The sequence below is a fragment of the Euprymna scolopes genome, chromosome 12 (genome assembly GCF_053919585.1).
Source record: "Euprymna scolopes isolate OS-2025 chromosome 12, ASM5391958v1, whole genome shotgun sequence".
NCBI lineage: Eukaryota > Metazoa > Mollusca > Cephalopoda > Sepiida > Sepiolidae > Euprymna > Euprymna scolopes.
The window spans coordinates 82,255,920-82,328,008 of NC_136493.1; positions in this window are offsets into that span (position 1 = coordinate 82,255,920).

A 72,089-nucleotide genomic window follows, 5' to 3' on the forward strand; every position below is an offset into this window, starting at 1 on the left:
TGATTTTCAATGAAACCTGGCCATAAATCACATTGAAAGTCAATTTCTAAAAGCTGTCCAATACATGTCGGTATATGAAACGGACGTTAAATCAAATATGATGGTAATAATAATATGAATTTCATATTGCACTTTTCAATCGAATTATATGTTTACAAAGTGGCAAATTTTACCGGTCAAAATTAACAGTTTTACTTAGAACTGAAAAAGAAAATTTCTTTTTGGTTTGAAGAATAAAACATTTAATTTTATTAGAAATAAAATAGACAAGTGGTAAGAAACATAATAGACCATGAAATTTCTTTTTATTCCTTAAGATTCACCGCTTATCAAGGCCCGAATGCCACTTAAGGATAAGGGTTAATGAATGTAAGGTAGTAAGTAATATAGTAATCATTAATGGTGTAAATTGGGTGGAATTTGATTATTTATGAGGACGGCTCAACATTGGATTGGAAGGTTACCATGTTGTATTCAACCGGTAACAGTGTTCCACAGGCGGGCAATTCTGGGAAAGAAGCTTTGTTCTTGGAAGCTGCATATAGATTCAGGCACAGATAGAGAGTGGAGGAAATATTGCTTGTTGCTAGTCGAGTGTTTTTTTGTGAAAGTTTGGCAAAGGGGGACCATAGATTAGAGTTCAGTCGAGCACTTGCCATGAAAATAATAATAGAGCAGGAACAGACTCGCAACATCGCTTCTGTGGGAAAAAGGCTGCAGGGAAGAGAAAAGGACATCACTTAGGTTTTGAAGCCGGTTTTGAACTCTATCAAGGCTGGATAAGGCATGGTGGCAACAGATTCCATTTTAGAGCTCTTATAAAAATTGCATCAGCAGTGAGATATCTACTGGAGTGGTAGAGTGATCCAACCATTTTTCCAACGATCTTGGCAACAGATTTGATGTATGTGTTGCATTTCAGATCAGGAGTTAAGGTTAGTCCCAGAAGCTTGTCAATACATGGAGTTTCCTCAAGACGAGAACCATTCAATTCAATTAGGGCATGATGGGGTCAGAGCAATTATGATTAAAGGATAGAAGCTTAGTTTTCGATGCATTAAAATTAATCAGCCACCTTTTCCCATTGCACCATGTTCCCAAGATCAGAAGAGAGAGAATCAGAAAGATCTTGATCATTGCTGGCCTTTGAAGTGTTACCATAGATTGTGGTGTCGTCTGCATAAATGTTTAAGAATGTGATTTCGGAGATCATTGATGAAGATCAGGAAGAGAGTTGGATGGACCCTTGAGGGACGCCAGTGTTGATACTATGAATTTCTGCTTTCTGTCCATCAACGACTACTCTTATAAGTCTAATGGAGAGAAAGGATTGAATAATTGATAGGATATTTCCAACTAATCCATAGTTGGCGATCTTGTGAAGTAGACCTTCATGCCATACTCTATCAAAAGCCTTTTTTAATATATCAAGAACTATTGCTCTAGAAATGAAGCCCGGTCAAAAGATTCACTAATCCTGTGATATAACAGTTAGTACATCAGCTGTAGATCTCGCAGGACAGAAACCACATTGCATGTCACCAAGTAGGTGATTTTTGCTGAGATGGTTGACAACTTTTCTTTTAAAGACTGTGCAGACTGATGAAGTGTTTCAGGGTTGGGAAGCATTTCTCCTTAAGACATCGTTTAAACAGTTTTCTAAATATTGGAAGTAGTTCTAGTGGAAACTTTTTGAACACTATGACTGGAATGCCATCGGGGCCAGTTGTTTTACTGGAATCAAGGTTTTTGATAAGTTTGGCAACATCACGTACAGATATTTGTATGTCGCATAGTGTGTTTTCAGTCACAGGAGGAAATACGGGGGGGGGTATGCGACTTTGATCGCAAAGAGTAGAATTTGCTGCAAAATTTTTGCCCAAGAGTTTAGCTTTGTCAGATGCTGACATGATTACCTCAAGTTCATTGATGATGGACATACTTCTGTTCATGACCCTGTTTGTTATTCGCCAAAAGTTGGTAGGAACCAAGCCATTGTTCAGATACTTTAAAATTGATGTACTGAGCATACTAATCCCTTGTGTTCTTTATTACTCTTTTACAATGATTGATTTGGTTTCACAACATCGATGCAACGGCAATGGAAATAGTGATTTTTGTGCTCAATTACGGCGGCACATTCTGGAGTGAATCACAGCTGGCTGTTGAGCTTTTGCTGGAATGTCTTGGATGCTATGAAGCAGTCTATACTGACAATTAACCATTCAGTCAGGTCAGATATTATATTTTTAACATGGAATGCAGAGGTATATCTGATATAAATATTCAGAAGTTATCCCAATCAACCATAGAGTATCGATATACTGTACAATTGAGAGGTACATCTGAAAACTTACAACATTTTGTTTTTATCTTAATCGAGAAAACTGTGATCAGAAGATCCCAATGGAGACAGAATGGAGAATGAGCACATTTCTGTGCAAGTTGTAAGAAAAAGGTCAAGGAGACTTGCATATTGTCTGTTGGAGTTGGGCAGATGGGTGGGTTCAAGAACAATTTGTATTTGGTCATAGACAATCGATAAATCATGACAGTACCTCCTCACGTTATCCATCTTGTTTGATAATAGACCATTTCATTTGTTTAGAACTATAACAGACCATTTCATTTGCTTGGAACAATAGACCGTTTTCTTTGGTAACTCTAACCCTAACCCTAACATTTCATTTGTTTAGAGCTATAATAGAACATTTAATTTTAATGAAGACAAAAAAAAAAAAAATCAGGGACTAAAATGTCTTTATGAGAGAATTTAACTAAAACATTAGTTTAGAAATCGTAAAAAATAGCTACAGACAAAAATTTGTCTTTGGAGAGTGTTAGCCTTAATTTGAGAGGCCAAGACAAAATATTTGTAATAGTGTCCCCAAATTCAAAGCCAAGAGCTGTAGAAATAAACAGTTGTTGGATTTTCAAAAAGTGCACGTGTTCATAGCAAACAGGTGTGTTATATCAAAAAAAAAAAAAAAGAAAGAAGGAAAGAAAAAGCAAAAAAAATTTATGAATTATGAAAAATATAACTTTTGTTACTAAAATTTATTTTTCATTATTGCAAAATATTTTACAAGTTTCTACTCATTTTAGAATTCATGAACATAATTGTCAAAAACGGTAAAATGAAAAGTGGAATAGAATTATTCAGGACAGTAAACTCAATTATGGGCAATTAATATAAGGCTTAGTCTACAACATGTTTTTTTAGTAAAATCGTCATTCTCTACATGCATCTAACCAGAGTCTAATATATGAACAAGAGAATTCAATAATAAAAGCTTAATCCGTTTCATGCATTTCTTCTTACTTCTGATTTGAGTCTTGAAAAAAATCTTAATAAGATTCACTGCCTTACTTATAAAGACAAAACATTTCAGCTTATGAATCGTAATACGAGTTCAAACAACTAAAACAATTACCTCAACAACATTAGATTTAAATGTGTCTATATGTACAGAACTTTTTAAGCGTGTGCACTTCAAACCTTTAGGATTATTTGTTGTAAAATGCATAGGAGAACAAGAGACGCGTGACCACGATGACTAGGATTTGCGGTTCTGAACAAAGGAAGCAAAAGAATTGAACTGAAAGAATAAAAGGCAAAGTGTACCAACATGGCTCCAATTTCCAAGATAGTTCTAAAGTTCCATACAAAATAGATGAAAAAGGTCAGAGGTCAAATAGCAGATATTTAGTGATGACAACAATTCAGATGAAGAAACCAAATCTGTAAATTGTAAATATCAACCACATGACTTACATGTGTTGAACGGCTGTAAAATGTTTTTCACTCCTGATGGAAGGTATGACACCAATGATTTCGATGATCGTTTTTATAACCACCAGCTGTGCTAACCAACCAATGAAAATCTTCCAAAGTTACTATAAAAATTGTTGAATTTTAGATTCAATCAGTTTGCTGTTAACTATGTCACGGACCGCATTTGATTCTTGGCTGCCATCTTTGTTACTGGCAATTACTTTACACTCAGTATCAGGACTGCACTGCTTCTCCACCGCCATCTTTGTTCAACAGGATGTCTCAACACTTAACAAGTTATGCATCCAGCCATCGTCTTTTCTTTGACAGTTCGGAATTTAAATTCGAATTGTGGCAGGTAAAATTTGTGGGGTATCTAAGGATTCGAAAACTACACAAAGTGATACAATCTCCAACAGAGAATCCTAACGACCCCGAATTTCTCGAAAAGAACGCGTTTTTGCAGAACTAATTCCATGCTTAGACGATAGAAGTCTGTCTCTGATTATAAGAAACACATTGGATGACGGACGGAAAGCATTGAACATATTAAGAGAACATTATTTATCAAAAGGGAAACCGAAAATAATATCACTATATACAGGACTAATGTCTCTGAAACGTGACGAGGATGAAACGATTACCGACTACGTTATAAGGGCAGAAACAACCGCCAATGCCTTAAAACTCTCAGGTGAAATAATAAGCGATAGCTTGTTGATATCAATGATCCTCAAGGGACTTCCAGCTGATTTTAAACCATTTACAACTGTTATAACGCAAAAAGGCAAACCCATAAATTTCAGCGAATTTAAAGTGGCATTGCACAATTACGAAGAGACGAATCGGATGCTCATGCACAATAATAACTCCAGCAATATTATGAAGTTCAAAAATGCTTCTCAAAATCAGACACCACCAAATTTCGCACCTCACCGCAACTTGTTCCCCAAAAGTAATTTTCCCAATAAAAAGAATAAAATTATCTGCTATAATTCTGGACGACCCAACTATAAAAGTTTCCAATGTTGATATAAACGCTCTAAAATGGACTCTGTAAAATATGTTGAGAACTTTGAGGGAGAACATACATTTCTATTCACATGTAACTTTGACAATATTACAAACGGTAAAAATCTCCTTGTAGACTGTGGTGCTACAGCACACGTTATCACCAAGGTATTTGATTTTATCAATTTTGATTCAAACTTTAATCCACAAAGTCATTTTGTCAAACTTGCCGAATGATATAGTCTTGAAAAAAGGTGATGCTAAAATATCCCGAAAAAATAATAAAGGCGAAATCTGTAACTGTATTCTAAAAAAAATGCTCTGTTCATACCTACATTTTTAAGCAAGACATATTTTCCGTGCAGGCTGCCATTAAACAAATATAAAGTTTGGCCAAAACAAGTCCAAATTGATATACTCCAATGGAACTGTATTTGACATTAAAGAAAATCGCCGACTATATTATTTAAAAAGTATGGTTCCCTCAAAAACTGCCTGTCACGACTTAGAAACCTGGCATAAAATTCTAGGACACTGCAATACTGCTGATATTTAAAAAAATTACCAAATGTAGTCGAAGGCATGAAAATAATACCTTCAGACGATCTCCCAAATTGTGATGTGTGTGTGCACAGGGGAAAATGACAAATATATAAGCAGAACACCAGACAAAAAGGCCACGAAAATTCTCTCACTTGTGCACTGTGACTTGGCAGGTCCGATCAGCCCGATGGTGAGAAATAATCTAAGGTACGTTTTGAACTTTATTGATGATTTTTCCGGTTTAATTATAGTTTATTTTCTAAAAAAACAAATCCGACACTATCCTCACCACTAAGAAATATTTAGCTGATATTACCCCGTATAGCTTGGTAAAATGTATTCGCTCAGACAATGGGACTGAATTTACTAGTAAAGATTTTTGAACTTCTATTAATTAACCGCCGTATTAAACACGAGAAATCTGCGCCATATTCCGCCTTCTAAAATGGCACTACTGAAAGGGCATGGTGAACCCTTTTTGAGATAACAAGATGTTTACTTATCGAATCAAAATTAGCGCATAGTTTATGGATGTACGCTTTAATGGCAGCAGCATATATCAGAAATAGATTGTTCAATAGAAGATTAAGCAAAACACCATATGAAGCGTTTTGCGGTGTAAACCCCAAAATGAACTGAATGCATATATTTGGTTAAAATTGTTTTGCATTTATAGAAAATACCAGTAAACTAAATAATAAAAGGGAAAAAGGTATTTTTGTAGGTTACGATAAAAACAGTCCAGCATATTTAATCTACTTTCCAGCCCAAAATGCCATAAAAAGGGTTAGATGTGTAAAATTTAACGATACATTAAATTTAAAAAATGGCAGTCTAGTGGATGAAAAACGTGAAGAAATATTACCTAGCATCTTAATCGATCACAATGAAAATATTAATAACGACGACAATTGCAGTAGAACTACATATGAAAATATTAACCAGACACGTCGATACCCGATAAGGGAGCGAAAAGGGCCAGACTTCTTAAAAATTAAAAAGATATAAGACTACGCAGTGGATTACTGTTACTCATTGAAAAACGCATCGGAAAGTTATAATGAGGCGATTAATTCAGAAAATCACCAAGAATGGAAACAAGCTATGATATCCGAATTGAAAGCTTTATCTGAAAATAACACATGCGAAATATTGGCAAAACCAACAGATAAAAATATAATTTCTTCACGCTGTTTTTTTTTTTTCCAAAAAAATGACAGCTTCTGGCAGTGAAAATTTTAAAGCAAGATTTGTATCAAAAGGTTTTTCACAAATTTCTGGAGTGGAATATTTTACAACATTTTCACCAACAACAAATTTAATAACAATTAGAATTTTATTACAACTTGCCGTTCAATACAATTTAAAAATACATCGAATGGATGTAAAAAATGCTTATTTAAATGCTCCGAATGACTGTGAAATCTATATTTTCCCTTCAGAGAGATTTAAAATGAAAAATAAAAATGGTGTGTGGAAACTGAATAAATCGTCATATGAACTAAGACAAAGTGCTCACAATTGGAATTTAACACTCCATAATAGAACAGGAATTAAAGCAATGTCCCGTAGACGCGTGAATGTATACCAAAAATGTAGGTAATAAATTGTTGATTTAGGTTTTTTGGGTTGACGATATATTACTTGCCTCAAACTGTGACAATACTTTAAAAAATGTTAAAAATAAATTAAATAAAAAATTTAAAATGGCCGATCTTGGACGACTGTCATTGTTCCTTGGTATAAAATTTACCTGTGAAAATGAAACTATAACAATGAACCAATACATTGAAAAAATTCTGCTCAAGTTCAGAATGCAAAATTGCAAATCACAGACAACTCCCGTCGAAATTGACATAAATAAAAATATAAAGACCGAAACAAAATCCATAGATGATCGATTATACAGAGAAATGATTGGAAGACTCATTTATTTGATGAACGCAACTAGGCCATACATATGTTACATGGTAACAAAGCTATCTCAAAACTTACGAAGACCGACAATTAAGGACCTTAACCGTGCAAAACAAATCCTTCGTTATCTAAAAGGAACCAAGGAACAATCTTTAATATTTAAAAAGTCTACATATCCTCTAAATTTAGAAGAATTTTCATATTCAGATTGGGGTAACTCTGAGGATAGAAAAAGTATAATGGGATATTGTTTTAGACTGTCAAAGACTGAGCCTATGATCTCTTGGAAAACTAAAAAGCAACAAATTGTTGCACTTTCTACTTGTGAAGCAGAATTTGTGGCCCTTACCCATTCCGCACAGGAGGCACTTTTTCTGAACACCTTTCTAAAATCTATTTTAAAACCAGATTAAAAGTAAAAATCTCTAGTAATTCATTGTGACAATCAGAGCAGTAACTTATTAGCTAATAATTCTATGATTCATCAAAGGTCGAAGTATCAAATATAATTTCATAAGGAATGAAATAAGTAAAAAATCTATTACTCTTAGTTATGTGGCGTCTGAGAATAATACAGCCGACATTTTCACTAAACCTATAAAAAGAATAAAATTAAAACATTTTATAACCGAACTTTTGGGGATCTAATTATGAATAAATCTCTTTTCAGAAACCCAAAAAGAGAAGCTTGAACAGTCGAAATCACACCAAAAAAAAAAAAAAATGTAAATTGTCCCGGGCATGACGTTAAACTACAACCATTTTTATCTTACTAACCAAATTAACCAACTAATACCTAACAGAATGTTTCCAGTTTTTGTTAAAAAATGTATACTTGTATGTGTTTGTGTGTTTATATATATTTATGTGTATTTGAAAAGGATTATATTTGTATGTATGTATATATAAAATAAAATACGCATCAAGTGCGCTTGAAAGCCAAATACAATGTAATACTAGGAAAATACTGGGGAGAATACAATGTAATACTAGGAAAATAAACAAATATTTTACTTGTTTGGAATTTATAACAAATATATTTCAGAGGTATCCTCCATCTTCAGTGTGTTGTTTCTTTTTTTCTTTTCTTCTTCCTTGCCATGTTGTAAAGAAAGCCATTCTTAACATGGGGAGGGAGGATGTTTTCTAACTATTCTGTATTTTCGGTGCTAATGCAGAGAGTGGTCCACGCTATTTTTTAAATCGTATTTCCAAGTTTAATTAAAGTTTTATGATATGTGTTTTATTCAATTGTAAGGTTAAAGTACAGAATAGGTACAAAACCCCCTCCCCTCCCCATGTTAAGAATGGCTTTTTAAATAATAACGTTATTATTTCAGCACGGATCACTCTCTGCATGAATACCGATTAATATTTTGTTGTTTGCTTTTTACTGTATTTTTGAGGGTTTTTATTTAAGAAAACCTTTTTTAACAAAAATTGAAAGTACACGTTTTTTCTTTTTTTGCAGAAGTTGTTTTTATATAAGAAAATATGAACGCTTTTTCTTTATTAAAGAAATTGGGCACTTATTGATCCGTGCTGAAATAATAACGTTATTATTTAAAAAGCCATTCTTAACTTGGGGAGAAGAGGGTGTTTTGTACCTATTCTGTACTTTAACCTTACAATTGAATAAAAAAAAACGGTAAATTTTTAGATTAGGTCAACCTCCACAATTTTCTTTTAAATGGCGACTTTTAAAGGTTTTCGACTATGCTGAATACGGAAATCGCATTGAAATTTTGCAGAAATAAGTAGTTATTGAGATATAAAAAGGTGGATAATGCATTGTAATCTCTGGCGGCCATCTTTTTTACACGCTTGCGCGCGTCATAAACAAATCAATGCGCGTAACAAAGATGGCCGCCAAAGAATACAAAACAACTATTTATATCTCGATAACTACTTATTTCTGCAAAATTTCAATGCGATTTCCGTATTCAGCATAGTCGTAAACCTTTAAAAGTCGTCATTGTGGAGGTGGACCTAATCTAAAAAAATACCAAAAAACATAAAACTTTAATTAAACTTGGAAATACGATTTTAAAAAATAGCAAGGATCAGTAAGTGCATTAGCACCCATTAATCGACTAACGTGACCTTATTGCCAAATAAGGTGCGGCTACAATATTGAACGTGCCGTTCACATTGTTTTTTGGTTTCTTTTTTTCAAAGTAAATTCAACTTTCACAATATCTTTTTATTTTTTTATAATTTCACAATATCTTTTGTTAATAATAAATTGTTAGTTAAAAGCACAGAATAGTTACAAAACACCATACACTCTCTATGGTAAGAATGGCTGAAAAAATATTAGGTACTCATGTAGAGAGTGATCCGTGCTGAAATAATAACGTTATTATTTAAAAAGTCATTCTTAACATGGGGAGGGGGGTGTTTTGTACCTATTCTGTACTTTAACCTTACAATTGAATAAAAAAACATATCATAAAACTTTAATTAAACTTGGAAATACGATTTAAAAAATAGCACTGATCAGGAAGTTCATTAGCACCAGAAATTGTTAGGTGAAATACAGAAAAGTTTCTACCAAGAAAACCATTACTTTTTTTTGCTATTCTTACCAAGGGGAGGGGATGGTGTTTTGTCACTATTCTGTGCTTACAACTAACAATTTATTAAAAAAACAAAAGGTAAATTTTCACATTAGGCCCACCTCCACAATTTTTAACATGGGTAAGATGGGGGGGTGTTTATTCTGAAAGCAGTTCTTAACATGGGGAGAATGGTGGTATTTATTCCAAAAGCCGTTTTTAAAAGATGAAAGACAGGTAAAAGGTAAAAACACATGGTTAGACATGGGTGTTGTTTATTCCGAAAGCCGTTCTTAATATGGGGAAGTTGGGAGTGTTTATTCATGGCCGTCAGTGAATTATATTGCATAGTACAGGTCTTTATATCTCGAAACTAATTGTCTCTGCAAATTTTAAATGAGATTTTCTTATTCAGCATAGTCGAAAATCGTGGAAGTGGACCTAATGTAAAAAAAAAATACCCTCCCCCAAAAAAAGATATTGTGAAATTTAAATTTAAGCGCGGTACTAAAAATAAAATTAGACAGAAAAATACACCTTTGGGTTTGTACTTGCACAAAGACTTGAAAAAGTTGTCAACAAAAACAAATATATAACAAGTAAATATTTTCAAAGGCAAGATAAGTTACTTTTCTACCTAATTGGATAATTTTTAGTCTTTTTATTGGGTTTGTACTACTGTACATATAGATTCGAAAAAGTTGTCAAAAAATAAATGTATAACAAATATTATCAAAGAAAAGATATGTTACTTTATTACCAAAATGGATAGTTTTTTTTGTTTTTTTAATGCAAAATGTTTATTCGGCTTGAAAAACACAGCATTTACTGCCATATTTGAAAATTACAAATGGCAGCAGACTGTGTTAAACACATTAGGTTTGGGAAAATGAGTTAAAACTAAAAAACTATACAAAATACTGTTAAAAACCACTGAATACATGTCTGCCTATGTCACGGTAACATATATTGAGTGAGTTCCTGACAGTATTTTGTATAGTTTTTTAGTTTTAACTCATTTTCCCAAACTTAACGTGTTCAACACAGTCTACCGCCATTTGTATTTTTCAAATATACAGATAAACACTACATGTTTTCGAACCGATTAAACATTTTACACTAAATAAAAACACTAAAATCTTATCCAGTTAGGTAGAAAAGTAACTTATCTTGTGTTTGATAACATTTATTTGTTATATTTATTTTTCAACAACTTTTTTGTTTCTGTGTTTAGTAATACAAACCCGTTTTATTTACTATAACGTTTAGTCGGCTCGAAAAATAGTGTTTATCAGTGTATTTGAAAAATACAAATGGTGACGGACACTGTTGATGATGTTAAGTTTGAGAAAATGATTTAAAACTAAAATGCTATACAAAATACTATCACAAACCCACCGAATATGTCAGCCTATGTCACAATAACATATAATCAGTAGGTGTCTGACACTGTTTTGTATAGTTTTTAACTGACTTTCCCAAACTTAACGTATTCAACAGAGTCGTGGACCATTCATCTTTTTCAAATACATAGATAAACACTGAATTTTTTGAGCCGATTAAACATTTCACATTAAATAAAAATACTAAAAACTTATCCAGTTAGATAGAAACGTAATTTACCTTACTTTTGCTCTCATTTATTCGTTTTTGGACAACTTTTTCGAATCTATGTATAGTAACCCCCCCCCTTACCCAAATATTAATTAAAAACTCACATTTTTGAATACAATAAAAAGAAAACTATTTAGCGTTTCAACGTTTTAGCAACTTTCGGCTTAATCCACTGAATGTTGGTCGAGCCCAAGCCATGATTGACAGTAACTCCCGAGGATCCGGATCCAATTCTGCGGGAGTACCATTTTTTTTTCATTTTAGCCTTTTTTTTTTTTTACTTTTTGGAGTGGATTGCTGTACTAAGAATATAAGAAATATGCATTTTCTCTTTTTATTAGAATTTTCTATTACACCAAATTAAGCCACAGCAATGCGTGGCAGGGTACAGCTAGTATATACATATATATATATATATATATATATATATATATATTCGAAAAGTGTTTACTTTTATATGTATAAAAAAAATGGCTTCTTTTTGCACACATTATACCAATATATTAATTTTTTTTTGACCAATGAGAATAAAGACAAATTCTCAGAACAAAACAAAAAAAATATTATTTTATTTTTGGTCTTATTTCTTTCTTTCTTTCTTTATTTATTTATTTTTCTTTTCTCAAGTCAAACCAAATTGAATCCGAAAGGATTTGTCCATTATATCAAAAAAGGAGGCGTGTTAAATGTTTTTCACTCCTGATGAGGGTAGAGATTTATTTTCTGCCCACCTCAGCAAAATGTGGCATAAGGCCAGAAAGTGGGAAACCAGCAGGCTCCCCTAAAGGAGGGCCACTCCTGCAATTGTAAAAATTGCCTGAGTGACCCCGTAGGCATTCCCCAGTCAGGGCGCCTCAGGCAGTAAGCGATAAACTTACTCCACCGGAGAGCTCAGTGGCAAGGCCTGGGAGGGTGGACCTCCTAGGTATTACCCAGGCGGTGTACCTCAGTCCGACAGGTGCTGGATCGGTTCCCGGCCCCTCACCTGTTGGACTGAGTGTCAAGAACGGATCCTTGACGAGTACTTCTACCCTGTCTCCCTGCAGCCGAAGCCGCTAGGAGACCTTCCCCATCAGACAAGTGTGGGGGTATGACACCAATGATTTTGACGATCAATATTTATAACCACCAGCTGTGCTAACCAACCAATGAAAATTTTCCAAAGTTACTATAAAAATTGTCGAATTTTGGATTCAATCAGTTCGCCGTTAACTACGTCACGGACTGCATTTGATTCTTGGCCGCTATCTTTATTACTGGCAATTACTTTACACTCAGTATCAGGACTGTACTGCTTCTCCACCACCATCTTTGTTCAACAGGATGTCTCAACACTTAACAACGGCTTTAAATAAATTGACTCCCAAAGTAAGTTACATCTAGACAGCACTTCATCTAATTCCCAATATTTCTTTGGTCTTCTGTAAAATTCAGTTGAAGGGATAAGATAGCTGTCGCATGGAGCAACTGCCTTGATAGTTTGCTTATAGTCCCCACATAAGAACCATCACATATATTTCATTAGTTGCCTTAAATGTGCGTTCCCCTGAGCCGCCAGTGGCAGACGACTCAGACAGTCAGAAATACCATTTAGGAATCTTGCACAATATTCTAGCTTGTAATTATAGACAGACAAGAAGAAGGCCTATTGTTGGACTTGGGCATTAGCCATAGGTTGAATTGGTTTGTTCATCTGTAAATAGACCCAACAACAATGAAAACTGGAAAGGTGCTTCCAAACAAATATTGATGTAACCTCTTCACCACCCAACCCAGGTTTTTCCTTTTCAATGTGTGCATAGAGTGTTTGAGAAATACAACATGCTGGCTTTTAACTACCATCTTCCATTATGAGCCAACCCAACTCCCAGATTAGATGTTTTAATTATAGGCAGACAAGAACAGGGCCCAACGCTGGGCCTGGGCATCTGTCATAGCTGGAATTGGTTTGTTTTCTATAAATATTTTAAAATCAAAGCGCTTTAAGTCTTTAAAATACCATTATTTTGTTCAGAGATGAATATTTTTCACATGCTTTAATAAATAATAATGTAAATGATATTTTGAAGAGTTTTGAGCAAATAAAGTGATGAAAATCTTAACGCTATAAAACAACGATTTTCGTAACTTTTTTATGAACCTCCTACTTCTATAAATGAATGGTACCACGTTTCTACAAGGAATTGCATGATGAAATTGGGAAAAACATCATAAAAAAACATCAATCTCATTTATTGTCAGCGTACAAAATAAAGTGGTCCATTCGTTCTTTCTTTGTTGATTTCATATGATTTCAACATGACGAAAAATTATTTCTGAATATATTTTGTATTCCAACCAATAAGTAAATCAATGTTTTTATTATTTTCAAATGTTAAAATGATAATTCTATGTTGATTTTTTTCTTTTGGTACTAGCCATTTTAATTAGTCTATCTCTTCTAAATATTAACTCCTTTTTCAGCCAAAGTAAACAATTTGACTTGATCGCTCAGTTATAAGCAGCAGCGGATATTTACTTTTTTCATGTTTAATGCCCGACAGTTTTGTTAACTATGCTTATAGGTTTATTTTGTAAAACAAAACAAAAAGAAAACAACAAAAAAGAACATTTTTCTGTTCAAAATGAATGCAATTTGTTGTTCTTGTATAAAATAGTCTCTCCTTCAAGAAATATTGTTTTTCAAATGACAATTATTTGTTGACTTTCTGGTGGCCAGATAACAATAGTGAAAGTAAGATGAGGAGAAAATAGATGCTGACAGTTTTCAGTGATAGGCTGAGGAAAAACTGGACATATCTGATTTTCAGAGGATGCTGACTGTTAATGGAGAATGATCCCAATGTGTGATAAAGAAGGTTGTCATGGAGGAGGGGGCGGTGTAAAAAAACGGACAACGATCAACACATAATGTTTGAGTCCTTACATATTAAGGTATTACACACATACCTCGAGCACAACTAAATTATCCCTACATTTTTTTTTTTTACATAGGACTCACCACTTATCAATCACTTATCAAGGCCCGGGACACTCGAGGATAAGGATTAATGAGTGTACAGTAGTCAATGGGATAATGTCGTAGAAATCGTTAGTAGTGGAAATTTGTTAAATTAGGGGACGATTCAACAAGAATTTGTTTACGTTGTATTGTTTCTACTCTAGCATCATCATTAACAAAGAAAGTTTTCCAATTTCCAGTTGAAAATCAATAGATGTGTTTTGTTAATTTAAAAATAAAGATTATTAAAAGAAATAAGAGTTAAATTTTCATTTAACATGATTAATTACTATCTTAATAAAACAGAAACTGTATTTTGAATATTAAGAACATAAAAAAGATTTTTTTATTATTTAATTATTACTCACCTAGAAAGCCTGTTCCAAGGATAGATGACACCGTTACAAAATCTACAAGAAAAATTTTAGATATTAATTTGTTATTTATTTTTAAAAAGTCATATATCAATTAATCTACTTATATATAAAGGACACTTTGTGTGTCTATAGGAATGCCTCCAATCAAAAATCGATAATTAAAAAATCTGATTAAAAAAGGAACAGTCCGATTTTAACTAAAGTCGACACTCTGATACAGCCTAACATCAGAAGTACATTTTATAAGTTTTATCACCGCACAAACAGAAGCGGACCGGCATACGAAATCAGCAGGAGGTTCTTTTATATGACAGAGGCGCGTTCGAAACGAGTGTTTAAAGCACAATTAAACCATGACACTTAACTTCTGCATTTAAAACTATAATTAAGCCTTTCTATAAAAATGATTTTATAGAATCAACAGTGGGTTCTCTATTGTGAAATATAAACTACAATGAATTGTGCACTAAATCACTTCCTGGGGGCATGTGAAGTTTCCTCCTGGTCCACTGTGATAAGACCTCAAGTAAAGCAGGCAATCAATGGTCTTGATTGAAAAATGGGCAATTTCACTTATTTTGATGACAATAAAAGTATTAGAAGTGTGTAATATTCATGCATCCTAATTCAATTCCGGGGAAGGTCGAATCTCTCTGTTAGGATCCATTAAAACAACATTGGACGGGCGATGTATTGATTTAATTTAATTTTTATCTATTTCATTTTTTCTGTCTATTTTTCCATGTTAAACATTAATTACAATTATCTTGTAAATCCTTTATTAAAAAAAGAAGCTTGCTAACAAGAACAAAAGATGATTAACTTAAAACACAAAGGATGCCTATTGGTCTTAGTCTAGGAAAAAACCAGGTAGGAGGAAAACAGTTAGCAGGAAGAAGTTCCAGGGTTCCGTGATTCTTGGTGAGAAGTTACTGGAATAGGAAGCAGTATTATAATGAAGTATGAAAACAGGGAATTGACCAATAGATCAGATAATTCTGAGAATTGAGAGAAGTCTTGTCAATATTATGGTTTCTAATCGAATACCTGTGTCATTCCAAAGATGATGTTTGAGCCTTGGGATCTTTTGAAATTCGGTTGACAATCTCAAGGATCACATAACTCAGTGTTGTCTTCTGCAATTCTTATACTGAATGTTTTTTGTTTCATACCTCCAAGTTTTTGGAGGAAAAACAAGGTTAGTGGATTACCTCTGTCTTAAATTGATGATGAGGCAAAAGGCATTGCATGCAATTGAAAATTTATTAAGAAGGTGGTGAGCTTCTTCATAGGATTTTGAAACTAGAGCAGTAGCATCTGCAAATGGTTTCCTTTAGTAGGGGTTTGGCTTTAAAATGCTAGTGATGAAAAAGCCCATCCATAATTCGGAAATGAAACTGTACACCTGCGTTCTCATCATCAAAAGCACGTTTGAACATCACTGAAAAGAACAGTGTTATGACACAACCTTGTTTGTATCATTGGTTACCACAAAGAGTTCTGAGATTTCTCCATAAGAAACAATTTGACCTTTCATCCCTTCATGAAATAAGATGACATGAAACATATTACCTGAGATCCCGGATTATGAAGGACTTTACAGAGCTTCTTTATTGACAGCGTCAAAAGCTTTTGATAAATCACCCTTTTTTGTGAAGATTATAATATGGTTAAAATTTTGTGACAATTTATAAAAAAAAGAACCTATATTTTCAAACCAATAAATATGACCAAATTTGCCTACATTTGTACATATAGTGCCCTGACAAGCCAGCTTATGGTTTGCTGCTTTGTGATTGATTTCCTTAGATTTTTTTTTTGTTTTTGTTTTTTTTTTTGCTTGGTTGTCCTCCCTGCGGTATCTATCTATCTATCTATCCAAATTTTTTCCATAACGGTGAGCATTTTTTGTATTCAGTTGTAGCAGTATTGATGGTGAAATGTGATACCCTCTTCAAACCAATAAAACAACTTAACAATAAACTAGCAATTATTATTAAAAAATTAAATTAGCAATTTGGGGACTGGAAATTAATTTAATTGATTTTGACATCTGACATCTTAAGTTTGTAGAATCCATGCTTGTTTATTTATTTACTTACTTTATTCTTTTGTTCTAAATGTTTTTACCTATAAATGCAGGGGTAGACATCTTCTCATCGGAGTGAAACACATTTGCAGCTGTTGGGTAGATTTGCTGTCAGAATAATAATTAGAGGATATATACCATTTTATTTAGATACCCAAGAATACAACACACGAATTATAATTCTGGTTTTGAAGACATGAGCAACCTGTTGTTATTGGATTAATAACAGATGTGGGTTAAACCCATAGGTAAAAAAAACGGTTTGTAAGATTAAAAACATAATTTATATCTTTAATTTGTTAAATAAGCTATCGTAGCACATTCTGGGTCTGCTTGATTAAATTAATTATTAAATCATAGACGCTTTCTAGTAATCACTAGACCGAAAACAACAGAATTAACTATTAGCAATTAACAACATAATTGGATTATCTCCCTTCGTAATTGTTTCTAGTAACCATATGGAAACATATTTAATTAGAATGATAATGAATTTTAAAACATTAAATAATGATAAATAGATTAGAATCCTTTACTCGAAATTTTGTATAAGTATTTATATATATATAATGCAGTCTTTTTCTTTATTCTCATATTCAATTAAACATTAAACCTAAAATGGTCTTAAATCTAAGTATTAAAACAATCGATAATTTGTAAACATTACTTGCCACTAATACGAAACTAAAATTAACCGTAACGTTAATGCAAGGTTGTTATGGCCATATTATAAATATAGAAATAAAAATTAAAAAATTCTTTTTAAAAAAATTAATTATGTGAAATAAAGTCTTAGTGAAATCTAATTTAGGAACTCAACGAATGGGATATATAAAAAAATTTTTAAATGGCTAAGGGCTTTTTGTGAAAACTTCTTATGACTTTGTTCTTAAATAAGGATACGAAAATTAGGTGATATATTAATATTTAAATGGGTTTTCCACGGAGGTTACCTCAAGGGTAAATGTTTCTCACTTGCTTCTTTTTCCGTTAAGGGAATTTTTCTTTCTTTTTCTTTATCTTCAAACAATGTTCTATTGTCAAGAGTGTTTTTATTCATAAAGTCTAAAGAAATGCTGGTTTTGGAAAATTTTCAAACAATATAATGTTAAATTGTCGACCGGGCATGGAAACAATTGTCACGTAAAATGAAATACACTTTTTGTTGCTATCAACACCTTTTTTGAAGTCTTGATTTTGCTTACACAGTATATATATATATATATATATATATATATATATATATATATATATATATTGTCGCGGCTAGGCCGCTAACAACAACAACAACAACAACGACAGCACAACAAACGACCAGCCTTTAACAGCCTCCGCCGAAATCAGCAGTAGCAGTAATGTCGGCGGCCGTCACGTGACTCCAGCGCCCCGTTGTAGGAAAGAAATTTAAAAAAGACATCTTTTCTACAACATAACAAAAACAACTAACTTTAATTTCCTGGAGAAACTTCGTGAAATACACACAACGAACTCCTCCAGCATCGACTGTTTGTTAAGAACATATCCGAGAATTAATATTAACTGTTGTTTAGAAATAGAAACAGCTGCCTGCCCGTCCCCGGTGACTGGCAGCCTCCTGAACATTTCGCCGATATTTCCACCGTTCGCCAGCTTGGTCCCCCTCCAAAGCTCCTTTAACTGTTCACGTTTTCTATTCTTTTTTCAGATTGTTCGGTGTCTGGAACCGACTTAAGCAGCCGGCAGGACTAGAGGTTACCCACGTACCCTTTTGTGGTGAAGGCCCTCTAGCTTCCAAATCGGCGGGTCGGGGAAGGGCACTGGGCCAACAAATCAAGAGGCAGGCCTCTGCCTCTAACACCATGGGGGACGCCCCTGGTGTTGTGCCGAGAAGGGGGGGTGTCACATCCGGTGACACCCCAGTGCCGAGAAGGGGGGGTGTCACATCCGGTGACACCCCAGCGCCGAGAAGGGGGGGTGTCACACCCGGTGACACCCCAGTGCCGAGAAGGGGGGGTGTCACATCCGGTGACACCCCAGTGCCGAGAAGGGGGGGTGTCACATCCAGTGACACCCCAGTGCCGAGAAGGGGGAGCGTCACATTCGGTGACGTTCCAGTGCCGTTGACGGGTAACGTCACAATGCCGTCGAGTGACGTTACAGTGCCGCTGTCGGGGGAGACCACGCCCAGTGGAATCCCAGTGCCGTCGAGAGATACCACACCCGGTGGAATCTCAGTGCCGTCGTCGTTGTCAGGGGATGCCACACCCAGTGAAATCCCACTATCACCTGCAGCGTTCATGGTAGAAATAGAGTCTCTAGCCGCGGGGTATTCACCATCACCTCCTGTATACCTAGTAGAGGGAAAAGACTCTAGACCCGGGGGCGCTGAACCAAGGGAGGACAGCGACACAGATTTTCTCAACCCATGGGCAGTTGTCGGGGGAAAACCACGGACACGGGAAGAGAAAAGAGCAATCAAGACAGGCTGGGCCATACCTCAAAGGCCCATCAGGAAATCACACCCTTCCGCAGAAGGAACGAACAGAGCGGTCAGGTCGGCGGACAACAGCCCGAAGAAGAGGGAACCAGCATTGAGGAGATGGAACTCTCTTGAGTTGGAGAAACCTACTACATGGCAACCTATGACTCACGAGAAGAAGCAGAATCCGGGGAAAAGCCCAGAAGCAAAACCGGAGAAGAAGGGTCACGAGGGACCACTGCAGCGGAGCCCAGGAAAGAGTCCAGAAGCTGGAAGCAGCTGGGGACCAAATCAAACAAGTCCAGAGAAGACCTGGGGCCCGAGGGAGCAGAAGAGCCCGGAAGCATACCGAAGACTCTTCCAGGAAAAGTACCGGCACCTCACGGACGGAAATGAAATCAAGCCAGTCCCAGGGAAGCTCGAAAGCCTCAGAAGAAGAATTGTGTCCCTAGTGACTTTCGATGAAAAACAGAAGGGGCTCACCGGATTGAGCAAGGAGAAAATGATAAGCTTGTTGGTGGAAACAAACATCCCAGCAACTTACATAGTGCGTAGAAGTTACGCAATGTGGGATGTCCTGCTACCCACAGAAGAAGACGCCATCAGAACATCAAAAAGCGACACAATATGGAAGGGGATCCGGTGTAAGCCAGAATACCTGGAAAAAAGACGAACAACGGTGACCATTCTGGGAGTCCCATGGTGTTTCGAAGAGGAGCAGGTCGGAGCCATCTTATCACAATATGGGGACGTGGAGGCAGTGACGGCAGCGCGAGGCCCCAAAAATATAATGACCGGAGATTATAAGCTCAAGATGAGGGTCAACAGAGCTGGCTTCAACACAATCCCCGCCCAACTGACATGGGAGAAATGGACAATGTCCATAATCGTCGAAGGCAGAAGGCCACACTGTTGGAGCTGTAGGATGCCGGGCCACATGGCAAAGTTCTGCCCGAAGAGGGATCCAGTGCCCCCACCGACAGCGGTGCCCCCGGTGAAAGTGACGGAGGAAGCAGTCACACCAACAGCGGAGACACCAAGGAGCTGGAGTACTGTGGCCAAGAAGGGAAAGCAGAAGACAGTGGCCCCGGAAAAGCCAAAAGACCAGAAACAAAAGGAAGAGAAGTCGGGAGTGAAACGAAAGTTGGCCCCCGAATCAGAAGAGGAAGAAGAAGAAAAGAAGACGGAAAAAAGAAGCCTGGCAGCCACAAACAAGAAGGTTAAGGAAGACCAGGAAGACGACGACGAAGAAGACCAAGAAAACCCTGCCCAACCGTCAGACCCCATGGATGAGCAGAATACCCCTCCCCCTACCACTACTACTCCTACTACCAACGAGGAGACCTCTGAAGCCCAAACTTCCGAAGACGTAGAAGCCGGGTCCCCAGAGGACATGGAAGCAGAAGAGAACAAAGAGACGATCAGCACCACCACCACCCCGGTAGCCCCGATCCGGACTGAACGAACACGGAAGAGGCCTTTCTTACCCGGGGAGAGGATATGCGAGGTGGATGTGAGCCAGGGACCGGTGGACCTCAGCGCAGGCCAGAAGAAACACGTCCAAAAGCTGGAAAAGCTCACCGAAGTGGACGGGAAGGAAGTAGAGAGGCCAACCAACTTCAGTGAAGCACCGATGCTCATCACGTTCCTGAGAAAGGAGAAGGGGGCCAGAGTAAAAGCATTATGGAGGATGGTTGCCGAAGCGAAACTGGCTTTTCCGGGGCTGAAGATTGTGGATGAGGAGCACCCGTCCTTAATGCAAATAGCAGTCAAGTGCGAAGGGAGGGTCCCCATTTATGTTCACCCATCCCTTTATAGAGCCTTGAAAATAACCTTTCCCTTAGACGTGGGGGGACTGGTCCGAGGAGGTCAGTTCACAACAGAGTTGCTAACTGGCAGCATCGGTCAGTCTTTCGGCGTTCTAACACCCGAGGACTTTAGACCTGTTTTTGAGGGATACTTCTAGTTAGGGAAATTATGGCAAACTTGAACCTAGCTAGTTTAAATGCGAGGGGCATGAGATCTCGAAGCAAGGCTGCTCGCGTGCTGAGGGATCTCATAGCCCTGGAGGTAGATATAGCTACAATTCAGGAGACCCACTTTGTTGGGCCCGGGGATTGCAGTATGCTGGTGAACGACTTTGACGTTTATTCAGCATACGGCAATTCCTTTAGCCGTGGGGTTTCTGTGTTAGTGAGTCGCACCCTAGGTGCGGCGGTTACTGTAGTTCACGCGTGCGCTCATGGAAGGCTGGTCGTGGTCGATGTTGCCGTTAAAAGCAGTAAGTTCCGGATTTTGGCAGTTTACGCGCCCAATATCGCTGGGGAGAGGGTTTCCTTTTTTCGGCAGGTGGAGGTGTTCCTTTCGGCGGGTCCGGAGCGAGTAGTTTTAATGGGGGACTGGAATGCCATCCTGGACCCCAAGATAGATAAGGTCGGGGGGAATAGAGGGTCGGATCGGTGTGAAAGCAGCCTGTCTGACCTGATGGCCTCGTGCGATCTTGTCGACAGGTTCCGTCTGGATCACCCAGGGAGGGAGATGTGGACGTGGCAAAGTAGCGTGGCCGCCTGTCCAAGTACCTACTTGGACAGGATGTTAATTAGAAGAGGCGACATAGATTTCTTATCGTGTCCCACGTTCCACTGGTTAGGTCATTCGGACCATAAATTAGTAATGGCCCGTTTGAGATTAGGTAATAGGCCTAGGTTGGCTGGCTACTGGAAGTTGAACGCCTCCTTGTTGGAGATGAACGACTTTCGGGAACAGCTGACAATACTAATTCAGCGGGAGTTAGTGGGGGCGGTTACCGGGAGTAGCTGGTGGGTTAGACTTAAGGCTACCATTAGGCTCTTTTGTGTCCAATACAGCCAACGCCTCGCGTTAACTAGGGCACGGACCAAAAGGCAGCTAGAAGATAGATTGACCCGGGCGGTGGCTGGTGGGGATCCCCTAGAGATAAACATAGTTAAGGGGGACCTTCAGCGCTTGGCTAGCGAGCGTTACGAAGGGCAAGTAGTTAGGGCTAGGTTAAAAAGAGTCTCTAACGAAGCCGTGAACGTTGACGCTGTTGAGCGTAAGGCTGCCTTAAGACGTGGTTCGGACGGGTACATTCGGAAGGTGAAAAACCTGGAAGGACATACCCTCGTATCGACTCGAGAGATTTGCAATGGGTTTCGTCAACATTTGAAGGAACGCTTTACCCAACTACCCAGACTCCGCGGCCAGGAGTTTGGCAGCTATTTAGCCGGCTCGCCCCGTCTTACTGCGGACCGAGCAGCTAGCTGTGATGGGGTGGTTACAGAGCGTGAAGTCATTACTGCGTTGAAGCAGGTTGGCCAGAACAGATCTCCAGGGCTCGATGGTCTGCCCTACGAATTGTATTTGAGGCTGTCGCCCATGTTTGTTCCTCTTCTGACGGGTGTGTTTAACCACTGGTTTTCCCAGGGATCCATCCCTGGGCAGGTAACCAAAGGAGTGGTCACACTACTGAAGAAGAAAGAGCGGCATGGTGGGGAGGACTTAGATGATTACAGGCCCATCACTCTGCTAAACACAGAGTTGAAGATTTTGGCCCGCGTTCTTGCAAACCGACTGCAGGTTGTCATCGGTGATTTGGTCGAACCGGATCAGACTTGTTCTGTGAAGGGGAGAACGATTAAAGACAACTTGCACTTGGTGCGCACGATCATAGAGGGGTTAGAAGACGACACAGGAGCCGCGCTGATCAATTTAGATCAGTCCAAAGCTTTCGATAGGGTCGACCATGGTTTCTTGGAGTCTGTTTTGGAGACCGCCGGTTTTGGTCCGGACTTCCGCAAGTGGATTTCCGTTTTGTATCGTGACCCCACGGTAGCGGTACAAGTAAATGGTAGGTTGTCGGAGTCCTTTGGGGTCTCTCGGTCGGTGCGCCAGGGGTGTCCGCTGTCGCCTCTGCTTTATGTCCTGGCGTTGGAGCCCTTCCTTCGCAAGTTAAGGGACGAGACGACGAGACCAGTCCTACGCGGGATAGCTCTACCTGGCGGCCGATTTGCCAGGGTTTCCGCGTACGCCGATGACGTCACCGTTTATGTAGGGCGAAGGATCGATATTAAAGCGGTGATAGAGGCGGTCGATGAGTATGAACGTGTTACAGGGGCCATAGTCAACCGCAGCAAGTCCGTTGGCCTGCGGTTGGGCACTTGGACCGGGGTAAACTCGCTTCCAGGTGAGTTCGGCTGGACAGATGGCCCGGTAAAGATTCTTGGAATCTGGTTCGGGCCTGGGCTCCAGCTGGACAAAAATTGGTCGGAGGTACAGACAAAGGTCGAATCGTCAGTGGGGACTTGGATTCGCAGGGGTTTGTCCCTGAAGGGTCGTGCGGAGGCGTGCCAAACTTACGTCTTTCCGTTGATCCTTTACCACTTGTCAGTACTTCCTCTGCCTGCGGACCGCTGTAAGGCTTTGGAGCGACTCCTTTTCAGACTCCTCTGGAAAGGGGGAAAGCCGTATGTCCGTAGACAGGTCTGTACACAGAAACTCAGCGATGGAGGCTTGGGAATGCCTGACTTGTTAAGTCATAAGCACGCCGAAAGATTGGCGTTCCTAAGTCGGACACTGCTTGAGGAATTGCACTGGGTACCAGTTGTGGAGCACGCTTTCCCACAGCTCGTGCCCTCCCCTGCCGCCGAAGGTCGCAGAAGACCGGCGGGGGAACGGCGGTTCCTCTCCGAATGCCGAGCCGCCCTTAGGGCATTGCCGGGGTCCAGTGACCTTGCACGGCCTAGGAGGAGACTGTATCGGGATTTAGTAGTGGGGACCGCAAAAGATCCGCTGGTTGAGCGGCTGCACATGTCGAGGGAGGAGGTCCTCTCTCAGTGGAATTGGGCGCCAGCCAGTAGCTTTCTAAATAATTCAGAGTTTTCAATCACATGGAGGCTAGTCCGGAATGCGCTGCCACTTTTCGGCGTACTAGCCGGATTCTGCAGAGAGGATGAATACGTTCCTTTCTGCCCCCGCTGCGAGGAAGACGAAGATGAAACGAGGGAGCATGCCTTTTTTCTTTGCAGCGGAGTTCGGAGGCTCTGGGAGTACGTCGGAAGGGTAACGGCTCGCATCGACCCCGAGCGGTTGGTGCCACTTGATTTGGCGTACGTCGTCGACAACATGGATCCGCCGTTTACTGGGGAGAGACGATTGGTGTTTCTAGCGATCCTAGCAGTAGCTAGATTAGTAACGTGGATTTCACGTCTTGAGATTGTCCATGAGGAGCAATCTGTTTCGGATCGGGATCTGGTTGGTCGCTTTAAACATCAACTTAAAGTAAAGATCAGATGCGATTGGAAAAGATTGCACCGCATGGACTTTGATAGGAGATGGGTGCACAACACTAGTTTGTGCATCCGACGAGGCGCTAGGTTTAAGTTTGTTTTCCCACCCTAGTGGTATCTGTCAGGCGGTGCTAAGGTTCTACGGAACCCAGCCCCAAACAAAGTAACAGAGTAGGGATAGTTAGGTCCTAACCACCACGAGTGGAAAATTCTTTATTAGATACTAGACTAGGGCAAGTATGAAAGTTGATCCCGTCCCTGAATTTATTTTTTATCGGCAATAGGAGAGCTTCCAAAAGATGCCCAGTCCACCCTTTGTTTTGTCCCCGGTCTGTTTGCCCCTATACGTACATTTATCTTGGAAGACGCCGTCCAGTCCTGATGTTACCCATCCCTATCTAATTTATTTTCAAATATCGTCCCTAGGTCCCCCACTCCCCACTAGGGAACGACCTGCTTGCTTTCGACCTTCGGGACCGAAAGACAGTAGGCGCTCCATATTTAGAAATAGGTTGGGGGGATCCATTACTAACCCGACCCCATAGGCATTTTGTTAATTTGTTTTTTCTTTTCTTTTTGGGTGTATCTTAGTTTGCCCCCCTCCCCATCATCTCATCCCTCATTTTTAGAAAAAAATTTTTTTTTTCCAAAATCATATTTTCTTTTTTGTTTGTACATATGATTTTGTTTTGTTGAATAAAAACATTTATTTCTTTCAGTTAAAAACGCCAAAGCCATACGCTGGGGAGATTTTAAGTAGATAAACTCCATGGTAAGAATGATAATATAAAAAATAGTGTCTTAGCATAGGAATTTTAATAAAGTCTTCAAAGACCTAGCATAGTTTAGAATGACCCTCGACCGCCCTTTCCCCCTACTGGCTTCATGCCTAAGTGTCTCTGGACCCCAAATGAGGGCCTGGCAGTAGATAATGCCAGGTCCGGGGCAGAACACTAAATAAACAGCTTGGTTCCCATCCAAAGCTCCTTTAACTGTTCACGTTTTCTATTCTTTTTTCAGATTGTTCAGTGTCTGGAACCGACTTAAGCAGCCGGCAGGACTAGAGGTTACCCACGTACCCTTTTGTGGTGAAGGCCCTCTAGCTTCCAAATCGGCGGGTCGGGGAAGGGCACTGGGCCAACAAATCAAGAGGCAGGCCTCTGCCTCTAACACCATGGGGGACGCCCCTGGTGTTGTGCCGAGAAGGGGGGGTGTCACATCCGGTGACACCCCAGTGCCGAGAAGGGGGGGTGTCACATCCGGTGACACCCCAGTGCCGAGAAGGGGGGGTGTCACATCCGGTGACACCCCAGTGCCGAGAAGGGGGGGTGTCACACCCGGTGACACCCCAGTGCCGAGAAGGGGGGGTGTCACACCCGGTGACACCCCAGTGCCGAGAAGGGGGAGCGTCACATTCGGTGACGTTCCAGTGCCGTTGACGGGTAACGTCACAATGCCGTCGAGTGACGTTACAGTGCCGCTGTCGGGGGAGACCACGCCCAGTGGAATCCCAGTACCGTCGAGAGATACCACACCCGGTGGAGTCTCAGTGCCGTCGTCGTTGTCAGGGGATGCCACACCCAGTGAAATCCCACTATCACCTGCAGCGTTCATGGTAGAAATAGAGTCTCTAGCCGCGGGGTATTCACCATCACCTCCTGTATACCTAGTAGAGGGAAAAGACTCTAGGCCCGGGGGCGCTGAACCAAGGGAGGACAGCGACACAGATTTTCTCAACCCATGGGCAGTTGTCGGGGGAAAACCACGGACACGGGAAGAGAAAAGAGCAATCAAGACAGGCTGGGCCATACCTCAAAGGCCCATCAGGAAATCACACCCTTCCACAGAAGGAACGAACAGAGCGGTCAAGTCGGCAAACAACAGCCCGAAGAAGAGGGAACCAGCTTTGAGGAGATGGAACTCTCTTGAGTTTGAGAAACCTACTGCACGGCAACCTATGACTCACGAGAAGAAGCAGAATCCGGGAAAAAGCCCAGAAGCAAGACCGGAGAAGACGGGTCACGAGGGATCACAGCAGCAGAGCCCAGGAAAAAGTCCAGAAGCTGGAAGCAGCTGGGGACCAAATCAAACAAGTCCAGAGAAGACCTGGGGCCCGAAGGAGCAAAAGAGCCCGGAAGCATACCGAAGACTCTTCCAGGAAAAGTACCGGCACCTCACGGACGGAAATGAAATCAAGCCAGTCCCAGGGAAGCTCGAAAGCCTCAGAAGAAGAATTGTGTCCCTAGTGACTTTCGATGAAAAACAGAAGGGGCTCACCGGATTGAGCAAGGAGAAAATGATAAGCTTGTTGGTGAAAACAAACATCCCAGCAACTTACATAGTGCGTAGAAGTTACGCAATGTGGGATGTCCTGCTACCCACAGAAGAAGACGCCATCAGAACATCAAAAAGCGACACAATATGGAAGGGGATCCGGTGTAAGCCAGAATACCTGGAAAAAAGACGAACAACGGTGACCATTCTGGGAGTCCCATGGTGTTTCGAAGAGGAGCAGGTCGGAGCCATCTTATCACAATATGGGGACGTGGAGGCAGTGACGGCAGCGCGAGGCCCCAAAAATATAATGACCGGAGATTATAAGCTCAAGATGAGGGTCAACAGAGCTGGCTTCAACGCAATCCCCGCCCAACTGACATGGGAGAAATGGACAATGTCCATAATCGTCGAAGGCAGAAGGCAACACTGTTGGAGCTGTAGGATGCCGGGCCACATGGCGAAGTTCTGCCCGAAGAGGGATCCAGTGCCCCCACCGACAGCGGTGCCCCCGGTGAAAGTGACGGAGAAAGCAGTCACACCAACAGCGGAGACACCAAGCAGCTGGAGTACTGTGGCCAAGAAGGGAAAGCAGAAGACAGTGGCCCCGGAAAAGCCAAAAGACCAGAAACAAAAGGAAGAGAAGTCGGGAGTGAAACGAAAGTTGGCCCCCGAATCAGAAGAGGAAGAAGAAGAAAAGAAGACGGAAAAAAGAAGCCTGGCAGCCACAAACAAGAAGGTTAAGGAAGACCAGGAAGACGACGACGAAGAAGACCAAGAAAACCCTGCCCAACCGTCAGACCCCATGGATGAGCAGAATACCCCTCCCCCTACCACTACTACTCCTACTACCAACGAGGAGACCTCTGAAGCCCAAACTTCCGAAGACGTAGAAGCCGGGTCCTCAGAGGACATGGAAGCAGAAGAGAACAAAGAGACGATCAGCACCACCACCACCCCGGTAGCCCCGATCCGGACTGAACGAACACGGAAGAGGCCTTTCTTACCCGGGGAGAGGATATGCGAGGTGGATGTGAGCCAGGGACCGGTGGACCTGAGCGCAGGCCAGAAGAAGCACGTCAAAAAGCTGGAAAAGCTCACCGAAGTGGACGGGAAGGAAGTCGAGAGGCCAACCAACTTCAGTGAAGCACCGATGCTCATCACGTTCCTGAGAAAGGAGAAGGGGGCCAGAGTAAAAGCATTATGGAGGATGGTTGCCGAAGCGAAACTGGCTTTTCCGGGGCTGAAGATTGTGGACGAGGAGCACCCGTCCTTAATGCAAATAGCAGTCAAGTGCGAAGGGAGGGTCCCCATTTATGTTCACCCATCCCTTTATAGAGCCTTGAAAATAACCTTTCCCTTAGACGTGGGGGGACTGGTCCGAGGAGGTCAGTTCACAACAGAGTTGCTAACTGGCAGCATCGGTCAGTCTTTCGGCGTTCTAACACCCGAGGACTTTAGACCCGTTTTTGAGGGATACTTCTAGTTAGGGAAATTATGGCAAACTTGAACCTAGCTAGTTTAAATGCGAGGGGCATGAGATCTCGAAGCAAGGCTGCTCGCGTGCTGAGGGATCTCATAGCCCTGGAGGTAGATATAGCTACAATTCAGGAGACCCACTTTGTTGGGCCCGGGGATTGCAGTGTGCTGGTGAACGACTTTGACGTTTATTCAGCATACGGCAATTCCTTTAGCCGTGGGGTTTCTGTGTTAGTGAGTCGCACCCTAGGTGCGGCGGTTACTGTAGTTCACGCGTGCGCTCATGGAAGGCTGGTCGTGGTCGATGTTGCCGTTAAAAGCAGTAAGTTCCGGATTTTGGCAGTTTACGCGCCCAATATCGCTGGGGAGAGGGTTTCCTTTTTTCGGCAGGTGGAGGTGTTCCTTTCGGCGGGTCCGGAGCGAGTAGTTTTAATGGGGGACTGGAATGCCATCCTGGACCCCAAGATAGATAAGGTCGGGGGGAATAGAGGGTCGGATCGGTGTGAAAGCAGCCTGTCTGACCTGATGGTCTCGTGCGATCTTGTCGACAGGTTCCGTCTGGATCACCCAGGGAGGGAGATGTGGACGTGGCAAAGTAGCGTGGCCGCCTGTCCAAGTACCTACTTGGACAGGATGTTAATTAGAAGAGGTGACATAGATTTCTTATCGTGTCCCACGTTCCACTGGTTAGGTCATTCGGACCATAAATTAGTAATGGCCCGTTTGAGATTAGGTAATAGGCCTAGGTTGGCTGGCTACTGGAAGTTGAACGCCTCCTTGTTGGAGATGAACGACTTTCGGGAACAGCTGACAATACTAATTCAGCGGGAGTTAGTGGGGGCGGTTACCGGGAGTAGCTGGTGGGTTAGACTTAAGGCTACCATTAGGCTCTTTTGTGTCCAATACAGCCAACGCCTCGCGTTAACTAGGGCACGGACCAAAAGGCAGCTAGAAGATAGATTGACCCGGGCGGTGGCTGGTGGGGATCCCCTAGAGATAAACATAGTTAAGGGGGACCTTCAGCGCTTGGCTAGCGAGCGTTACGAAGGGCAAGTAGTTAGGGCTAGGTTAAAAAGAGTCTCTAACGAAGCCGTGAACGTTGACGCTGTTGAGCGTAAGGCTGCCTTAAGACGTGGTTCGGACGGGTACATTCGGAAGGTGAAAAACCTGGAAGGACATACCCTCGTATCGACTCGAGAGATTTGCAATGGGTTTCGTCAACATTTGAAGGAACGCTTTACCCAACTACCCAGACTCCGCGGCCAGGAGTTTGGCAGCTATTTAGCCGGCTCGCCCCGCCTTACTGCGGACCGAGCAGCTAGCTGTGATGGGGTGGTTACAGAGCGTGAAGTCATTACTGCGTTGAAGCAGGTTGGCCAGAACAGATCTCCAGGGCTCGATGGTCTGCCCTACGAATTGTATTTGAGGCTGTCGCCCATGTTTGTTCCTCTTCTGACGGGTGTGTTTAACCACTGGTTTTCCCAGGGATCCATCCCTGGGCAGGTAACCAAAGGAGTGGTCACACTACTGAAGAAGAAAGAGCGGCATGGTGGGGAGGACTTAGATGATTACAGGCCCATCACTCTGCTAAACACAGAGTTGAAGATTTTGGCCCGCGTTCTTGCAAACCGACTGCAGGTTGTCATCGGTGATTTGGTCGAACCGGATCAGACTTGTTCTGTGAAGGGGAGAACGATTAAAGACAACTTGCACTTGGTGCGCACGATCATAGAGGGGTTAGAAGACGACACAGGAGCCGCGCTGATCAATTTAGATCAGTCCAAAGCTTTCGATAGGGTCGACCATGGTTTCTTGGAGTCTGTTTTGGAGACCGCCGGTTTTGGTCCGGACTTCCGCAAGTGGATTTCCGTTTTGTATCGTGACCCCACGGTAGCGGTACAAGTAAATGGTAGGTTGTCGGAGTCCTTTGGGGTCTCTCGGTCGGTGCGCCAGGGGTGTCCGCTGTCGCCTCTGCTTTATGTCCTGGCGTTGGAGCCCTTCCTTCGCAAGTTAAGGGACGAGACGACGAGACCAGTCCTGCGCGGGATAGCTCTACCTGGCGGCAAGTTTGCCAGGGTTTCCGCGTACGCCGATGACGTCACCGTTTATGTAGGGCGAAGGATCGATATTAAAGCGGTGATAGAGGCGGTCGATGAGTATGAACGTGTTACAGGGGCCATAGTCAACCGCAGCAAGTCCGTTGGCCTGCGGTTGGGCACTTGGACCGGGGTAAACTCGCTTCCAGGTGAGTTCGGCTGGACAGATGGCCCGGTAAAGATTCTTGGAATCTGGTTCGGGCCTGGGCTCCAGCTGGACAAAAATTGGTCGGAGGTACAGACAAAGGTCGAATCGTCAGTGGGGACTTGGATTCGCAGGGGTTTGTCCCTGAAGGGTCGTGCGGAGGCGTGCCAAACTTACGTCTTTCCGTTGATCCTTTACCACTTGTCAGTACTTCCTCTGCCTGCGGACCGCTGTAAGGCTTTGGAGCGACTCCTTTTCAGACTCCTCTGGAAAGGGGGAAAGCCGTATGTCCGTAGACGGGTCTGTACACAGAAACTCAGCGATGGAGGCTTGGGAATGCCTGACTTGTTAAGTCATAAGCACGCCGAAAGATTGGCGTTCCTAAGTCGGACACTGCTTGAGGAATTGCACTGGGTACCAGTTGTGGAGCACGCTTTCCCACAGCTCATACCCTCCCCTGCCGCTGAAGGTCGCAGAAGACCGGCGGGGGAACGGCGGTTCCTCTCCGAATGCCGAGCCGCCCTTAGGGCATTGCCGGGGTCCAGTGACCTTGCACGGCCTAGGAGGAGACTGTATCGGGATTTAGTAGTGGGGACCGCAAAAGATCCGCTGGTTGAGCGGCTGCACATGTCGAGGGAGGAGGTCCTCTCTCAGTGGAATTGGGCGCCAGCCAGTAGCTTTCTAAATAATTCAGAGTTTTCAATCACATGGAGGCTAGTCCGGAATGCGCTGCCACTTTTCGGCGTACTTGCCGGAGACTGCAGAGAGGATGAATACGTTCCTTTCTGCCCCCGCTGCGAGGAAGACGAAGATGAAACAAGGGAGCATGCCTTTTTTCTTTGCAGCGGAGTTCGGAGGCTCTGGGAGTACGTCGGAAGGGTAACGGCTCGCATCGACCCCGAGCGGTTGGTGCCACTTGATTTGGCGTACGTCGTCGACAACATGGATCCGCCGTTTACTGGGGAGAGACGATTGGTGTTTCTAGCGATCCTAGCAGTAGCTAGATTAGTAACGTGGATTTCACGTCTTGAGATTGTCTATGAGGAGCAATCTGTTTCGGATCGGGATCTGGTTGGTCGCTTTAAACATCAACTTAAAGTAAAGATCAGATGCGATTGGAAAAGATTGCACCGCATAGACTTTGATAGGAGATGGGTGCACAACACTAGTTTGTGCATCCGACGAGGCGCTAGGTTTAAGTTTGTTTTCCCACCCTAGTGGTATCTGTCAGGCGGTGCTAAGGTTCTACGGAACCCAGCCCCAAACAAAGTAACAGAGTAGGGATAGTTAGGTCCTAACCACCACGAGTGGAAAATTCTTTATTAGATACTAGACTAGGGCAAGTATGAAAGTTGATCCCGTCCCTGAATTTAATTTTATCGGCAATAGGAGAGCTTCCAAAAGATGCCCAGTCCACCCTTTGTTTTGTCCCCGGTCTGTTGCCCCTATACGTACATTTATCTTGGAAGACGCCGTCCAGTCCTTATGTTACCCATCCCTATCTAATTTATTTTCAAATATCGTCCCTAGGTCCCCCACTCCCCACTAGGGAACGACCTGCTTGCTTTCGACCTTCGGGACCGAAAGACAGTAGGCGCTCCATATTTAGAAATAGGTTGGGGGGATCCATTACTAACCCGACCCCATAGGCATTTTGTTAATTTGTTTTTTTTTTTTTTTTTTTTTTTTTTTTTTTTTTTTTTTGGGTGTATCTTAGTTTGCCCCCCTCCCCATCATCTCATCCCTCATTTTTAGAAAAAATTTTATTTCCAAAATCATCTTTTCTTTTTGTTTGTACATATGATTTTGTTTTGTTGAATAAAAACATTTATTTCTTTCAGTTAAAAACGCCAAAGCCATACGCTGGGGAGATTTTAAGTAGATAAACTCCATGGTAAGAATGATAATATAAAAAATAGTGTCTTAGCATAGGGATTTTAATAAAGTCTTCAAAGACCTAGCATAGTTTAGAATGACCCTCGACCCCCCCCCTTTCCCCCTACTGGCTTCATGCCTAAGTGTCTCTGGACCCCAAATGAGGGCCTGGCAGTAGATAATGCCAGGTCCGGGGCAGAACACTAAATAAACAGCTTGGTTCCCATCCAAAGCTCCTTTAACTGTTCACGTTTTCTATTCTTTTTTCAGATTGTTCAGTGTCTGGAACCGACTTAAGCAGCCGGCAGGACTAGAGGTTACCCACGTACCCTTTTGTGGTGAAGGCCCTCTAGCTTCCAAATCGGCGGGTCGGGGAAGGGCACTGGGCCAACAAATCAAGAGGCAGGCCTCTGCCTCTAACACCATGGGGGACGCCCCTGGTGTTGTGCCGAGAAGGGGGGGTGTCACATCCGGTGACACCCCAGTGCCGAGAAGGGGGGGTGTCACATCCGGTGACACCCCAGTGCCGAGAAGGGGGGGTGTCACATCCGGTGACACCCCAGTGCCGAGAAGGGGGGGTGTCACACCCGGTGACACCCCAGTGCCGAGAAGGGGGGGTGTCACACCCGGTGACACCCCAGTGCCGAGAAGGGGGAGCATCACATTCGGTGACGTTCCAGTGCCGTTGACGGGTAACGTCACAATGCCGTCGAGTGACGTTACAGTGCCGCTGTCGGGGGAGACCACGCCCAGTGGAATCCCAGTACCGTCGAGAGATACCACACCCGGTGGAGTCTCAGTGCCGTCGTCGTTGTCAGGGGATGCCACACCCAGTGAAATCCCACTATCACCTGCAGCGTTCATGGTAGAAATAGAGTCTCTAGCCGCGGGGTATTCACCATCACCTCCTGTATACCTAGTAGAGGGAAAAGACTCTAGGCCCGGGGGCGCTGAACCAAGGGAGGACAGCGACACAGATTTTCTCAACCCATGGGCAGTTGTCGGGGGAAAACCACGGACACGGGAAGAGAAAAGAGCAATCAAGACAGGCTGGGCCATACCTCAAAGGCCCATCAGGAAATCACACCCTTCCACAGAAGGAACGAACAGAGCGGTCAAGTCGGCAAACAACAGCCCGAAGAAGAGGGAACCAGCTTTGAGGAGATGGAACTCTCTTGAGTTTGAGAAACCTACTGCACGGCAACCTATGACTCACGAGAAGAAGCAGAATCCGGGAAAAAGCCCAGAAGCAAGACCGGAGAAGACGGGTCACGAGGGATCACAGCAGCAGAGCCCAGGAAAAAGTCCAGAAGCTGGAAGCAGCTGGGGACCAAATCAAACAAGTCCAGAGAAGACCTGGGGCCCGAAGGAGCAAAAGAGCCCGGAAGCATACCGAAGACTCTTCCAGGAAAAGTACCGGCACCTCACGGACGGAAATGAAATCAAGCCAGTCCCAGGGAAGCTCGAAAGCCTCAGAAGAAGAATTGTGTCCCTAGTGACTTTCGATGAAAAACAGAAGGGGCTCACCGGATTGAGCAAGGAGAAAATGATAAGCTTGTTGGTGGAAACAAACATCCCAGCAACTTACATAGTGCGTAGAAGTTACGCAATGTGGGATGTCCTGCTACCCACAGAAGAAGACGCCATCAGAACATCAAAAAGCGACACAATATGGAAGGGGATCCGGTGTAAGCCAGAATACCTGGAAAAAAGACGAACAACGGTGACCATTCTGGGAGTCCCATGGTGTTTCGAAGAGGAGCAGGTCGGAGCCATCTTATCACAATATGGGGACGTGGAGGCAGTGACGGCAGCGCGAGGCCCCAAAAATATAATGACCGGAGATTATAAGCTCAAGATGAGGGTCAACAGAGCTGGCTTCAACGCAATCCCCGCCCAACTGACATGGGAGAAATGGACAATGTCCATAATCGTCGAAGGCAGAAGGCAACACTGTTGGAGCTGTAGGATGCCGGGCCACATGGCGAAGTTCTGCCCGAAGAGGGATCCAGTGCCCCCACCGACAGCGGTGCCCCCGGTGAAAGTGACGGAGAAAGCAGTCACACCAACAGCGGAGACACCAAGCAGCTGGAGTACTGTGGCCAAGAAGGGAAAGCAGAAGACAGTGGCCCCGGAAAAGCCAAAAGACCAGAAACAAAAGGAAGAGAAGTCGGGAGTGAAACGAAAGTTGGCCCCCGAATCAGAAGAGGAAGAAGAAGAAAAGAAGACGGAAAAAAGAAGCCTGGCAGCCACAAACAAGAAGGTTAAGGAAGACCAGGAAGACGACGACGAAGAAGAAGACCAAGAAAACCCTGCCCAACCGTCAGACCCCATGGATGAGCAGAATACCCCTCCCCCTACCACTACTACTCCTACTACCAACGAGGAGACCTCTGAAGCCCAAACTTCCGAAGACGTAGAAGCCGGGTCCTCAGAGGACATGGAAGCAGAAGAGAACAAAGAGACGATCAGCACCACCACCACCCCGGTAGCCCCGATCCGGACTGAACGAACACGGAAGAGGCCTTTCTTACCCGGGGAGAGGATATGCGAGGTGGATGTGAGCCAGGGACCGGTGGACCTCAGCGCAGGCCAGAAGAAGCACGTCAAAAAGCTGGAAAAGCTCACCGAAGTGGACGGGAAGGAAGTCGAGAGGCCAACCAACTTCAGTGAAGCACCGATGCTCATCACGTTCCTGAGAAAGGAGAAGGGGGCCAGAGTAAAAGCATTATGGAGGATGGTTGCCGAAGCGAAACTGGCTTTTCCGGGGCTGAAGATTGTGGACGAGGAGCACCCGTCCTTAATGCAAATAGCAGTCAAGTGCGAAGGGAGGGTCCCCATTTATGTTCACCCATCCCTTTATAGAGCCTTGAAAATAACCTTTCCCTTAGACGTGGGGGGACTGGTCCGAGGAGGTCAGTTCACAACAGAGTTGCTAACTGGCAGCATCGGTCAGTCTTTCGGCGTTCTAACACCCGAGGACTTTAGACCCGTTTTTGAGGGATACTTCTAGTTAGGGAAATTATGGCAAACTTGAACCTAGCTAGTTTAAATGCGAGGGGCATGAGATCTCGAAGCAAGGCTGCTCGCGTGCTGAGGGATCTCATAGCCCTGGAGGTAGATATAGCTACAATTCAGGAGACCCACTTTGTTGGGCCCGGGGATTGCAGTGTGCTGGTGAACGACTTTGACGTTTATTCAGCATACGGCAATTCCTTTAGCCGTGGGGTTTCTGTGTTAGTGAGTCGCACCCTAGGTGCGGCGGTTACTGTAGTTCACGCGTGCGCTCATGGAAGGCTGGTCGTGGTCGATGTTGCCGTTAAAAGCAGTAAGTTCCGGATTTTGGCAGTTTACGCGCCCAATATCGCTGGGGAGAGGGTTTCCTTTTTTCGGCAGGTGGAGGTGTTCCTTTCGGCGGGTCCGGAGCGAGTAGTTTTAATGGGGGACTGGAATGCCATCCTGGACCCCAAGATAGATAAGGTCGGGGGGAATAGAGGGTCGGATCGGTGTGAAAGCAGCCTGTCTGACCTGATGGTCTCGTGCGATCTTGTCGACAGGTTCCGTCTGGATCACCCAGGGAGGGAGATGTGGACGTGGCAAAGTAGCGTGGCCGCCTGTCCAAGTACCTACTTGGACAGGATGTTAATTAGAAGAGGTGACATAGATTTCTTATCGTGTCCCACGTTCCACTGGTTAGGTCATTCGGACCATAAATTAGTAATGGCCCGTTTGAGATTAGGTAATAGGCCTAGGTTGGCTGGCTACTGGAAGTTGAACGCCTCCTTGTTGGAGATGAACGACTTTCGGGAACAGCTGACAATACTAATTCAGCGGGAGTTAGTGGGGGCGGTTACCGGGAGTAGCTGGTGGGTTAGACTTAAGGCTACCATTAGGCTCTTTTGTGTCCAATACAGCCAACGCCTCGCGTTAACTAGGGCACGGACCAAAAGGCAGCTAGAAGATAGATTGACCCGGGCGGTGGCTGGTGGGGATCCCCTAGAGATAAACATAGTTAAGGGGGACCTTCAGCGCTTGGCTAGCGAGCGTTACGAAGGGCAAGTAGTTAGGGCTAGGTTAAAAAGAGTCTCTAACGAAGCCGTGAACGTTGACGCTGTTGAGCGTAAGGCTGCCTTAAGACGTGGTTCGGACGGGTACATTCGGAAGGTGAAAAACCTGGAAGGACATACCCTCGTATCGACTCGAGAGATTTGCAATGGGTTTCGTCAACATTTGAAGGAACGCTTTACCCAACTACCCAGACTCCGCGGCCAGGAGTTTGGCAGCTATTTAGCCGGCTCGCCCCGCCTTACTGCGGACCGAGCAGCTAGCTGTGATGGGGTGGTTACAGAGCGTGAAGTCATTACTGCGTTGAAGCAGGTTGGCCAGAACAGATCTCCAGGGCTCGATGGTCTGCCCTACGAATTGTATTTGAGGCTGTCGCCCATGTTTGTTCCTCTTCTGACGGGTGTGTTTAACCACTGGTTTTCCCAGGGATCCATCCCTGGGCAGGTAACCAAAGGAGTGGTCACACTACTGAAGAAGAAAGAGCGGCATGGTGGGGAGGACTTAGATGATTACAGGCCCATCACTCTGCTAAACACAGAGTTGAAGATTTTGGCCCGCGTTCTTGCAAACCGACTGCAGGTTGTCATCGGTGATTTGGTCGAACCGGATCAGACTTGTTCTGTGAAGGGGAGAACGATTAAAGACAACTTGCACTTGGTGCGCACGATCATAGAGGGGTTAGAAGACGACACAGGAGCCGCGCTGATCAATTTAGATCAGTCCAAAGCTTTCGATAGGGTCGACCATGGTTTCTTGGAGTCTGTTTTGGAGACCGCCGGTTTTGGTCCGGACTTCCGCAAGTGGATTTCCGTTTTGTATCGTGACCCCACGGTAGCGGTACAAGTAAATGGTAGGTTGTCGGAGTCCTTTGGGGTCTCTCGGTCGGTGCGCCAGGGGTGTCCGCTGTCGCCTCTGCTTTATGTCCTGGCGTTGGAGCCCTTCCTTCGCAAGTTAAGGGACGAGACGACGAGACCAGTCCTGCGCGGGATAGCTCTACCTGGCGGCAAGTTTGCCAGGGTTTCCGCGTACGCCGATGACGTCACCGTTTATGTAGGGCGAAGGATCGATATTAAAGCGGTGATAGAGGCGGTCGATGAGTATGAACGTGTTACAGGGGCCATAGTCAACCGCAGCAAGTCCGTTGGCCTGCGGTTGGGCACTTGGACCGGGGTAAACTCGCTTCCAGGTGAGTTCGGCTGGACAGATGGCCCGGTAAAGATTCTTGGAATCTGGTTCGGGCCTGGGCTCCAGCTGGACAAAAATTGGTCGGAGGTACAGACAAAGGTCGAATCGTCAGTGGGGACTTGGATTCGCAGGGGTTTGTCCCTGAAGGGTCGTGCGGAGGCGTGCCAAACTTACGTCTTTCCGTTGATCCTTTACCACTTGTCAGTACTTCCTCTGCCTGCGGACCGCTGTAAGGCTTTGGAGCGACTCCTTTTCAGACTCCTCTGGAAAGGGGGAAAGCCGTATGTCCGTAGACGGGTCTGTACACAGAAACTCAGCGATGGAGGCTTGGGAATGCCTGACTTGTTAAGTCATAAGCACGCCGAAAGATTGGCGTTCCTAAGTCGGACACTGCTTGAGGAATTGCACTGGGTACCAGTTGTGGAGCACGCTTTCCCACAGCTCATACCCTCCCCTGCCGCTGAAGGTCGCAGAAGACCGGCGGGGGAACGGCGGTTCCTCTCCGAATGCCGAGCCGCCCTTAGGGCATTGCCGGGGTCCAGTGACCTTGCACGGCCTAGGAGGAGACTGTATCGGGATTTAGTAGTGGGGACCGCAAAAGATCCGCTGGTTGAGCGGCTGCACATGTCGAGGGAGGAGGTCCTCTCTCAGTGGAATTGGGCGCCAGCCAGTAGCTTTCTAAATAATTCAGAGTTTTCAATCACATGGAGGCTAGTCCGGAATGCGCTGCCACTTTTCGGCGTACTTGCCGGAGACTGCAGAGAGGATGAATACGTTCCTTTCTGCCCCCGCTGCGAGGAAGACGAAGATGAAACAAGGGAGCATGCCTTTTTTCTTTGCAGCGGAGTTCGGAGGCTCTGGGAGTACGTCGGAAGGGTAACGGCTCGCATCGACCCCGAGCGGTTGGTGCCACTTGATTTGGCGTACGTCGTCGACAACATGGATCCGCCGTTTACTGGGGAGAGACGATTGGTGTTTCTAGCGATCCTAGCAGTAGCTAGATTAGTAACGTGGATTTCACGTCTTGAGATTGTCTATGAGGAGCAATCTGTTTCGGATCGGGATCTGGTTGGTCGCTTTAAACATCAACTTAAAGTAAAGATCAGATGCGATTGGAAAAGATTGCACCGCATAGACTTTGATAGGAGATGGGTGCACAACACTAGTTTGTGCATCCGACGAGGCGCTAGGTTTAAGTTTGTTTTCCCACCCTAGTGGTATCTGTCAGGCGGTGCTAAGGTTCTACGGAACCCAGCCCCAAACAAAGTAACAGAGTAGGGATAGTTAGGTCCTAACCACCACGAGTGGAAAATTCTTTATTAGATACTAGACTAGGGCAAGTATGAAAGTTGATCCCGTCCCTGAATTTAATTTTATCGGCAATAGGAGAGCTTCCAAAAGATGCCCAGTCCACCCTTTGTTTTGTCCCCGGTCTGTTGCCCCTATACGTACATTTATCTTGGAAGACGCCGTCCAGTCCTTATGTTACCCATCCCTATCTAATTTATTTTCAAATATCGTCCCTAGGTCCCCCACTCCCCACTAGGGAACGACCTGCTTGCTTTCGACCTTCGGGACCGAAAGACAGTAGGCGCTCCATATTTAGAAATAGGTTGGGGGGATCCATTACTAACCCGACCCCATAGGCATTTTGTTAATTTGTTTTTTTTTTTTGTTTTTTTTTTTTTTTTTTTTTTTTTTTTGGGTGTATCTTAGTTTGCCCCCCTCCCCATCATCTCATCCCTCATTTTTAGAAAAAATTTTATTTCCAAAATCATCTTTTCTTTTTGTTTGTACATATGATTTTGTTTTGTTGAATAAAAACATTTATTTCTTTCAGTTAAAAACGCCAAAGCCATACGCTGGGGAGATTTTAAGTAGATAAACTCCATGGTAAGAATGATAATATAAAAAATAGTGTCTTAGCATAGGGATTTTAATAAAGTCTTCAAAGACCTAGCATAGTTTAGAATGACCCTCGACCCCCCCCCTTTCCCCCTACTGGCTTCATGCCTAAGTGTCTCTGGACCCCAAATGAGGGCCTGGCAGTAGATAATGCCAGGTCCGGGGCAGAACACTAAATAAACAGCTTGGTTCCCATCCAAAGCTCCTTTAACTGTTCACGTTTTCTATTCTTTTTTCAGATTGTTCAGTGTCTGGAACCGACTTAAGCAGCCGGCAGGACTAGAGGTTACCCACGTACCCTTTTGTGGTGAAGGCCCTCTAGCTTCCAAATCGGCGGATCGGGGAAGGGCACTGGGCCAACAAATCAAGAGGCAGGCCTCTGCCTCTAACACCATGGGGGACGCCCCTGGTGTTGTGCCGAGAAGGGGGGGTGTCACATCCGGTGACACCCCAGTGCCGAGAAGGGGGGGTGTCACATCCGGTGACACCCCAGTGCCGAGAAGGGGGGGTGTCACATCCGGTGACACCTCAGTGCCGAGAAGGGGGGGTGTCACACCCGGTGACACCCCAGTGCCGAGAAGGGGGGGTGTCACACCCGGTGACACCCCAGTGCCGAGAAGGGGGAGCGTCACATTCGGTGACGTTCCAGTGCCGTTGACGGGTAACGTCACAATGCCGTCGAGTGACGTTACAGTGCCGCTGTCGGGGGAGACCACGCCCAGTGGAATCCCAGTACCGTCGAGAGATACCACACCCGGTGGAGTCTCAGTGCCGTCGTCGTTGTCAGGGGATGCCACACCCAGTGAAATCCCACTATCACCTGCAGCGTTCATGGTAGAAATAGAGTCTCTAGCCGCGGGGTATTCACCATCACCTCCTGTATACCTAGTAGAGGGAAAAGACTCTAGGCCCGGGGGCGCTGAACCAAGGGAGGACAGCGACACAGATTTTCTCAACCCATGGGCAGTTGTCGGGGGAAAACCACGGACACGGGAAGAGAAAAGAGCAATCAAGACAGGCTGGGCCATACCTCAAAGGCCCATCAGGAAATCACACCCTTCCACAGAAGGAACGAACAGAGCGGTCAAGTCGGCAAACAACAGCCCGAAGAAGAGGGAACCAGCTTTGAGGAGATGGAACTCTCTTGAGTTTGAGAAACCTACTGCACGGCAACCTATGACTCACGAGAAGAAGCAGAATCCGGGAAAAAGCCCAGAAGCAAGACCGGAGAAGACGGGTCACGAGGGATCACAGCAGCAGAGCCCAGGAAAAAGTCCAGAAGCTGGAAGCAGCTGGGGACCAAATCAAACAAGTCCAGAGAAGACCTGGGGCCCGAAGGAGCAAAAGAGCCCGGAAGCATACCGAAGACTCTTCCAGGAAAAGTACCGGCACCTCACGGACGGAAATGAAATCAAGCCAGTCCCAGGGAAGCTCGAAAGCCTCAGAAGAAGAATTGTGTCCCTAGTGACTTTCGATGAAAAACAGAAGGGGCTCACCGGATTGAGCAAGGAGAAAATGATAAGCTTGTTGGTGGAAACAAACATCCCAGCAACTTACATAGTGCGTAGAAGTTACGCAATGTGGGATGTCCTGCTACCCACAGAAGAAGACGCCATCAGAACATCAAAAAGCGACACAATATGGAAGGGGATCCGGTGTAAGCCAGAATACCTGGAAAAAAGACGAACAACGGTGACCATTCTGGGAGTCCCATGGTGTTTCGAAGAGGAGCAGGTCGGAGCCATCTTATCACAATATGGGGACGTGGAGGCAGTGACGGCAGCGCGAGGCCCCAAAAATATAATGACCGGAGATTATAAGCTCAAGATGAGGGTCAACAGAGCTGGCTTCAACGCAATCCCCGCCCAACTGACATGGGAGAAATGGACAATGTCCATAATCGTCGAAGGCAGAAGGCAACACTGTTGGAGCTGTAGGATGCCGGGCCACATGGCGAAGTTCTGCCCGAAGAGGGATCCAGTGCCCCCACCGACAGCGGTGCCCCCGGTGAAAGTGACGGAGAAAGCAGTCACACCAACAGCGGAGACACCAAGCAGCTGGAGTACTGTGGCCAAGAAGGGAAAGCAGAAGACAGTGGCCCCGGAAAAGCCAAAAGACCAGAAACAAAAGGAAGAGAAGTCGGGAGTGAAACGAAAGTTGGCCCCCGAATCAGAAGAGGAAGAAGAAGAAAAGAAGACGGAAAAAAGAAGCCTGGCAGCCACAAACAAGAAGGTTAAGGAAGACCAGGAAGACGACGACGAAGAAGAAGACCAAGAAAACCCTGCCCAACCGTCAGACCCCATGGATGAGCAGAATACCCCTCCCCCTACCACTACTACTCCTACTACCAACGAGGAGACCTCTGAAGCCCAAACTTCCGAAGACGTAGAAGCCGGGTCCTCAGAGGACATGGAAGCAGAAGAGAACAAAGAGACGATCAGCACCACCACCACCCCGGTAGCCCCGATCCGGACTGAACGAACACGGAAGAGGCCTTTCTTACCCGGGGAGAGGATATGCGAGGTGGATGTGAGCCAGGGACCGGTGGACCTCAGCGCAGGCCAGAAGAAGCACGTCAAAAAGCTGGAAAAGCTCACCGAAGTGGACGGGAAGGAAGTCGAGAGGCCAACCAACTTCAGTGAAGCACCGATGCTCATCACGTTCCTGAGAAAGGAGAAGGGGGCCAGAGTAAAAGCATTATGGAGGATGGTTGCCGAAGCGAAACTGGCTTTTCCGGGGCTGAAGATTGTGGACGAGGAGCACCCGTCCTTAATGCAAATAGCAGTCAAGTGCGAAGGGAGGGTCCCCATTTATGTTCACCCATCCCTTTATAGAGCCTTGAAAATAACCTTTCCCTTAGACGTGGGGGGACTGGTCCGAGGAGGTCAGTTCACAACAGAGTTGCTAACTGGCAGCATCGGTCAGTCTTTCGGCGTTCTAACACCCGAGGACTTTAGACCCGTTTTTGAGGGATACTTCTAGTTAGGGAAATTATGGCAAACTTGAACCTAGCTAGTTTAAATGCGAGGGGCATGAGATCTCGAAGCAAGGCTGCTCGCGTGCTGAGGGATCTCATAGCCCTGGAGGTAGATATAGCTACAATTCAGGAGACCCACTTTGTTGGGCCCGGGGATTGCAGTGTGCTGGTGAACGACTTTGACGTTTATTCAGCATACGGCAATTCCTTTAGCCGTGGGGTTTCTGTGTTAGTGAGTCGCACCCTAGGTGCGGCGGTTACTGTAGTTCACGCGTGCGCTCATGGAAGGCTGGTCGTGGTCGATGTTGCCGTTAAAAGCAGTAAGTTCCGGATTTTGGCAGTTTACGCGCCCAATATCGCTGGGGAGAGGGTTTCCTTTTTTCGGCAGGTGGAGGTGTTCCTTTCGGCGGGTCCGGAGCGAGTAGTTTTAATGGGGGACTGGAATGCCATCCTGGACCCCAAGATAGATAAGGTCGGGGGGAATAGAGGGTCGGATCGGTGTGAAAGCAGCCTGTCTGACCTGATGGTCTCGTGCGATCTTGTCGACAGGTTCCGTCTGGATCACCCAGGGAGGGAGATGTGGACGTGGCAAAGTAGCGTGGCCGCCTGTCCAAGTACCTACTTGGACAGGATGTTAATTAGAAGAGGTGACATAGATTTCTTATCGTGTCCCACGTTCCACTGGTTAGGTCATTCGGACCATAAATTAGTAATGGCCCGTTTGAGATTAGGTAATAGGCCTAGGTTGGCTGGCTACTGGAAGTTGAACGCCTCCTTGTTGGAGATGAACGACTTTCGGGAACAGCTGACAATACTAATTCAGCGGGAGTTAGTGGGGGCGGTTACCGGGAGTAGCTGGTGGGTTAGACTTAAGGCTACCATTAGGCTCTTTTGTGTCCAATACAGCCAACGCCTCGCGTTAACTAGGGCACGGACCAAAAGGCAGCTAGAAGATAGATTGACCCGGGCGGTGGCTGGTGGGGATCCCCTAGAGATAAACATAGTTAAGGGGGACCTTCAGCGCTTGGCTAGCGAGCGTTACGAAGGGCAAGTAGTTAGGGCTAGGTTAAAAAGAGTCTCTAACGAAGCCGTGAACGTTGACGCTGTTGAGCGTAAGGCTGCCTTAAGACGTGGTTCGGACGGGTACATTCGGAAGGTGAAAAACCTGGAAGGACATACCCTCGTATCGACTCGAGAGATTTGCAATGGGTTTCGTCAACATTTGAAGGAACGCTTTACCCAACTACCCAGACTCCGCGGCCAGGAGTTTGGCAGCTATTTAGCCGGCTCGCCCCGCCTTACTGCGGACCGAGCAGCTAGCTGTGATGGGGTGGTTACAGAGCGTGAAGTCATTACTGCGTTGAAGCAGGTTGGCCAGAACAGATCTCCAGGGCTCGATGGTCTGCCCTACGAATTGTATTTGAGGCTGTCGCCCATGTTTGTTCCTCTTCTGACGGGTGTGTTTAACCACTGGTTTTCCCAGGGATCCATCCCTGGGCAGGTAACCAAAGGAGTGGTCACACTACTGAAGAAGAAAGAGCGGCATGGTGGGGAGGACTTAGATGATTACAGGCCCATCACTCTGCTAAACACAGAGTTGAAGATTTTGGCCCGCGTTCTTGCAAACCGACTGCAGGTTGTCATCGGTGATTTGGTCGAACCGGATCAGACTTGTTCTGTGAAGGGGAGAACGATTAAAGACAACTTGCACTTGGTGCGCACGATCATAGAGGGGTTAGAAGACGACACAGGAGCCGCGCTGATCAATTTAGATCAGTCCAAAGCTTTCGATAGGGTCGACCATGGTTTCTTGGAGTCTGTTTTGGAGACCGCCGGTTTTGGTCCGGACTTCCGCAAGTGGATTTCCGTTTTGTATCGTGACCCCACGGTAGCGGTACAAGTAAATGGTAGGTTGTTGGAGTCCTTTGGGGTCTCTCGGTCGGTGCGCCAGGGGTGTCCGCTGTCGCCTCTGCTTTATGTCCTGGCGTTGGAGCCCTTCCTTCGCAAGTTAAGGGACGAGACGACGAGACCAGTCCTGCGCGGGATAGCTCTACCTGGCGGCAAGTTTGCCAGGGTTTCCGCGTACGCCGATGACGTCACCGTTTATGTAGGGCGAAGGATCGATATTAAAGCGGTGATAGAGGCGGTCGATGAGTATGAACGTGTTACAGGGGCCATAGTCAACCGCAGCAAGTCCGTTGGCCTGCGGTTGGGCACTTGGACCGGGGTAAACTCGCTTCCAGGTGAGTTCGGCTGGACAGATGGCCCGGTAAAGATTCTTGGAATCTGGTTCGGGCCTGGGCTCCAGCTGGACAAAAATTGGTCGGAGGTACAGACAAAGGTCGAATCGTCAGTGGGGACTTGGATTCGCAGGGGTTTGTCCCTGAAGGGTCGTGCGGAGGCGTGCCAAACTTACGTCTTTCCGTTGATCCTTTACCACTTGTCAGTACTTCCTCTGCCTGCGGACCGCTGTAAGGCTTTGGAGCGACTCCTTTTCAGACTCCTCTGGAAAGGGGGAAAGCCGTATGTCCGTAGACGGGTCTGTACACAGAAACTCAGCGATGGAGGCTTGGGAATGCCTGACTTGTTAAGTCATAAGCACGCCGAAAGATTGGCGTTCCTAAGTCGGACACTGCTTGAGGAATTGCACTGGGTACCAGTTGTGGAGCACGCTTTCCCACAGCTCATACCCTCCCCTGCCGCTGAAGGTCGCAGAAGACCGGCGGGGGAACGGCGGTTCCTCTCCGAATGCCGAGCCGCCCTTAGGGCATTGCCGGGGTCCAGTGACCTTGCACGGCCTAGGAGGAGACTGTATCGGGATTTAGTAGTGGGGACCGCAAAAGATCCGCTGGTTGAGCGGCTGCACATGTCGAGGGAGGAGGTCCTCTCTCAGTGGAATTGGGCGCCAGCCAGTAGCTTTCTAAATAATTCAGAGTTTTCAATCACATGGAGGCTAGTCCGGAATGCGCTGCCACTTTTCGGCGTACTTGCCGGAGACTGCAGAGAGGATGAATACGTTCCTTTCTGCCCCCGCTGCGAGGAAGACGAAGATGAAACAAGGGAGCATGCCTTTTTTCTTTGCAGCGGAGTTCGGAGGCTCTGGGAGTACGTCGGAAGGGTAACGGCTCGCATCGACCCCGAGCGGTTGGTGCCACTTGATTTGGCGTACGTCGTCGACAACATGGATCCGCCGTTTACTGGGGAGAGACGATTGGTGTTTCTAGCGATCCTAGCAGTAGCTAGATTAGTAACGTGGATTTCACGTCTTGAGATTGTCTATGAGGAGCAATCTGTTTCGGATCGGGATCTGGTTGGTCGCTTTAAACATCAACTTAAAGTAAAGATCAGATGCGATTGGAAAAGATTGCACCGCATAGACTTTGATAGGAGATGGGTGCACAACACTAGTTTGTGCATCCGACGAGGCGCTAGGTTTAAGTTTGTTTTCCCACCCTAGTGGTATCTGTCAGGCGGTGCTAAGGTTCTACGGAACCCAGCCCCAAACAAAGTAACAGAGTAGGGATAGTTAGGTCCTAACCACCACGAGTGGAAAATTCTTTATTAGATACTAGACTAGGGCAAGTATGAAAGTTGATCCCGTCCCTGAATTTAATTTTATCGGCAATAGGAGAGCTTCCAAAAGATGCCCAGTCCACCCTTTGTTTTGTCCCCGGTCTGTTGCCCCTATACGTACATTTATCTTGGAAGACGCCGTCCAGTCCTTATGTTACCCATCCCTATCTAATTTATTTTCAAATATCGTCCCTAGGTCCCCCACTCCCCACTAGGGAACGACCTGCTTGCTTTCGACCTTCGGGACCGAAAGACAGTAGGCGCTCCATATTTAGAAATAGGTTGGGGGGATCCATTACTAACCCGACCCCATAGGCATTTTGTTAATTTGTTTTTTTTTTTTTTTTTTTTTTTTTTTTTTTTTTTTTTTTTTTTGGGTGTATCTTAGTTTGCCCCCCTCCCCATCATCTCATCCCTCATTTTTAGAAAAAATTTTATTTCCAAAATCATCTTTTCTTTTTGTTTGTACATATGATTTTGTTTTGTTGAATAAAAACATTTATTTCTTTCAGTTAAAAACGCCAAAGCCATACGCTGGGGAGATTTTAAGTAGATAAACTCCATGGTAAGAATGATAATATAAAAAATAGTGTCTTAGCATAGGGATTTTAATAAAGTCTTCAAAGACCTAGCATAGTTTAGAATGACCCTCGACCCCCCCCCTTTCCCCCTACTGGCTTCATGCCTAAGTGTCTCTGGACCCCAAATGAGGGCCTGGCAGTAGATAATGCCAGGTCCGGGGCAGAACACTAAATAAACAGCTTGGTTCCCATCCAAAGCTCCTTTAACTGTTCACGTTTTCTATTCTTTTTTCAGATTGTTCAGTGTCTGGAACCGACTTAAGCAGCCGGCAGGACTAGAGGTTACCCACGTACCCTTTTGTGGTGAAGGCCCTCTAGCTTCCAAATCGGCGGGTCGGGGAAGGGCACTGGGCCAACAAATCAAGAGGCAGGCCTCTGCCTCTAACACCATGGGGGACGCCCCTGGTGTTGTGCCGAGAAGGGGGGGTGTCACATCCGGTGACACCCCAGTGCCGAGAAGGGGGGGTGTCACATCCGGTGACACCCCAGTGCCGAGAAGGGGGGGTGTCACATCCGGTGACACCCCAGTGCCGAGAAGGGGGGGTGTCACACCCGGTGACACCCCAGTGCCGAGAAGGGGGGGTGTCACACCCGGTGACACCCCAGTGCCGAGAAGGGGGAGCGTCACATTCGGTGACGTTCCAGTGCCGTTGACGGGTAACGTCACAATGCCGTCGAGTGACGTTACAGTGCCGCTGTCGGGGGAGACCACGCCCAGTGGAATCCCAGTACCGTCGAGAGATACCACACCCGGTGGAGTCTCAGTGCCGTCGTCGTTGTCAGGGGATGCCACACCCAGTGAAATCCCACTATCACCTGCAGCGTTCATGGTAGAAATAGAGTCTCTAGCCGCGGGGTATTCACCATCACCTCCTGTATACCTAGTAGAGGGAAAAGACTCTAGGCCCGGGGGCGCTGAACCAAGGGAGGACAGCGACACAGATTTTCTCAACCCATGGGCAGTTGTCGGGGGAAAACCACGGACACGGGAAGAGAAAAGAGCAATCAAGACAGGCTGGGCCATACCTCAAAGGCCCATCAGGAAATCACACCCTTCCACAGAAGGAACGAACAGAGCGGTCAAGTCGGCAAACAACAGCCCGAAGAAGAGGGAACCAGCTTTGAGGAGATGGAACTCTCTTGAGTTTGAGAAACCTACTGCACGGCAACCTATGACTCACGAGAAGAAGCAGAATCCGGGAAAAAGCCCAGAAGCAAGACCGGAGAAGACGGGTCACGAGGGATCACAGCAGCAGAGCCCAGGAAAAAGTCCAGAAGCTGGAAGCAGCTGGGGACCAAATCAAACAAGTCCAGAGAAGACCTGGGGCCCGAAGGAGCAAAAGAGCCCGGAAGCATACCGAAGACTCTTCCAGGAAAAGTACCGGCACCTCACGGACGGAAATGAAATCAAGCCAGTCCCAGGGAAGCTCGAAAGCCTCAGAAGAAGAATTGTGTCCCTAGTGACTTTCGATGAAAAACAGAAGGGGCTCACCGGATTGAGCAAGGAGAAAATGATAAGCTTGTTGGTGGAAACAAACATCCCAGCAACTTACATAGTGCGTAGAAGTTACGCAATGTGGGATGTCCTGCTACCCACAGAAGAAGACGCCATCAGAACATCAAAAAGCGACACAATATGGAAGGGGATCCGGTGTAAGCCAGAATACCTGGAAAAAAGACGAACAACGGTGACCATTCTGGGAGTCCCATGGTGTTTCGAAGAGGAGCAGGTCGGAGCCATCTTATCACAATATGGGGACGTGGAGGCAGTGACGGCAGCGCGAGGCCCCAAAAATATAATGACCGGAGATTATAAGCTCAAGATGAGGGTCAACAGAGCTGGCTTCAACGCAATCCCCGCCCAACTGACATGGGAGAAATGGACAATGTCCATAATCGTCGAAGGCAGAAGGCAACACTGTTGGAGCTGTAGGATGCCGGGCCACATGGCGAAGTTCTGCCCGAAGAGGGATCCAGTGCCCCCACCGACAGCGGTGCCCCCGGTGAAAGTGACGGAGAAAGCAGTCACACCAACAGCGGAGACACCAAGCAGCTGGAGTACTGTGGCCAAGAAGGGAAAGCAGAAGACAGTGGCCCCGGAAAAGCCAAAAGACCAGAAACAAAAGGAAGAGAAGTCGGGAGTGAAACGAAAGTTGGCCCCCGAATCAGAAGAGGAAGAAGAAGAAAAGAAGACGGAAAAAAGAAGCCTGGCAGCCACAAACAAGAAGGTTAAGGAAGACCAGGAAGACGACGACGAAGAAGAAGACCAAGAAAACCCTGCCCAACCGTCAGACCCCATGGATGAGCAGAATACCCCTCCCCCTACCACTACTACTCCTACTACCAACGAGGAGACCTCTGAAGCCCAAACTTCCGAAGACGTAGAAGCCGGGTCCTCAGAGGACATGGAAGCAGAAGAGAACAAAGAGACGATCAGCACCACCACCACCCCGGTAGCCCCGATCCGGACTGAACGAACACGGAAGAGGCCTTTCTTACCCGGGGAGAGGATATGCGAGGTGGATGTGAGCCAGGGACCGGTGGACCTCAGCGCAGGCCAGAAGAAGCACGTCAAAAAGCTGGAAAAGCTCACCGAAGTGGACGGGAAGGAAGTCGAGAGGCCAACCAACTTCAGTGAAGCACCGATGCTCATCACGTTCCTGAGAAAGGAGAAGGGGGCCAGAGTAAAAGCATTATGGAGGATGGTTGCCGAAGCGAAACTGGCTTTTCCGGGGCTGAAGATTGTGGACGAGGAGCACCCGTCCTTAATGCAAATAGCAGTCAAGTGCGAAGGGAGGGTCCCCATTTATGTTCACCCATCCCTTTATAGAGCCTTGAAAATAACCTTTCCCTTAGACGTGGGGGGACTGGTCCGAGGAGGTCAGTTCACAACAGAGTTGCTAACTGGCAGCATCGGTCAGTCTTTCGGCGTTCTAACACCCGAGGACTTTAGACCCGTTTTTGAGGGATACTTCTAGTTAGGGAAATTATGGCAAACTTGAACCTAGCTAGTTTAAATGCGAGGGGCATGAGATCTCGAAGCAAGGCTGCTCGCGTGCTGAGGGATCTCATAGCCCTGGAGGTAGATATAGCTACAATTCAGGAGACCCACTTTGTTGGGCCCGGGGATTGCAGTGTGCTGGTGAACGACTTTGACGTTTATTCAGCATACGGCAATTCCTTTAGCCGTGGGGTTTCTGTGTTAGTGAGTCGCACCCTAGGTGCGGCGGTTACTGTAGTTCACGCGTGCGCTCATGGAAGGCTGGTCGTGGTCGATGTTGCCGTTAAAAGCAGTAAGTTCCGGATTTTGGCAGTTTACGCGCCCAATATCGCTGGGGAGAGGGTTTCCTTTTTTCGGCAGGTGGAGGTGTTCCTTTCGGCGGGTCCGGAGCGAGTAGTTTTAATGGGGGACTGGAATGCCATCCTGGACCCCAAGATAGATAAGGTCGGGGGGAATAGAGGGTCGGATCGGTGTGAAAGCAGCCTGTCTGACCTGATGGTCTCGTGCGATCTTGTCGACAGGTTCCGTCTGGATCACCCAGGGAGGGAGATGTGGACGTGGCAAAGTAGCGTGGCCGCCTGTCCAAGTACCTACTTGGACAGGATGTTAATTAGAAGAGGTGACATAGATTTCTTATCGTGTCCCACGTTCCACTGGTTAGGTCATTCGGACCATAAATTAGTAATGGCCCGTTTGAGATTAGGTAATAGGCCTAGGTTGGCTGGCTACTGGAAGTTGAACGCCTCCTTGTTGGAGATGAACGACTTTCGGGAACAGCTGACAATACTAATTCAGCGGGAGTTAGTGGGGGCGGTTACCGGGAGTAGCTGGTGGGTTAGACTTAAGGCTACCATTAGGCTCTTTTGTGTCCAATACAGCCAACGCCTCGCGTTAACTAGGGCACGGACCAAAAGGCAGCTAGAAGATAGATTGACCCGGGCGGTGGCTGGTGGGGATCCCCTAGAGATAAACATAGTTAAGGGGGACCTTCAGCGCTTGGCTAGCGAGCGTTACGAAGGGCAAGTAGTTAGGGCTAGGTTAAAAAGAGTCTCTAACGAAGCCGTGAACGTTGACGCTGTTGAGCGTAAGGCTGCCTTAAGACGTGGTTCGGACGGGTACATTCGGAAGGTGAAAAACCTGGAAGGACATACCCTCGTATCGACTCGAGAGATTTGCAATGGGTTTCGTCAACATTTGAAGGAACGCTTTACCCAACTACCCAGACTCCGCGGCCAGGAGTTTGGCAGCTATTTAGCCGGCTCGCCCCGCCTTACTGCGGACCGAGCAGCTAGCTGTGATGGGGTGGTTACAGAGCGTGAAGTCATTACTGCGTTGAAGCAGGTTGGCCAGAACAGATCTCCAGGGCTCGATGGTCTGCCCTACGAATTGTATTTGAGGCTGTCGCCCATGTTTGTTCCTCTTCTGACGGGTGTGTTTAACCACTGGTTTTCCCAGGGATCCATCCCTGGGCAGGTAACCAAAGGAGTGGTCACACTACTGAAGAAGAAAGAGCGGCATGGTGGGGAGGACTTAGATGATTACAGGCCCATCACTCTGCTAAACACAGAGTTGAAGATTTTGGCCCGCGTTCTTGCAAACCGACTGCAGGTTGTCATCGGTGATTTGGTCGAACCGGATCAGACTTGTTCTGTGAAGGGGAGAACGATTAAAGACAACTTGCACTTGGTGCGCACGATCATAGAGGGGTTAGAAGACGACACAGGAGCCGCGCTGATCAATTTAGATCAGTCCAAAGCTTTCGATAGGGTCGACCATGGTTTCTTGGAGTCTGTTTTGGAGACCGCCGGTTTTGGTCCGGACTTCCGCAAGTGGATTTCCGTTTTGTATCGTGACCCCACGGTAGCGGTACAAGTAAATGGTAGGTTGTTGGAGTCCTTTGGGGTCTCTCGGTCGGTGCGCCAGGGGTGTCCGCTGTCGCCTCTGCTTTATGTCCTGGCGTTGGAGCCCTTCCTTCGCAAGTTAAGGGACGAGACGACGAGACCAGTCCTGCGCGGGATAGCTCTACCTGGCGGCAAGTTTGCCAGGGTTTCCGCGTACGCCGATGACGTCACCGTTTATGTAGGGCGAAGGATCGATATTAAAGCGGTGATAGAGGCGGTCGATGAGTATGAACGTGTTACAGGGGCCATAGTCAACCGCAGCAAGTCCGTTGGCCTGCGGTTGGGCACTTGGACCGGGGTAAACTCGCTTCCAGGTGAGTTCGGCTGGACAGATGGCCCGGTAAAGATTCTTGGAATCTGGTTCGGGCCTGGGCTCCAGCTGGACAAAAATTGGTCGGAGGTACAGACAAAGGTCGAATCGTCAGTGGGGACTTGGATTCGCAGGGGTTTGTCCCTGAAGGGTCGTGCGGAGGCGTGCCAAACTTACGTCTTTCCGTTGATCCTTTACCACTTGTCAGTACTTCCTCTGCCTGCGGACCGCTGTAAGGCTTTGGAGCGACTCCTTTTCAGACTCCTCTGGAAAGGGGGAAAGCCGTATGTCCGTAGACGGGTCTGTACACAGAAACTCAGCGATGGAGGCTTGGGAATGCCTGACTTGTTAAGTCATAAGCACGCCGAAAGATTGGCGTTCCTAAGTCGGACACTGCTTGAGGAATTGCACTGGGTACCAGTTGTGGAGCACGCTTTCCCACAGCTCATACCCTCCCCTGCCGCTGAAGGTCGCAGAAGACCGGCGGGGGAACGGCGGTTCCTCTCCGAATGCCGAGCCGCCCTTAGGGCATTGCCGGGGTCCAGTGACCTTGCACGGCCTAGGAGGAGACTGTATCGGGATTTAGTAGTGGGGACCGCAAAAGATCCGCTGGTTGAGCGGCTGCACATGTCGAGGGAGGAGGTCCTCTCTCAGTGGAATTGGGCGCCAGCCAGTAGCTTTCTAAATAATTCAGAGTTTTCAATCACATGGAGGCTAGTCCGGAATGCGCTGCCACTTTTCGGCGTACTTGCCGGAGACTGCAGAGAGGATGAATACGTTCCTTTCTGCCCCCGCTGCGAGGAAGACGAAGATGAAACAAGGGAGCATGCCTTTTTTCTTTGCAGCGGAGTTCGGAGGCTCTGGGAGTACGTCGGAAGGGTAACGGCTCGCATCGACCCCGAGCGGTTGGTGCCACTTGATTTGGCGTACGTCGTCGACAACATGGATCCGCCGTTTACTGGGGAGAGACGATTGGTGTTTCTAGCGATCCTAGCAGTAGCTAGATTAGTAACGTGGATTTCACGTCTTGAGATTGTCTATGAGGAGCAATCTGTTTCGGATCGGGATCTGGTTGGTCGCTTTAAACATCAACTTAAAGTAAAGATCAGATGCGATTGGAAAAGATTGCACCGCATAGACTTTGATAGGAGATGGGTGCACAACACTAGTTTGTGCATCCGACGAGGCGCTAGGTTTAAGTTTGTTTTCCCACCCTAGTGGTATCTGTCAGGCGGTGCTAAGGTTCTACGGAACCCAGCCCCAAACAAAGTAACAGAGTAGGGATAGTTAGGTCCTAACCACCACGAGTGGAAAATTCTTTATTAGATACTAGACTAGGGCAAGTATGAAAGTTGATCCCGTCCCTGAATTTAATTTTATCGGCAATAGGAGAGCTTCCAAAAGATGCCCAGTCCACCCTTTGTTTTGTCCCCGGTCTGTTGCCCCTATACGTACATTTATCTTGGAAGACGCCGTCCAGTCCTTATGTTACCCATCCCTATCTAATTTATTTTCAAATATCGTCCCTAGGTCCCCCACTCCCCACTAGGGAACGACCTGCTTGCTTTCGACCTTCGGGACCGAAAGACAGTAGGCGCTCCATATTTAGAAATAGGTTGGGGGGATCCATTACTAACCCGACCCCATAGGCATTTTGTTAATTTGTTTTTTTTTTTTTTTTTTTTTTTTTTTTTTTTTTTTTTTTTTTTTTGGGTGTATCTTAGTTTGCCCCCCTCCCCATCATCTCATCCCTCATTTTTAGAAAAAATTTTATTTCCAAAATCATCTTTTCTTTTTGTTTGTACATATGATTTTGTTTTGTTGAATAAAAACATTTATTTCTTTCAGTTAAAAACGCCAAAGCCATACGCTGGGGAGATTTTAAGTAGATAAACTCCATGGTAAGAATGATAATATAAAAAATAGTGTCTTAGCATAGGGATTTTAATAAAGTCTTCAAAGACCTAGCATAGTTTAGAATGACCCTCGACCCCCCCCCTTTCCCCCTACTGGCTTCATGCCTAAGTGTCTCTGGACCCCAAATGAGGGCCTGGCAGTAGATAATGCCAGGTCCGGGGCAGAACACTAAATAAACAGCTTGGTTCCCATCCAAAGCTCCTTTAACTGTTCACGTTTTCTATTCTTTTTTCAGATTGTTCAGTGTCTGGAACCGACTTAAGCAGCCGGCAGGACTAGAGGTTACCCACGTACCCTTTTGTGGTGAAGGCCCTCTAGCTTCCAAATCGGCGGGTCGGGGAAGGGCACTGGGCCAACAAATCAAGAGGCAGGCCTCTGCCTCTAACACCATGGGGGACGCCCCTGGTGTTGTGCCGAGAAGGGGGGGTGTCACATCCGGTGACACCCCAGTGCCGAGAAGGGGGGGTGTCACATCCGGTGACACCCCAGTGCCGAGAAGGGGGGGTGTCACATCCGGTGACACCCCAGTGCCGAGAAGGGGGAGTGTCACACCCGGTGACACCCCAGTGCCGAGAAGGGGGGGTGTCACACCCGGTGACACCCCAGTGCCGAGAAGGGGGAGCGTCACATTCGGTGACGTTCCAGTGCCGTTGACGGGTAACGTCACAATGCCGTCGAGTGACGTTACAGTGCCGCTGTCGGGGGAGACCACGCCCAGTGGAATCCCAGTACCGTCGAGAGATACCACACCCGGTGGAGTCTCAGTGCCGTCGTCGTTGTCAGGGGATGCCACACCCAGTGAAATCCCACTATCACCTGCAGCGTTCATGGTAGAAATAGAGTCTCTAGCCGCGGGGTATTCACCATCACCTCCTGTATACCTAGTAGAGGGAAAAGACTCTAGGCCCGGGGGCGCTGAACCAAGGGAGGACAGCGACACAGATTTTCTCAACCCATGGGCAGTTGTCGGGGGAAAACCACGGACACGGGAAGAGAAAAGAGCAATCAAGACAGGCTGGGCCATACCTCAAAGGCCCATCAGGAAATCACACCCTTCCACAGAAGGAACGAACAGAGCGGTCAAGTCGGCAAACAACAGCCCGAAGAAGAGGGAACCAGCTTTGAGGAGATGGAACTCTCTTGAGTTTGAGAAACCTACTGCACGGCAACCTATGACTCACGAGAAGAAGCAGAATCCGGGAAAAAGCCCAGAAGCAAGACCGGAGAAGACGGGTCACGAGGGATCACAGCAGCAGAGCCCAGGAAAAAGTCCAGAAGCTGGAAGCAGCTGGGGACCAAATCAAACAAGTCCAGAGAAGACCTGGGGCCCGAAGGAGCAAAAGAGCCCGGAAGCATACCGAAGACTCTTCCAGGAAAAGTACCGGCACCTCACGGACGGAAATGAAATCAAGCCAGTCCCAGGGAAGCTCGAAAGCCTCAGAAGAAGAATTGTGTCCCTAGTGACTTTCGATGAAAAACAGAAGGGGCTCACCGGATTGAGCAAGGAGAAAATGATAAGCTTGTTGGTGGAAACAAACATCCCAGCAACTTACATAGTGCGTAGAAGTTACGCAATGTGGGATGTCCTGCTACCCACAGAAGAAGACGCCATCAGAACATCAAAAAGCGACACAATATGGAAGGGGATCCGGTGTAAGCCAGAATACCTGGAAAAAAGACGAACAACGGTGACCATTCTGGGAGTCCCATGGTGTTTCGAAGAGGAGCAGGTCGGAGCCATCTTATCACAATATGGGGACGTGGAGGCAGTGACGGCAGCGCGAGGCCCCAAAAATATAATGACCGGAGATTATAAGCTCAAGATGAGGGTCAACAGAGCTGGCTTCAACGCAATCCCCGCCCAACTGACATGGGAGAAATGGACAATGTCCATAATCGTCGAAGGCAGAAGGCAACACTGTTGGAGCTGTAGGATGCCGGGCCACATGGCGAAGTTCTGCCCGAAGAGGGATCCAGTGCCCCCACCGACAGCGGTGCCCCCGGTGAAAGTGACGGAGAAAGCAGTCACACCAACAGCGGAGACACCAAGCAGCTGGAGTACTGTGGCCAAGAAGGGAAAGCAGAAGACAGTGGCCCCGGAAAAGCCAAAAGACCAGAAACAAAAGGAAGAGAAGTCGGGAGTGAAACGAAAGTTGGCCCCCGAATCAGAAGAGGAAGAAGAAGAAAAGAAGACGGAAAAAAGAAGCCTGGCAGCCACAAACAAGAAGGTTAAGGAAGACCAGGAAGACGACGACGAAGAAGACCAAGAAAACCCTGCCCAACCGTCAGACCCCATGGATGAGCAGAATACCCCTCCCCCTACCACTACTACTCCTACTACCAACGAGGAGACCTCTGAAGCCCAAACTTCCGAAGACGTAGAAGCCGGGTCCTCAGAGGACATGGAAGCAGAAGAGAACAAAGAGACGATCAGCACCACCACCACCCCGGTAGCCCCGATCCAAACTGAACGAACACGGAAGAGGCCTTTCTTACCCGGGGAGAGGATATGCGAGGTGGATGTGAGCCAGGGACCGGTGGACCTCAGCGCAGGCCAGAAGAAGCACGTCAAAAAGCTGGAAAAGCTCACCGAAGTGGACGGGAAGGAAGTCGAGAGGCCAACCAACTTCAGTGAAGCACCGATGCTCATCACGTTCCTGAGAAAGGAGAAGGGGGCCAGAGTAAAAGCATTATGGAGGATGGTTGCCGAAGCGAAACTGGCTTTTCCGGGGCTGAAGATTGTGGACGAGGAGCACCCGTCCTTAATGCAAATAGCAGTCAAGTGCGAAGGGAGGGTCCCCATTTATGTTCACCCATCCCTTTATAGAGCCTTGAAAATAACCTTTCCCTTAGACGTGGGGGGACTGGTCCGAGGAGGTCAGTTCACAACAGAGTTGCTAACTGGCAGCATCGGTCAGTCTTTCGGCGTTCTAACACCCGAGGACTTTAGACCCGTTTTTGAGGGATACTTCTAGTTAGAGAAATTATGGCAAACTTGAACCTAGCTAGTTTAAATGCGAGGGGCATGAGATCTCGAAGCAAGGCTGCTCGCGTGCTGAGGGATCTCATAGCCCTGGAGGTAGATATAGCTACAATTCAGGAGACCCACTTTGTTGGGCCCGGGGATTGCAGTGTGCTGGTGAACGACTTTGACGTTTATTCAGCATACGGCAATTCCTTTAGCCGTGGGGTTTCTGTGTTAGTGAGTCGCACCCTAGGTGCGGCGGTTACTGTAGTTCACGCGTGCGCTCATGGAAGGCTGGTCGTGGTCGATGTTGCCGTTAAAAGCAGTAAGTTCCGGATTTTGGCAGTTTACGCGCCCAATATCGCTGGGGAGAGGGTTTCCTTTTTTCGGCAGGTGGAGGTGTTCCTTTCGGCGGGTCCGGAGCGAGTAGTTTTAATGCGGGACTGGAATGCCATCCTGGACCCCAAGATAGATAAGGTCGGGGGGAATAGAGGGTCGGATCGGTGTGAAAGCAGCCTGTCTGACCTGATGGTCTCGTGCGATCTTGTCGACAGGTTCCGTCTGGATCACCCAGGGAGGGAGATGTGGACGTGGCAAAGTAGCGTGGCCGCCTGTCCAAGTACCTACTTGGACAGGATGTTAATTAGAAGAGGTGACATAGATTTCTTATCGTGTCCCACGTTCCACTGGTTAGGTCATTCGGACCATAAATTAGTAATGGCCCGTTTGAGATTAGGTAATAGGCCTAGGTTGGCTGGCTACTGGAAGTTGAACGCCTCCTTGTTGGAGATGAACGACTTTCGGGAACAGCTGACAATACTAATTCAGCGGGAGTTAGTGGGGGCGGTTACCGGGAGTAGCTGGTGGGTTAGACTTAAGGCTACCATTAGGCTCTTTTGTGTCCAATACAGCCAACGCCTCGCGTTAACTAGGGCACGGACCAAAAGGCAGCTAGAAGATAGATTGACCCGGGCGGTGGCTGGTGGGGATCCCCTAGAGATAAACATAGTTAAGGGGGACCTTCAGCGCTTGGCTAGCGAGCGTTACGAAGGGCAAGTAGTTAGGGCTAGGTTAAAAAGAGTCTCTAACGAAGCCGTGAACGTTGACGCTGTTGAGCGTAAGGCTGCCTTAAGACGTGGTTCGGACGGGTACATTCGGAAGGTGAAAAACCTGGAAGGACATACCCTCGTATCGACTCGAGAGATTTGCAATGGGTTTCGTCAACATTTGAAGGAACGCTTTACCCAACTACCCAGACTCCGCGGCCAGGAGTTTGGCAGCTATTTAGCTGGCTCGCCCCGCCTTACTGCGGACCGAGCAGCTAGCTGTGATGGGGTGGTTACAGAGCGTGAAGTCATTACTGCGTTGAAGCAGGTTGGCCAGAACAGATCTCCAGGGCTCGATGGTCTGCCCTACGAATTGTATTTGAGGCTGTCGCCCATGTTTGTTCCTCTTCTGACGGGTGTGTTTAACCACTGGTTTTCCCAGGGATCCATCCCTGGGCAGGTAACCAAAGGAGTGGTCACACTACTGAAGAAGAAAGAGCGGCATGGTGGGGAGGACTTAGATGATTACAGGCCCATCACTCTGCTAAACACAGAGTTGAAGATTTTGGCCCGCGTTCTTGCAAACCGACTGCAGGTTGTCATCGGTGATTTGGTCGAACCGGATCAGACTTGTTCTGTGAAGGGGAGAACGATTAAAGACAACTTGCACTTGGTGCGCACGATCATAGAGGGGTTAGAAGACGACACAGGAGCCGCGCTGATCAATTTAGATCAGTCCAAAGCTTTCGATAGGGTCGACCATGGTTTCTTGGAGTCTGTTTTGGAGACCGCCGGTTTTGGTCCGGACTTCCGCAAGTGGATTTCCGTTTTGTATCGTGACCCCACGGTAGCGGTACAAGTAAATGGTAGGTTGTTGGAGTCCTTTGGGGTCTCTCGGTCGGTGCGCCAGGGGTGTCCGCTGTCGCCTCTGCTTTATGTCCTGGCGTTGGAGCCCTTCCTTCGCAAGTTAAGGGACGAGACGACGAGACCAGTCCTGCGCGGGATAGCTCTACCTGGCGGCAAGTTTGCCAGGGTTTCCGCGTACGCCGATGACGTCACCGTTTATGTAGGGCGAAGGATCGATATTAAAGCGGTGATAGAGGCGGTCGATGAGTATGAACGTGTTACAGGGGCCATAGTCAACCGCAGCAAGTCCGTTGGCCTGCGGTTGGGCACTTGGACCGGGGTAAACTCGCTTCCAGGTGAGTTCGGCTGGACAGATGGCCCGGTAAAGATTCTTGGAATCTGGTTCGGGCCTGGGCTCCAGCTGGACAAAAATTGGTCGGAGGTACAGACAAAGGTCGAATCGTCAGTGGGGACTTGGATTCGCAGGGGTTTGTCCCTGAAGGGTCGTGCGGAGGCGTGCCAAACTTACGTCTTTCCGTTGATCCTTTACCACTTGTCAGTACTTCCTCTGCCTGCGGACCGCTGTAAGGCTTTGGAGCGACTCCTTTTCAGACTCCTCTGGAAAGGGGGAAAGCCGTATGTCCGTAGACGGGTCTGTACACAGAAACTCAGCGATGGAGGCTTGGGAATGCCTGACTTGTTAAGTCATAAGCACGCCGAAAGATTGGCGTTCCTAAGTCGGACACTGCTTGAGGAATTGCACTGGGTACCAGTTGTGGAGCACGCTTTCCCACAGCTCATACCCTCCCCTGCCGCTGAAGGTCGCAGAAGACCGGCGGGGGAACGGCGGTTCCTCTCCGAATGCCGAGCCGCCCTTAGGGCATTGCCGGGGTCCAGTGACCTTGCACGGCCTAGGAGGAGACTGTATCGGGATTTAGTAGTGGGGACCGCAAAAGATCCGCTGGTTGAGCGGCTGCACATGTCGAGGGAGGAGGTCCTCTCTCAGTGGAATTGGGCGCCAGCCAGTAGCTTTCTAAATAATTCAGAGTTTTCAATCACATGGAGGCTAGTCCGGAATGCGCTGCCACTTTTCGGCGTACTTGCCGGAGACTGCAGAGAGGATGAATACGTTCCTTTCTGCCCCCGCTGCGAGGAAGACGAAGATGAAACAAGGGAGCATGCCTTTTTTCTTTGCAGCGGAGTTCGGAGGCTCTGGGAGTACGTCGGAAGGGTAACGGCTCGCATCGACCCCGAGCGGTTGGTGCCACTTGATTTGGCGTACGTCGTCGACAACATGGATCCGCCGTTTACTGGGGAGAGACGATTGGTGTTTCTAGCGATCCTAGCAGTAGCTAGATTAGTAACGTGGATTTCACGTCTTGAGATTGTCTATGAGGAGCAATCTGTTTCGGATCGGGATCTGGTTGGTCGCTTTAAACATCAACTTAAAGTAAAGATCAGATGCGATTGGAAAAGATTGCACCGCATAGACTTTGATAGGAGATGGGTGCACAACACTAGTTTGTGCATCCGACGAGGCGCTAGGTTTAAGTTTGTTTTCCCACCCTAGTGGTATCTGTCAGGCGGTGCTAAGGTTCTACGGAACCCAGCCCCAAACAAAGTAACAGAGTAGGGATAGTTAGGTCCTAACCACCACGAGTGGAAAATTCTTTATTAGATACTAGACTAGGGCAAGTATGAAAGTTGATCCCGTCCCTGAATTTAATTTTATCGGCAATAGGAGAGCTTCCAAAAGATGCCCAGTCCACCCTTTGTTTTGTCCCCGGTCTGTTGCCCCTATACGTACATTTATCTTGGAAGACGCCGTCCAGTCCTTATGTTACCCATCCCTATCTAATTTATTTTCAAATATCGTCCCTAGGTCCCCCACTCCCCACTAGGGAACGACCTGCTTGCTTTCGACCTTCGGGACCAAAAGACAGTAGGCGCTCCATATTTAGAAATAGGTTGGGGGGATCCATTACTAACCCGACCCCATAGGCATTTTGTTAATTTTTTTTTTTTTTTTTTTTTTTTTTTTTTTTTTTTTTTGGGTGTATTTTAGTTTGCCCCCCTCCCCATCATCTCATCCCTCATTTTTAGGAAAAAATTTTATTTCCAAAATCATATTTTCTTTTTTGTTTGTACATATGATTTTGTTTTGTTGAATAAAAACATTTATTTCTTTCAGTTAAAAACGCCAAAGCCATACGCTGGGGAGATTTTAAGTAGATAAACTCCATGGTAAGAATGATAATATAAAAAATAGTGTCTTAGCATAGGAATTTTAATAAAGTCTTCAAAGACCTAGCATAGTTTAGAATGACCCTCGACCCCCCTTTCCCCTACTGGCTTCATGCCTAAGTGTCTCTGGACCCCAAATGAGGGCCTGGCAGTAGATAATGCCAGGTCCGGGGCAGAACACTAAATAAACAGCTTGGTTCCCATCCAAAGCTCCTTTAACTGTTCACGTTTTCTATTCTTTTTTTCAGATTGTTCAGTGTCTGGAACCGACTTAAGCAGCCGGCAGGACTAGAGGTTACCCACGTACCCTTTTGTGGTGAAGGCCCTCTAGCTTCCAAATCGGCGGGTCGGGGAAGGGCACTGGGCCAACAAATCAAGAGGCAGGCCTCTGCCTCTAACACCATGGGGGACGCCCCTGGTGTTGTGCCGAGAAGGGGGGGTGTCACATCCGGTGACACCCCAGTGCCGAGAAGGGGGGGTGTCACACCCGGTGACACCCCAGTGCCGAGAAGGGGGGGTGTCACATCCGGTGACACCCCAGTGCCGAGAAGGGGGAGTGTCACACCCGGTGACACCCCAGTGCCGAGAAGGGGGGGTGTCACACCCGGTGACACCCCAGTGCCGAGAAGGGGGAGCGTCACATTCGGTGACGTTCCAGTGCCGTTGACGGGTAACGTCACAATGCCGTCGAGTGACGTTACAGTGCCGCTGTCGGGGGAGACCACGCCCAGTGGAATCCCAGTGCCGTCGAGAGATACCACACCCGGTGGAGTCTCAGTGCCGTCGTCGTTGTCAGGGGATGCCACACCCAGTGAAATCCCACTATCACCTGCAGCGTTCATGGTAGAAATAGAGTCTCTAGCCGCGGGGTATTCACCATCACCTCCTGTATACCTAGTAGAGGGAAAAGACTCTAGGCCCGGGGGCGCTGAACCAAGGGAGGACAGCGACACAGATTTTCTCAACCCATGGGCAGTTGTCGGGGGAAAACCACGGACACGGGAAGAGAAAAGAGCAATCAAGACAGGCTGGGCCATACCTCAAAGGCCCATCAGGAAATCACACCCTTCCACAGAAGGAACGAACAGAGCGGTCAAGTCGGCAAACAACAGCCCGAAGAAGAGGGAACCAGCTTTGAGGAGATGGAACTCTCTTGAGTTTGAGAAACCTACTGCACGGCAACCTACGACTCACGAGAAGAAGCAGAATCCGGGAAAAAGCCCAGAAGCAAGACCGGAGAAGACGGGTCACGAGGGATCACAGCAGCAGAGCCCAGGAAAAAGTCCAGAAGCTGGAAGCAGCTGGGGACCAAATCAAACAAGTCCAGAGAAGACCTGGGGCCCGAAGGAGCAAAAGAGCCCGGAAGCATACCGAAGACTCTTCCAGGAAAAGTACCGGCACCTCACGGACGGAAATGAAATCAAGCCAGTCCCAGGGAAGCTCGAAAGCCTCAGAAGAAGAATTGTGTCCCTAGTGACTTTCGATGAAAAACAGAAGGGGCTCACCGGATTGAGCAAGGAGAAAATGATAAGCTTGTTGGTGGAAACAAACATCCCAGCAACTTACATAGTGCGTAGAAGTTACGCAATGTGGGATGTCCTGCTACCCACAGAAGAAGACGCCATCAGAACATCAAAAAGCGACACAATATGGAAGGGGATCCGGTGTAAGCCAGAATACCTGGAAAAAAGACGAACAACGGTGACCATTCTGGGAGTCCCATGGTGTTTCGAAGAGGAGCAGGTCGGAGCCATCTTATCACAATATGGGGACGTGGAGGCAGTGACGGCAGCGCGAGGCCCCAAAAATATAATGACCGGAGATTATAAGCTCAAGATGAGGGTCAACAGAGCTGGCTTCAACACAATCCCCGCCCAACTGACATGGGAGAAATGGACAATGTCCATAATCGTCGAAGGCAGAAGGCCACACTGTTGGAGCTGTAGGATGCCGGGCCACATGGCGAAGTTCTGCCCGAAGAGGGATCCAGTGCCCCCACCGACAGCGGTGCCCCCGGTGAAAGTGACGGAAAAAGCAGTCACACCAACAGCGGAGACACCAAGCAGCTGGAGTACTGTGGCCAAGAAGGGAAAGCAGAAGACAGTGGCCCCGGAAAAGCCAAAAGACCAGAAGCAGAAGGAAGAGAAGTCGGGAGTGAAACGAAAGTTGGCCCCCGAATCAGAAGAGGAAGAAGAAGAAAAGAAGACGGAAAATAGAAGCCTGGCAGCCACAAACAAGAAGGTTAAGGAAGACCAGGAAGACGACGACGAAGAAGACCAAGAAAACCCTGCCCAACCGTCAGACCCCATGGATGAGCAGAATACCCCTCCCCCTACCACTACTACTCCTACTACCAACGAGGAGACCTCTGAAGCCCAAACTTCCGAGGACATAGAAGCCGGGTCCTCAGAGGACATGGAAGCAGAAGAGAACAAAGAGACGATCAGCACCACCACCACCCCGGTAGCCCCGATCCGGACTGAACGAACACGGAAGCGGCCTTTTTTACCCGGGGAGAGGATATGCGAGGTGGATGTGAGCCAGGGACCGGTGGACCTCAGCGCAGGCCAGAAGAAACACGTGAAAAAGCTGGAAAAGCTCACCGAAGTGGATGGGAAGGAAGTGGAGAGGCCAACCAACTTCAGTGAAGCACCGATGCTCATCACGTTCCTGAGAAAGGAAAAGGGGGCCAGAGTAAAAGCACTATGGAGGATGGTTGCCGAAGCGAAACTGGCTTTTCCGGGGCTGAAGATTGTGGACGAGGAGCACCCGTCCTTGATGCAAATAGCAGTCAAATGCGAAGGGAGGGTCCCCATTTACGTTCACCCATCCCTTTATAGAGCCTTGAAAATAACCTTTCCCTTAGACGTGGGGGGACTGGTCCGAGGAGGTCAGTTCACAACAGAGTTGCTAACTGGCAGCATCGGTCAGTCTTTCGGCGTTCTAACACCCGAGGACTTTAGACCCTTTTTTGAGGGATACTTCTAGTTAGGGAAATTATGGCAAACTTGAACCTAGCTAGTTTAAATGCGAGGGGCATGAGATCTCGAAGCAAGGCTGCTCGCGTGCTGAGGGATCTCATAGCCCTGGAGGTAGATATAGCTACAATTCAGGAGACCCACTTTGTTGGGCCCGGGGATTGCAGTGTGCTGGTGAACGACTTTGACGTTTATTCAGCATACGGCAATTCCTTTAGCCGTGGGGTTTCTGTGTTAGTGAGTCGCACCCTAGGTGCGGCGGTTACTGTAGTTCACGCGTGCGCTCATGGAAGGCTGGTCGTGGTCGATGTTGCCGTTAAAAGCAGTAAGTTCCGGATTTTGGCAGTTTACGCGCCCAATATCGCTGGGGAGAGGGTTTCCTTTTTTCGGCAGGTGGAGGTGTTCCTTTCGGCGGGTCCGGAGCGAGTAGTTTTAATGCGGGACTGGAATGCCATCCTGGACCCCAAGATAGATAAGGTCGGGGGGAATAGAGGGTCGGATCGGTGTGAAAGCAGCCTGTCTGACCTGATGGTCTCGTGCGATCTTGTCGACAGGTTCCGTCTGGATCACCCAGGGAGGGAGATGTGGACGTGGCAAAGTAGCGTGGCCGCCTGTCCAAGTACCTACTTGGACAGGATGTTAATTAGAAGAGGTGACATAGATTTCTTATCGTGTCCCACGTTCCACTGGTTAGGTCATTCGGACCATAAATTAGTAATGGCCCGTTTGAGATTAGGTAATAGGCCTAGGTTGGCTGGCTACTGGAAGTTGAACGCCTCCTTGTTGGAGATGAACGACTTTCGGGAACAGCTGACAATACTAATTCAGCGGGAGTTAGTGGGGGCGGTTACCGGGAGTAGCTGGTGGGTTAGACTTAAGGCTACCATTAGGCTCTTTTGTGTCCAATACAGCCAACGCCTCGCGTTAACTAGGGCACGGACCAAAAGGCAGCTAGAAGATAGATTGACCCGGGCGGTGGCTGGTGGGGATCCCCTAGAGATAAACATAGTTAAGGGGGACCTTCAGCGCTTGGCTAGCGAGCGTTACGAAGGGCAAGTAGTTAGGGCTAGGTTAAAAAGAGTCTCTAACGAAGCCGTGAACGTTGACGCTGTTGAGCGTAAGGCTGCCTTAAGACGTGGTTCGGACGGGTACATTCGGAAGGTGAAAAACCTGGAAGGACATACCCTCGTATCGACTCGAGAGATTTGCAATGGGTTTCGTCAACATTTGAAGGAACGCTTTACCCAACTACCCAGACTCCGCGGCCAGGAGTTTGGCAGCTATTTAGCTGGCTCGCCCCGCCTTACTGCGGACCGAGCAGCTAGCTGTGATGGGGTGGTTACAGAGCGTGAAGTCATTACTGCGTTGAAGCAGGTTGGCCAGAACAGATCTCCAGGGCTCGATGGTCTGCCCTACGAATTGTATTTGAGGCTGTCGCCCATGTTTGTTCCTCTTCTGACGGGTGTGTTTAACCACTGGTTTTCCCAGGGATCCATCCCTGGGCAGGTAACCAAAGGAGTGGTCACACTACTGAAGAAGAAAGAGCGGCATGGTGGGGAGGACTTAGATGATTACAGGCCCATCACTCTGCTAAACACAGAGTTGAAGATTTTGGCCCGCGTTCTTGCAAACCGACTGCAGGTTGTCATCGGTGATTTGGTCGAACCGGATCAGACTTGTTCTGTGAAGGGGAGAACGATTAAAGACAACTTGCACTTGGTGCGCACGATCATAGAGGGGTTAGAAGACGACACAGGAGCCGCGCTGATCAATTTAGATCAGTCCAAAGCTTTCGATAGGGTCGACCATGGTTTCTTGGAGTCTGTTTTGGAGACCGCCGGTTTTGGTCCGGACTTCCGCAAGTGGATTTCCGTTTTGTATCGTGACCCCACGGTAGCGGTACAAGTAAATGGTAGGTTGTCGGAGTCCTTTGGGGTCTCTCGGTCGGTGCGCCAGGGGTGTCCGCTGTCGCCTCTGCTTTATGTCCTGGCGTTGGAGCCCTTCCTTCGCAAGTTAAGGGACGAGACGACGAGACCAGTCCTACGCGGGATAGCTCTTCCTGGCGGCCGATTTGCCAGGGTTTCCGCGTACGCCGATGACGTCACCGTTTATGTAGGGCGAAGGATCGATATTAAAGCGGTGATAGAGGCGGTCGATGAGTATGAACGTGTTACAGGGGCCATAGTCAACCGCAGCAAGTCCGTTGGCCTGCGGTTGGGCACTTGGACCGGGGTAAACTCGCTTCCAGGTGAGTTCGGCTGGACAGATGGCCCGGTAAAGATTCTTGGAATCTGGTTCGGGCCTGGGCTCCAGCTGGACAAAAATTGGTCGGAGGTACAGACAAAGGTCAAATCGTCAGTGGGGACTTGGATTCGCAGGGGTTTGTCCCTGAAGGGTCGTGCGGAGGCGTGCCAAACTTACGTCTTTCCGTTGATCCTTTACCACTTGTCAGTACTTCCTCTGCCTGCGGACCGCTGTAAGGCTTTGGAGCGACTCCTTTTCAGACTCCTCTGGAAAGGGGGAAAGCCGTATGTCCGTAGACAGGTCTGTACACAGAAACTCAGCGATGGAGGCTTGGGAATGCCTGACTTGTTAAGTCATAAGCACGCCGAAAGATTGGCGTTCCTAAGTCGGACACTGCTTGAGGAATTGCACTGGGTACCAGTTGTGGAGCACGCTTTCCCACAGCTCGTACCCTCCCCTGCCGCCGAAGGTCGCAGAAGACCGGCGGGGGAACGGCGGTTCCTCTCCGAATGCCGAGCCGCCCTTAGGGCATTGCCGGGGTCCAGTGACCTTGCACGGCCTAGGAGGAGACTGTATCGGGATTTAGTAGTGGGGACCGCAAAAGATCCGCTGGTTGAGCGGCTGCACATGTCGAGGGAGGAGGTCCTCTCTCAGTGGAATTGGGCGCCAGCCAGTAGCTTTCTAAATAATTCAGAGTTTTCAATCACATGGAGGCTAGTCCGGAATGCGCTGCCACTTTTCGGCGTACTAGCCGGATTCTGCAGAGAGGATGAATACGTTCCTTTCTGCCCCCGCTGCGAGGAAGACGAAGATGAAACGAGGGAGCATGCCTTTTTTCTTTGCAGCGGAGTTCGGAGGCTCTGGGAGTACGTCGGAAGGGTAACGGCTCGCATCGACCCCGAGCGGTTGGTGCCACTTGATTTGGCGTACGTCGTCGACAACATGGATCCGCCGTTTACTGGGGAGAGACGATTGGTGTTTCTAGCGATCCTAGCAGTAGCTAGATTAGTAACGTGGATTTCACGTCTTGAGATTGTCTATGAGGAGCAATCTGTTTCGGATCGGGATCTGGTTGGTCGCTTTAAACATCAACTTAAAGCAAAGATCAGATGCGATTGGAAAAGATTGCACCGCATGGACTTTGATAGGAGATGGGTGCACAACACTAGTTTGTGCATCCGACGAGGCGCTAGGTTTAAGTTTGTTTTCCCACCCTAGTGGTATCTGTCAGGCGGTGCTAAGGTTCTACGGAACCCAGCCCCAAACAAAGTAACAGAGTAGGGATAGTTAGGTCCTAACCACCACGAGTGGAAAATTCTTTATTAGATACTAGACTAGGGCAAGTATGAAAGTTGATCCCGTCCCTGAATTTATTTTTTATCGGCAATAGGAGAGCTTCCAAAAGATGCCCAGTCCACCCTTTGTTTTGTCCCCGGTCTGTTTGCCCCTATACGTACATTTATCTTGGAAGACGCCGTCCAGTCCTGATGTTACCCATCCCTATCTAATTTATTTTCAAATATCGTCCCTAGGTCCCCCACTCCCCACTAGGGAACGACCTGCTTGCTTTCGACCTTCGGGACCGAAAGACAGTAGGCGCTCCATATTTAGAAATAGGTTGGGGGGATCCATTACTAACCCGACCCCATAGGCATTTTGTTAATTTGTTTTTTCTTTTCTTTTTGGGTGTATCTTAGTTTGCCCCCCTCCCCATCATCTCATCCCTCATTTTTAGAAAAAATTTTATTTCCAAAATCATCTTTTCTTTTTGTTTGTACATATGATTTTGTTTTGTTGAATAAAAACATTTATTTCTTTCAGTTAAAAACGCCAAAGCCATACGCTGGGGAGATTTTAAGTAGATAAACTCCATGGTAAGAATGATAATATAAAAAATAGTGTCTTAGCATAGGAATTTTAATAAAGTCTTCAAAGACCTAGCATAGTTTAGAATGACCCTCGACCCCCCTTTCCCCCTACTGGCTTCATGCCTAAGTGTCTCTGGACCCCAAATGAGGGCCTGGCAGTAGATAATGCCAGGTCCGGGGCAGAACACTAAATAAACAGCTTGGTTCCCATGCAAAGCTCCGCACTTGCTCACGGTTCCCCTACCGTTCGACGCTCGCGCAACTACTGTGACTCCAGTCCTTACACTGTAGCAGTCCAGTCCACCACCACTACCGTGGCTCCGGTCTCCACACCGTAGAAGTCCACCACCACTACCGTGGCTCCGGTCTCCACACCGTAGAAGTCCACCACCACTACCGTGGCTCCGGTCTCCACACCGTAGAAGTCCACCACCACTACCGTGGCTCCGGTCTCCACACCGTAGAAGTCCACCACCACTACCGTGGCTCCGGTCTCCACACCGTAGAAGTCCACCACCACTACCGTGGCTCCGGTCTCCACACCGTAGAAGTCCACCACCACTACCGTGGCTCCGGTCTCCACACCGTAGAAGTCCACCACCACTACCGTGGCTACGGTCTCCACGCCGTAGAAGTCCACCTCATCACCACGACTCTGTCCGTACCTGATGAACACTGAACCCTCAGTGTTGCAATTCGCCGTCCGTACCTCTCATACACTGACACCTTACTCAGTGACCGTCCGATCTGAGCGCCTGTCCGTACCTGATGAACACTGAACCCTCAGTGTTGCCAATTCGCCGTCCGTACCTCTCATACACTGACACCTTACTCAGTGACCGTCCGATCTGAGCGCCTGTCCGTACCTGATGAACACTGAACCCTCAGTGTTGCCAATTCGCCGTCCATTCCTCTCTTAAACCCGAGGCTAACGCACCAGTACTATCCCAGTCGGACCCAGGTCGACCAATCACCCGCACCAGTTATCACGCCGACTTCTCCGACGTCATCTCAGCGTTCCAGCCTACGGCGAACCAACAAGCATCCCCCTGTCAGAGTACACCAGCAACGGATCCCGGACCAACGTCGCCCAGTGAGAAAATTCGCATTTTTTCCACCCTTTCGTTTGCTTAAATAAAAGGCGAATCGTCGTTTTTAACTAAACCTCCCGAGTTTTGTCATTCTTCTTTGCCTAGCATGCTGTTCACCTTTTGCCTGTGTTTATTTTGTTAGTTGTTGGGTCGATTGTCTCCGGACGGCCGGCCCCCGCAACAAGTGGTGACCCCGACGTGATACTTAACATAGGCAAAAACAGCTGGCAGAGAAGATTGCTAAAAATACAGACGGACTCGACGCGACTCTCGATACGGGCAAACAACTGACACAGAAGATGGCGGAAGGCACCGAAGAACACGAAATTAACGCATCAACTCCCTTCATTCAACTACCGCCATATAACCCCGTGAACACCAGGAGTTGGTTTATTCAACTGGAGGCGATTTTTGCATCCAGGAGAGTCACACGCCAGGACACCAAATATGCCGCAGTGGTACAGGCCCTACCTGCAGCCGTTGTGGAAGAAGTGGAGGACATCCTGATGAATACACCCGAACACCTTCCGTACACCCACCTCAAAGACGCCATCCTTAAGCGCACAGGCCGCTCGGATGAAGATCTTATCAGAGACCTGTTCTCTCACGTGTCTCTCGGCGACAGAACCCCATCCCAGCTCTTGCGCCTTATGAAGAGTCGCCTCGGAAACAACACCATGGCCGAGCCTATTCTCCGAGGCCTATGGATGGATCGGTTGCCCTCGAACATCACTCAGGTTTTGGCCCTGGTTCCTATAGAAACTCCCCTGGAAGTGCTGGCCGATTCAGCAGACAAGGTCTATTCTCGGGGCCATGAAAGAGTCCACCAAGTGGACGACACCCACGAAAGAGTCCACCAAGTGGAAAGGACTCACCAAAGAGACCACCAAGGCGATAACAGCCCTCAAAGCCTTGCACGACGCTTTGAAGAGGAGATGGCCCAGATGAGAGCCGAACTCCAAGAGCTGAAACTCACCTTACTCCAGAGGCAACGAAACCCAGACACCCACACTCGCGGTCGAAGCCCAGCCCCACGCACGCGTTATAGAAGCCGTACCCGCAGTTCGAGCCAGAGACGGAGCTATAACCCCAACGAATGCTGGTACCATCAACATTTCGGTGACCAAGCTCGCAAGTGTCAACCTCCCTGTACACGCCAAAGGACACAGGGAAACGAATAAACCAGCAGGCAGTGGCGACAACCCCTGCTGGTACACACATGCATAGTCGTCTTTTTTATGTGTGGGACCAGAACAATGGCCTAAGATTTTTAGTCGACACCGGTGCAGCCATCAGTGTCATACCACCCACCAACAAGTCAAACCTAAGACCCGCCCCATTTCAACTTCGGGCAGCAAACGGTTCCATTATAGAAACCTACGGGAACCGAGAACTAACTCTGAATATTAAGCTTAGGCGTGACTTCAAGTGGTCATTCACGGTGGCAAATGTCAAAACCCCCTTGCTCGGTGCTGATTTCCTGGCACACTACAACTTGACCGTCCACATGAAGACAAGGACCCTATCCGACAACACCACATCGCTCAAGGTTATAGGGACCCCATCAAGTTGCAACACAACCGGGATTAGCGTAACAACTCAACACGACCCACGCTACGCGGAAATCCTGCGCCGGTACCAGGACATCACTCAACCTATCAAGCCTACCGACACAGGAGAACATCAAACCCAGCACCACATAAAGACCACTGGACAACCCGCATTCGCACGGCCACGACGACTCCCCCCACACAAGCTGGCATATGCCAAAAAGGTTTTTGAAGAGATGTTGGCGGACAACACCATCCGTCCCTCAGACAGTCCATACGCATCGCCACTACATTTGGTACCCAAGCCTGATGGGGAGTTCAGAGTCTGCGTGGACTACCGAAAACTAAACGCATCCATAGTGCCCGACCGGTATCCAGTTCCACACATCCACGATTTCGCATCAGGCCTACAGGGGGCTCGTATCTTTTCGAAGATCGACCTGACCAAGGCATACTACCAGGTACCAGTTGCTCCAGAAGACATACAGAAGACAGCCGTTACAACCCCTTTCGGGCTGTTTGAATTCTTAAAAATGCCCTTTGGACTACGTAATGCAGCCCAGACTTTTCAAAGACTCATGGACGAGGTTCTGCGTGGCCTGCCATACGTCTACGCCTACATAGACGACATCTTGGTGGCCAGCAGAGATGTGGAGACCCATGCAAAACACCTGGAAGAAGTGTTTCGCCGTCTGAAACACTATGGACTCCGAATCAACTCAGACAAGTGCGAATTCGGAGCACAGCATATAAACTTCCTAGGACACCACACCGATGCTCATGGGATCACTCCACTTCCGGCGAAAATAGAAGCGATACAGGATTTTCCCATGCCAACATCCATAAAACAATTACGACGTTTCTTGGGCATGGTAAACTTTTACCGACGTTTCATCCCCAAATGCTCAGATCTCCTCACACCCCTGACAAACGTCCTCCAGAGAAAAAACAAATCCATCACTCTGGAAGGGGAACAAGTAAAAGCCTTTCACGCAGCAAAAGCCGCTTTAGCAAACTTCACAAAGTTGGCACACCTAAACGAGGACACCCGGACGCACATCTATCTCACTACAGACGCCTCAGATACTGGAGTAGGAGCTGTCGTGGAACAGGAGAGTGAAGACCAACGCAAACCTATAGCCTTCTTCTCCGCTAAACTTTCACCAGCTCAGTCGAGATATAGCACTTTCTCCAAAGAGCTGCTAGCAATCTACCTCGCTATCAAGCACTTTCGCCACCTACTCGAGGGCCGCAGTTTTACTGTTTTAACAGACCATAAACCTCTGACAACCTCTCTGTCCAACAACTCGGACAAATATTCTGC